The sequence below is a fragment of the Citrus sinensis genome, chromosome 5, assembly GCF_022201045.2.
Source record: "Citrus sinensis cultivar Valencia sweet orange chromosome 5, DVS_A1.0, whole genome shotgun sequence".
NCBI classification, from domain to species: Eukaryota; Viridiplantae; Streptophyta; class Magnoliopsida; order Sapindales; family Rutaceae; genus Citrus; species Citrus sinensis.
The window spans coordinates 16,077,167-16,149,255 of NC_068560.1; the positions used below are offsets into that span (position 1 = coordinate 16,077,167).

The 72,089-nt window shown below is 31.4% G+C and overlaps 4 protein-coding genes across 8 annotated transcripts in view; 2 read left to right on the forward strand and 2 right to left on the reverse strand.

The window, feature by feature from the left end:
* The first annotated feature begins 12,874 nt into the window (after window positions 1-12,874).
* LOC102620131 (uncharacterized) lies at window positions 12,875-33,581 on the forward strand. 2 transcript variants are annotated; one of them, XM_006471201.4, is made up of 29 exons: window positions 12,875-13,094; window positions 13,488-13,740; window positions 13,843-14,003; window positions 14,360-14,425; window positions 16,415-16,532; window positions 16,691-16,800; window positions 16,918-17,013; window positions 18,684-18,807; window positions 19,521-19,588; window positions 20,799-20,885; window positions 21,090-21,242; window positions 21,350-21,445; window positions 21,607-21,666; window positions 21,759-21,877; window positions 21,984-22,071; window positions 23,547-23,651; window positions 23,737-23,841; window positions 23,934-23,986; window positions 24,116-24,179; window positions 24,293-24,427; window positions 24,768-24,880; window positions 24,973-25,066; window positions 26,496-26,715; window positions 27,268-27,398; window positions 30,007-30,153; window positions 31,061-31,189; window positions 31,960-32,058; window positions 32,694-32,732; window positions 32,843-33,581. In XM_006471201.4, exons 2-29 carry the CDS (start codon window positions 13,500-13,502, stop codon window positions 32,978-32,980), a joined length of 3,159 nt encoding a protein of 1,052 aa, XP_006471264.2. In that variant the 5' UTR covers window positions 12,875-13,094; window positions 13,488-13,499; the 3' UTR covers window positions 32,981-33,581. The 2 variants fall into 2 exon arrangements, with proteins under 2 accessions (XP_006471264.2, XP_015383647.2); XM_015528161.3 differs by having other exon boundaries at window positions 23,740-23,841.
* Window positions 33,582-34,440: 859 nt separating this feature from the next.
* LOC102620416 (uncharacterized) lies at window positions 34,441-37,182 on the reverse strand. 2 transcript variants are annotated; one of them, XM_052440536.1, is made up of 3 exons: window positions 36,615-37,182; window positions 36,168-36,373; window positions 34,441-35,985 (listed from the first exon to the last, which is right to left on the reverse strand). In XM_052440536.1, the coding sequence occupies exons 1-3, from the start codon at window positions 37,084-37,086 to the stop codon at window positions 34,654-34,656; spliced, it is 2,010 nt and encodes a 669-aa protein (XP_052296496.1). In that variant the 5' UTR covers window positions 37,087-37,182; the 3' UTR covers window positions 34,441-34,653. The 2 variants fall into 2 exon arrangements, with proteins under 2 accessions (XP_052296496.1, XP_006471265.2); XM_006471202.4 differs by having other exon boundaries at window positions 36,168-36,379.
* Window positions 37,183-43,533: 6,351 nt separating this feature from the next.
* LOC102620879 (histone-lysine N-methyltransferase, H3 lysine-9 specific SUVH1) lies at window positions 43,534-47,139 on the reverse strand. Its single transcript, XM_006471204.4, has 3 exons — window positions 46,967-47,139; window positions 44,659-46,839; window positions 43,534-43,940 (listed from the first exon to the last, which is right to left on the reverse strand). Exon 2 carries the CDS (start codon window positions 46,705-46,707, stop codon window positions 44,719-44,721), a length of 1,989 nt encoding a protein of 662 aa, XP_006471267.2. The 5' UTR covers window positions 46,708-46,839; window positions 46,967-47,139; the 3' UTR covers window positions 43,534-43,940; window positions 44,659-44,718.
* An 18,344-nt stretch (window positions 47,140-65,483) lies between these two features.
* Window positions 65,484-72,089, forward strand: part of LOC102621538 (protein ZINC INDUCED FACILITATOR-LIKE 1) — a 7,666-nt gene continuing 1,060 nt past the window's right edge. Inside the window, exons 1-16 of one of the 3 annotated variants that reach the window (XM_015528143.3) lie at window positions 65,484-65,633; window positions 65,801-65,990; window positions 66,657-66,697; window positions 67,051-67,111; window positions 67,242-67,344; window positions 67,471-67,573; window positions 67,660-67,713; window positions 67,799-67,861; window positions 67,971-68,020; window positions 68,110-68,185; window positions 68,933-69,130; window positions 69,619-69,706; window positions 70,659-70,744; window positions 70,872-70,979; window positions 71,695-71,739; window positions 71,852-71,940. In XM_015528143.3, the coding sequence (XP_015383629.2) occupies window positions 65,831-65,990; window positions 66,657-66,697; window positions 67,051-67,111; window positions 67,242-67,344; window positions 67,471-67,573; window positions 67,660-67,713; window positions 67,799-67,861; window positions 67,971-68,020; window positions 68,110-68,185; window positions 68,933-69,130; window positions 69,619-69,706; window positions 70,659-70,744; window positions 70,872-70,979; window positions 71,695-71,739; window positions 71,852-71,940 (1,325 nt within the window). In that variant the 5' untranslated portion in view covers window positions 65,484-65,633; window positions 65,801-65,830. Of the gene's footprint in view, window positions 65,638-65,800; window positions 65,991-66,656; window positions 66,698-67,050; window positions 67,112-67,241; window positions 67,345-67,470; window positions 67,574-67,659; window positions 67,714-67,798; window positions 67,862-67,970; window positions 68,021-68,109; window positions 68,186-68,932; window positions 69,131-69,618; window positions 69,707-70,658; window positions 70,745-70,871; window positions 70,980-71,694; window positions 71,740-71,851; window positions 71,941-72,089 lie in introns of those variants that run through there. The other 2 variants (XM_015528144.3, XM_006471207.4) reach the window with 2 other exon arrangements.

Here is a 72,089-nt window from a genome sequence, read left to right on the forward strand (position 1 = left end):
AATCATCAGTGATGATACTCAAAACAAATATCTTAATTTATTTACCAAAAGCCTTCTAGGTCTTAGATTTTTAAGGAATCTCCAACATGCTCTAGGTTAACTTCCATTATATGAAATACCTTTTTTTTATGAAAATATTAAACAAATATTAAATACTAACTGAGAATGAAAATGAAAATTTAAATTTTACTGAAATTTATTGCTTATATGAATAGACCCGCCGATCTCCATTCATAATTGGTCCAATCTTTATTCTTGAATAAATTATTAACAAAATTGGAAAGCCATTGTTCTTTTATATTTCCAAAAATCGCTTTTGGACAATTGCATTTACTCAATACTTAATCCACTTTGCCAAGTTGGGTGACATGATGAGATCATTAAAGCATAAAAAAGTAGCTTTTACGAAAATTATGAAAAAGAAAAATTATATATACAATGAGGTCATTAAGACTTTGTATTATTATCATCATTTGGGATCGTTGAGGAATACATGAATTTTAAGACTATAGTTTTCACTTGTGTATATTTTTGTGTTTTTCATGGTCCGTTTGATATAACGAAATGGTAGTTGCGCAATGATAACAACTTTATAAACTTCATACATTGTTCTTCTTCTTCTTGTTTTTTTTTTAAAGCACAGCATGATGAAAATACTTTTCAATTTATTTGAATAGAATCTAAACTTCAAATTTTTTCTACCATTTAAGAAATTCGTGCACTCACAAAAAATCATTAGAGGGACATTGGAAGTTTTTTCGGTGTTAACCATTGGACGCTCAAGTCATTTATTTAGATTTACTAGAAAAATGTTCATAAAGATCACATGGATCAATTTATATTGCTTTTAAATGAAAAAAGCTTTTAAAAGAAATGAGAAAAAAAAAAGAATGATAGCTTCTGCTGCTTTTTTTTTTTTTTTTTCTAAGAGAGAGTTAAATGGTAAAGAGAGAAGATATAACTTACCTGGTTTGAATTTTTGGGTGCTTTTATAAAGGTCCAAAACTTACGACCCTTGGATTAAAGGAATAGTCATTGATGGATCAGGTTCATACCTGATTCTTCGAAGGAGATCGGCGAGTTGACTCTTGACCAAGTCTTCAGGTTGACGTGATTTAAGTCTCTCCTCGTAGAACCTTATGCAACCACATTTGTAAAAGAACCTATTTGCACCTTCATAATTCGAGGAAGTCATTAGCAAGCACCAGTTGAACATAACCCACGAAGGCTTTGTGCTACTTCGATGTTTTACATTGAGGGGAGCATGATTTGTATGAAAGTGAGAACAAATCAAGCTCCCCCTCTTTATCCATCAAACAAGACCAAAAATTTTTATAACTGCATGAAAGTGATTCTTATTTAAAGTATCACTAAATAGAGTTTTAATGCTTTTGACGCTGATCTAACATGCCCTATTCATGACTAATTATGCTATCTTAAACTCAAAAACTTTTCTTGCCAAAACCTTAACAAATATTTATCAAGAAACAATTTTTTTTTTCATACTTCTCTACAAACTTGGTTATATTTTCTTTTAAGGAACTCTTTTATGGACTACTCTAAGTCATCTAAGTTGGTCATCGACTCATCATAATCTAATTAAGAATTCCTCTTTTGTGGATTATTTTTAGTTAATCATTATGTTTGAATTAGAAGTTATTTGGATTATTCTTGATAAGGGTTAATTTGATAGTATCCTTTAAAATAATTGTTGTTGATTATACTGTAGAAATAATCAACTATAAAGAGAATAAGTTAAATATTTAGTAAAATTTATTTTTAAAAGCGTTACAAGTTTTAAAATAGTCATATACGTTTACCAAATCTTATTGTTTAAAACATTATAATAATTAATACAAATAACTAAATGGATACAAAGTTAAATAAAATTTATTTACACATTTATGAATATGCATATATAATTTTTTTTAATGTCCATATATAATAATTAATAACTAAAATAAATATTTTATTTTGTTAATTTTATTTTTGTTATGTTATTTTGTTGTCTAAATATAATTGATAACAATAATAGTCTCTTTAACTTTAATGATTTTATTTCCTAATTGAATAAGGATCATTTTAAATTTTTATAATATATGTGAAAATATATATAGAATCGTATTAAATATAAAATTGATTGTCGAAATCAGATTTTTAAAAATTACGCCATCGTTACTCGTCAAAATCTACTGTGGGATAATGCAATTTTGCCAAAAATGATTTTTAATAAAATTTTCCAAACATAAAATTAGTATTTACCCTTTTAAAATCACTTTCGAGTCTTTTAAAAATAATCTCAACGTAGTCTAATCCAGAATTCCTTAGACTAGCTATTTATGGTCAGTTATTATTCTAACCAAGAACTCCTCCTCTGGGGACTATTATCAATCAATCATTGTGGTTTAACCAAAAATTCCTCCTCTGTGGACTATTTATGGTTTGTTTAGGGATTCTTTAAATTATTCTTAACTCTTCTTCTGTAGACTATTATCGGTTAGCCATCATGGGTTTGACCAAAAATTCCTCCTCTGTGGACTATTCGTGGTTTGTTTATGAATTCCTTAAACTATTCTTAGGACACATTTGAAATTGATTTTGAGAAATTAGAAGCTAATTTTGGTGTTTAGTAAATTTTTAAAAAGTTAAATTTGGAAAAATCATCCCATTCTAAAGCAGTTTTGAAAAGTAAGGAAGGAATACATATGTTCATTTTAATTATATGTATTTTTACAACAGTTTAATAATAAGATTTACTAAATACGTATCACTTAAAACTCATAACACTTTTTAAAAAAATTACTAAATATTTAACTAATTTTCTTTATAGCTAATTATTTACGCAACACAATCAACAGAAACTATTTTTAAAACTACAACATTACTAGCCCTTGGTTAGTCTTCATGGTCTAGCTAAGATTTCCTCTCTTGTGAACTATTCTTTGTAGTCCTCATGATCTGTTAAAAGAATTTCTTCGATTGTTGGTAGTTAATCATCATGACATCAAAAATACCTTGAATTTTTTCTAATCAGTTATCATCTTCATATACGAAATTCTTCTACTTTCTTGCTCCTTTAAAATTTTAATTTATTATTATATTTTCCATTACGCTGCAACATAGTACCATAATTGATGTACTCTTAGCAAATTTATGAACATATTACTAAATGCCACATTATAATGCATTACAAAATTTGTCGAACATGAAATAGCATGCATTAGTTAATGCAATAATGTCTAATCCCATGTGCAAACACACTCTTTGTGCATTCGTTTTTAATATTATGATTTATAATAGATATTCCAATGAAATTATGTATCAAAGAATCATAAAATGAGTAGGTTTTATTATACCTGCATTTGGGTAAAAATCCAAAATAGCAATTATCGGTGATGGTACTCAAACAAATATCTTAATTTTTTTATAATAATTTTTTAAGAGAGTTCACGAAATGCTTTTTAGATGCTAGGTTGTCAAGCATTCTCAAACATGCTCTAGCTTACCTTCCATTAAATAATGGAAACACTTTATTGTTTGAAAAATGTTAAACACATATTAAATATTTAAATGAAAATAAAAAATTAATTTTTATTCCTTCTATTTATAGATCCGCATTCATAATAGGTCCAATACCTTACCAATCCTTGAATAAATTATTAACAAAATTGGGAAGCCATTGTTGTTTTGTGTGTCCAACTCTCTTTTGGACAATTGCGTTTAGTTTATTACTTTGCCAAGTTGGGTGATGTGCTGAGGTCATTGAAGCATTAAAAAGTAGCTTTTGCGAAAATTTTGAGTAAGAAAATGATATACACAATTAGATCATCAAGACTGTGTATTATCATCATGTGGGATCACTAAAGCATTAAAAGGATATATATTCTAACTCATGAATTTTAAGACTGTAGTTCTCATTTTTGTACATTCATATGATGAAAATATGAAATAGTAGTTGGGCAGCGATAATGACCACATATAATTGGTATTAAAGAAAGTTAAGAAACTTCAACTCTAGATTTTTATTTTGCATTATCCATTGCTACTGTTGTTCTTCTTCTTTTTAAAGTATAGTATGGTGAAAATATTAAATTTTTTCTCCACTTATGTAAATAGAGTTCGAACTTCAATTTTTTTTTTTGTACCATCCAAAATTTTTTTTTAGTAAAATACTAACTAATATCTATTATTTTCATCCGTCTCACAATACTATTTATTAGTGTAACTTTGTGCAATTATGCAACATATATCTCATATTAAATACATACAAATTAAAACATGAGTAACTCCAACTAAATTATTTTATGGTTAGATTTTACTCGAGTTATTATTGGTATCATATATCACGCTATTGTATGTTTATAATAAATACACAGGTATAAATGTGTGTAATCCCAAATTTTAAAGTAACATATCAACAATGGCTAAACAAGTCAAAAAGTCAGCAACTTTTTTTTTTTTTTTTGGTCACGAGTTCTGCAAATAATAAAGAGAAGGATAAGAATTAATGGATGAAACAAATGGCTTCAATCATCCACCATTATCCAATGTTGTCGTGTAATTTATGTGTATAATAACAAGAGCAATGATATCCAACAAAAAGGAGAAAGATAAGAAAGATGATGAATAAATGCATGAAATTATATATGATATTTTTTTGTCATTTTCGAACAATCCATTTTTCTTCCATCTTATATAATTACGAAAGCAAATAAAAGGAAGATAAAAGGTTGTTTTTTTTTTTTTTTAATATAGAAGACTTAAGAGTTAGAGGCAGGCTATATTCTTGTGACAAAAGCCTATAAGTTTCGTTTTCTTGTTTTCCCATCTCGCATTTGATTCAATTTGTCTACTTCTAACTCAACTTGTTAGCAATTGGGCAAATGATGCGAGCAATTTTGCAAATGCATGAATATAAAGTTTTAAGAGACTGTTTCGAGGGCAAAGCTTTATTTTATTATTATTATTATTATTTTTTCATGGTCGATTCATTTAGCTATTGAGAAAGTCTCAAGCCGGTGCCAACATCATCCTGTTATTGCAATTAGTAATGGAAGTATATATGTTAAGGTTTGAGACCTTGAATTTAGTATTAAGTATATACATTGTGGTATAAAGAATTGAATAGTAATACGATTAAATGATGGTATTGATCCCACGTAATAAATTTTGTTTACAATTTTGTACTCTAATTCAATCTAAAAGCAAAATAACCAAACAAAAACAAAAAGGATTAAAGAGAAACAAAGTTTCAAGAAATATAATTTATCAAATAAAGTCTGAATGATAAACTAGAGTCTTCAAGCTTTTTTATATAAGATCCTGAAGCGTGAATTTATTAAAATAGACAAATAATTTAGTCTGAATGATAAACTAGAGTCTTCAAACTTTTTATATAAGATCCTGAAGCGTGAATTTATTAAAATAGACAAATTTAAATTATTGTGGCGTAATGACATTATACCATTGAAACTAAAGAAAATAGAAGTTACTTCAATATGTATTTAGAAAAAAAAATATAAAAATCCAAAAAGAATCCCCAAAATAGGAAAGAAGTCTTATGTTTGCAATTTAAAGTCTAAAAACGAAGGAATTCGGGGAAGATTTGCCGGCGCTTCATGTCAATCCAATAAAGACCCACATTATGGACTCAAAACAGATATTTATGGCAAAAATTATGCCCTTGAAAATGTCCTACTTTTAGAAAGAGAAAAGAAAAGGAAAATGAATTCTATTAAGTTTAAAATCTAGAATATATTAACGCTTTTGTGTCCAATAAATTTGGCAGTGGTGCTATTAGCACCCCTCTAAAATTCTATTAAAACACTGCTTTAATAAATTTTTAAATTATAATTATAATTATCAAGTGAAATTACGCAATAATACATCCAGTATTCTAGTTCATATTAAACCAAGTCTCACTTTTCTCTACGAATCATCCTTGTCAATACACACACATTTGTTTAAATATAATCATAAATGTAAAGTCACAATCTCATTTCATTTTATATTTATACACACGCACACACATACATATATATATAATTGTACATTTGTTATCATTGTTAGTATTACCAATAGTTTCTTTCCTTTGAAAGAACTTATGAAAAGACAAAAAAAAAAATTTTATTACATGAGACTATTGCTCAAACTATAACTTATATTAAATGAGACTATAACTGATATTTATAAATCAGACTATTATTGGGACCAACTTACATCAATGCTTATGGAGCTCTACTCAGATTTTAACACTCACTCTAATATTCGAGGGATGTCTACTCCACTCACTCTTAGGTAAGGGAGAATACTACCTTCACTCAATTATACAATATAATTAACAAAGAAAATACCCCACATTGCACTTGTGGGGGTTCGAACTACTATCCTCCAACTTGGAGGGCAACAACCTTTGCCCGAGTGGCTTGAAAAGACACAAACTTTGAAACTATTGGATAAAGAGTAATATACATCAATTCTCACTATATAATAACCAAGTCAAGTAAAATGTGCATAAATAGAGAGAGATTAATGTGGAGAATTTATCAATAAAAAGGAAGGGATTAGGGGTCTGCGTGGCATTTAGATGGTTATGATTAGAAATTACACATTATTAGGTAATAACTAGGGTTTTCTTAGTAAAAAGGTTTCTAAAAGAGTATTAGAGGGCTCGAATAGTGCCACTCTAAGGGTCCGTTTGAGATTACTTTTAGGAGGCTTAAAAGTGATTTAAAAAATTTAAAAGTTAATTTTAGCGTTTGGTAAAAAAATCAAAATCACTTTTGTCAAAATCAACATCTCCTATAACTGTTTTGAAAAGTAAGGAAGGAGTAGCTTTTAAATTCTGATTTTTAGAATCAATTTTTTCCTTTAATACAATTCCATAAATATTCTTAAAATTATACCCTAAACCCAAAATTATCCTTATTCAAATTGGAAACAAACTCAATATTTTAATAAATTTTTATTATAATTCATCAATATAAATTTATTACAATCAATTGTAGGTCTAATTATTATTAAATCTGTTTCACTGTATTATAAATTTAATTATCAATTGTTTTAAGATAAAATAAAAAAATAAAATCAATATATTATAAATTTTATTTTTAGTAAAAATTATTATAATACACAATTAAAAATATTATATGTACATGTTTTTATATGTATAAGTAGATTTTATCCTACATTATGTAGATTTTAGTAATTTGTTTTCTTTTAGCAGTTTAACAGTAAAATTTACTAAACGTCTATAACTACTTTCAAAACTCATAGTACTTTTGGAAACAAAATTTACCAAACACTTAACTGATTCTCTTCATAACTGATTATTTCAATAGTACAACTAACAATAATTTTTTTAAAAGTTACAGCATTCCCAAACTGGCCCTACATGTGATTTGCTAGCTTCCACGTGCTTTTTCATTTTATAGCATTTTCTTTGAACGTCTCAAACTCTATAAATTAAGTTAATTTTAATATATAGGTTTGTATTTTATAAGTTAATTTGTGATATTTTAGGAAATAAATTTCAAGAAGAGCCTTATAAGGTTATTAGAGGGTTGCTAAAACCTCCACTTTTTTTTTTTTGAGAATAACTAATACGTATTGTATAATTCAAAATCTACTGACGATATTTTCATTAAATGTCTATTGTGATTACCTAGATCAAATTTATTATGGTGCAAATCTAATTTCAACATTCATAAATATTGAATGAATATTTACTCCGCTCACAAATCAGTAGAGAGATATCCATCTTCACCCAACTTTAAATTGGGAGATGAAATATTGTGGTCACTCAAACTACATTCACCGCTCTCTTACAAAATGTATAAAGATTAGAGCTTTTAAGAGCCCTTCATATCTCCACTTTCGTGAAATTGTACAAAAGGCCATAAAATTATAACAGAATTTCAATTGAATCACTATCATAATATCATTTAAAGTAAATTTTAAAGACATACTTTTTCATAGATAAAATTATTGTTATCAAATAATTTATTCTTCAGTTTTTCAAACTTGTTTTGATTTTATCAATAAAATTAACTATATCATATATTGAAATTAAAACTAAGATAGGGTCCTTGATCTGTAATAGAACCATGATTAAAGTTGTTTTAGACTTTTAGTTCAATTAAATTCATATTTGTCTTTTTATGTAATTTTCAATGATAATAGAACTATGATTACAAAAGTGAGTTTGATATAATGATTCTTAAAGGGATATAAAAAGCATTACTCATGTCAAAGATAAATTTTTTTCAATTATTATTTTGGAATAACGAATATGTATTGTATAAGTAGAAGATTAATAATAATATTTATATTAAACATCTATTGGGGTTACCTAAATCAAGTTTATGTGACACAATTCTGATTTGAACAATCATAAACATTGAAACAAAATCTGCTTTACTTATAAATCAGTAGAGAGATATCTACTTTCATCCAACTTTAAATTAGGAGAAGAAACATTACTGAGACTCAAATTGTTCTCACTGCTCTTTTACAAAATGTATAAAGAATGGAACTTCTAACACCTCGTTTAAACTCTTTTTGTGAAATTAAAAAAAAAGTCATAAAATTATAATAGAATTTCAATTCAATCATTATCCTTTAGTGAAAATTTTGTAAACATACTTTTCCATAAATAAAATATTGTTATTAGATAATTTATTGCTTCATTGTTTCAAAATTATTTTGATTTTATCAACAAAATTAACTATATCATAAATTAAGATTAAAAGATAGTTGTGGTTTATGATTTGTAAAGTCATTTTAGTTTAATTGAATTCATATTTATCTTTTTATGTAATTTCTGTAAAAAATTGGTGTGATACAGGGATATTAAGGCGAGAAAAAAGGATCACTCGTGCATGAATTCACAATGAATAGGGAGTTGGGCTTGCATAATTGGGCTGGGCTAGGAATGGACAACTGGAGGGGTGTGTCCAGTAATTGGCATGTGTCTGTTTGAAAAATGAATAGACCTTTCGTGACCCCAAAATTCCTCATAAAACTTATTTTTAATTGAAATTATTTAAAATAACACTACTCAAATAAATTCATTTCTTGTTTTGAATGGAATATAATTCAATACTTAAATAAATTATCCTTTAACAAAATTTTATACTCACCCATTTCATAATTTATATGTATATTTTCATTTTAATTAAAAACTATTTTTTGAGGAAATTATAAGAACTTAGAGTTGTGAACTTAGAACTATCATTAAAATTTGCATGTAATTTGAAAAGAAATATTTTTTTGGATAAAATTTAAAGGGAAGATAGTTAATTTTAATATATGGATTTGTATTTTAAGGATATTTTAGAAAAAAAAATTTAAATAGGGTGTTGTAAAGAATTTGGAAGGGTGCGGAAATTTCCACTCTTAAAAAATTATTTAATTTAGATATCTGCGCTACCAGCTAGTTTCGAGCAGTTGTTTGTTTAAAGCTCGGGCCAAGCTCCATTTTATAACACCTAGCTAGGGTGGTTTTGTTGCCATATTCCCTACTGGTTCCACTATTGATTATTGAATTCGATACACGAAGACAGGTGTTAATTAAAAAATAAAGTGGTGATATTTCACCCTTTCAATTTATCTCATCAATCCTTATTTTTCAAATAACATTATTTATTTTAGAATTGCCTCATAATTAAAAAAAATAAATCTTTTTTTCTTCTCTCTCAAGTTTTCAATAGATTAACTTATTATTTCTCACATCTTTCTCATAGTTTTAATTGATTTACAATTTAAATCAAATATTGGTCCCACTTATGTGAAATTTATAACACAAAATCAAAACTAATATCATTAATAACAACAAAATCCACCAGTTATAGATAAAATTTAACAAAACTTAACATTGAAACTCATCATATATTGGTAGAAGTGATGGATTGATGGCGAAGAAGATAGGTGGTAATGACGATGATGAACGGTTTATCGTTAATAGGCTATTATTACTTGGTTGATTGTAGATACACCAGTGGGATGAGTTTTCTTTCACCATTTAGAGGGGAACTTTACCATTTGAATGACTGTATGGATAGACATCAACCTAATACCCTGAAGAGTTGTTTAATATGAAGCACTCAAATGCTCGAAATGTAATTGAACGATTTCTTAGATTGTTGAAAAATGGATAGACCTACTAGGAAGTCATGCCTTTTATGATATAAAAACACAAAGGTGTATCATGTTTGTTTGTTGTATGCTACATAACTTCATTTGAATAGAAATGTCTTCCAATGATATGAAAATGGATATGGAAATGGATAATCAACCAACTTTGAATATTGACTACAACTTAAAGGTTATTGATACTATTAAGCCCTCAAATGGGCAAACTATTTAGAGACAAAATTTGGCTTAAGAGATATGGAATACAGGGTCTGCAAGTAAACAAGTATGAAGAGTTAATTGTTTATGACCTTACGGAATTTAGTTTGTTTAATATTATATTATATTATTATTTGACATTTGTTATTGTATTGTTATTTGACATTGGATATTATGCTATTTGAGTTTGGATATTGTATTTTTTTTTACTATGAATATTATACTGAAATATATAGAAGGAGTTTTATTTCCAGTCCTACTCCTAGAGGTCAGATATGAACAAACATTTCTAGACAAATGTTGAAAATAATGCATTGATTGATTCGTTGTTGGAATTGAGACAATCTCCTATATGAAGGTTTGATTGTAGTTTTAAAAATGAATATTTGCTACAATTGGAAAATAAAAGATAGAAGGGAAATTGTCGGATTTTAGTCTGAAAGCTTCTTCTCACATTAAATCTAGAGTGAAATGGTTCAAGAAAAAATATTGTACTATGTTTGATATTTTATCTCTTAGCTTGTGGGTTTGGATAATGAGAAGATTATGATAATACGGGAAAAAAAATGTTTTTAATGAATATGTTAAGGTAAAGTTTTTAACATTATGGTGTTATTTCTACTCCAACAATTCAACAAATAAGTCTAGGAAAAGAAAAAGTAAAGGCAAATCATTTGATCACATGTGCTTAAATATTGGAACAACTGCTAAGTTAATGGTAACAATGGTCTTTGGGCTAAATGGGTTGATTAGTGCGTTTTCTAATAATAAGATTAGTGTGCTTTCTAATGATAAAGATATAGCAGATTTATAAGGTAAGTTATATGGCGAAATAAGCAAAATTAAAGGCTTGGCTAATGCAAAAATATATGATGCAGCTAGTATTTTGGCTTCAAAACATGATTTACTATGTGTGTTCTTTATTTTGCCTGATTGTCTCAAGAAAAAATATGTCATTTGAATGCTTGTTGTGAGATATAATCTGATATCAGTTACATGTTAAAAATTTGTCCTTGTGCTATTATGTTGGGATTTTCAGCTATATATATATATATAGTAGGTGATTTATTCAACTAGTGATGCTTTAACTTCTATACGTGTTATGTAGGGATTTTTAATTTTTTTGTTATTGCAACTTATATTGTAATTTGCATTTTATATTTGCTTATATTAACTTATTATTAGTTCAAAACAGAATGCCAGCAACGTGTACCAAATTGTTTTTGTAAAATTTACAAATAGATAATTTATTATTTAATAATAATAATATAATAATAATGATGAGATATAATAACAATTAATATAATTAATAAATTATTATTGTCATGTTATTATTATTATTAAAATTTATTGATGGTATTATTATTATTATTATTGTCTTTATTGATTTTTTTCAGTTTTATTCTTATTAATGTTATTATTATAATATATACAAATAATACTACGGACAAAAATTAACAAAGAGGATTTTAATAACTTGAAACAATTTATTTCGATTTTAAGATAAAGTAAATATATTAATAGGAATACAGTTAATTCATATTCTGATTTTTGCATTTCAAATAAACAACTTATTCTAATTTATATTTCTTATTACGATTCCAACCCATTCCGATTTCTAATTGGTAAATGCACCATTATGCTAGAGAGAGGAGGTAGAGAAAGAATAAAATAAAATAAAATAAAATAATAAATTTTTTTGATGTAATAAGAGAAATTTTGACAAACATTAAGATAAACTAAAAAGTGAAGATCGGTGAAATAATGTGTAAATGCTCGTTTAATCCCTATATTTTAATTTAAATGCTCGTTAAGTCTTTATATTTAACATCCCTAAAGTTAATTATGTTATATTTTTACCTTTATTTTTTCTTTTCTTTTGATAATAATGCCCTTCCAACAATAATCTTGATATTAATTAACATATCTATAAAAAAATTAATTAGCAAATTAATCAATAATTATTTATTAACAAATTAACCAATAAAATTTGATGTGAAAGAACTAGTATTTTTTATACTTGTGCAACAATCTCACTAATAATTATTTTTAGATAAATTAATATCGATTAACTTAAAGAAATTTTTAATAACTTTACAACAACCTTACTAATAATTATTTTATAAATAATTAGTTTACCAAATTAATCTTTAAAAGTAAAATAATAATATGAAATTTTGTCTAAATTTTTATGTTACTTTTAAGATTAATTTGATAAATTATTTTTTTATTAATAATCCAAGAAAATTATTATAAGAGTATTATTATAAAATGAAAGAAAAAAATAAGGGTAGAGTATAATATATTTAATAATAAGAATATCTTAAAATTTTTAAATATACAAGCTAAATAAATACTTAATTTAAAATATAAGAATTGAACAAATATTTAAAATTGAATCATTTCAGTTTCTCTCGATCGGCTGACTTTGAGTAATTGCATCAGACGGTTGTATAAACCAAGGCATACGTACACGCCAATCACCTCTCAAAATTCGTCACTTCAAGGACGCCGAAAGGAACAAACGAGAATAAGAGCACGCTACTTGCTCACCATTGAACTAGACTTCCCCTTGTAATAATAACCAAAAGGGAAGACATTAGAAAGAGAGAAAAAGGGCAAAAAAAAAAAAAAACACCAATTGATATTCGCCATTCAGAATTTGATTAAAGAAAAAGAAGAAAAAAGGAAAAACAAATTCACTCTGTTGATTAAGCATCGTTCTCTAGATCTCAGATTCATCGGTACTCTCTTCTCAACTCTATATCGCTTGATCATACCTGTGCTAATATTATCTTGTAGAATACGATTTTATTTTATTTTATTTTTTGCTTTTGTTTTATTTCATTTGATTGATGAAGCGACCGATTTCAAGTTAATTAAAGTATGATCAATGTCTGTTTGTTTTCATTTCTATGAATTTTCTGCACAAATTCACTATTTACGATGTTGGTAAACATAACACATGCAGGAAATCTACATTGCGTTGAATTTGTATTTCGAAAATTTTGGAATAAAATTCATCTTTGATTCTGATATTTTTTTTCCTGTTTTTAATCTGCGAGCAAGTTATTCTTTGCAGGAGTCCTCGTACAATTCTTAGTTAGGTTTCTAAGGTATTTGCAACTTATTTTCAGGATTAGGTTTCGATGGAGAGCTTGGCACAGCTAGAGGCGTTGTGCGAGAGGCTATACAATTCGCAAGATTCTGTGGAACGTGCTCATGCAGAGAACACTCTCAAGTGTTTCTCTGTGAATACCGATTACATTTCTCAATGCCAGTTCATTCTTGACAATGCACTAACTCCTTACGCTTTGATGCTCGCTAGTTCTAGTTTGCTTAAGCAAGTTACTGAGCATAGCCTGGCTTTACAGCTCCGTCTTGATATCAGTAATTCATGTTCCCAATCTACTTGTGTATTTGCTATTTATGCTTTTCATGTCTGTGTGTCTCTTATTACTTACGTTCTGGTTTTGATGTTTTGCTCTGTAGGGAACTATCTTATAAACTATCTGGCGAAGAGAGGGCCCGAACTGCAGTCATTTGTCACTGCATCTTTGATTCAACTCTTGTGTCGACTAACAAAGTTTGGTTGGTTTGATGATGATAGATTTCGGGATTTAGTTAAAGAGTCTACAAATTTTTTGAGCCAGGTGAAGTGGCATGTTTGCAATGAGTCATCTTTTAGTATTTGGTGTATTTGTAATGGATACTGTCGATGGAAGTAGATTATGTTCTCTTAATAATGGTCTGTGCTTGATGTTTACACTTGTAGTTGTTACCAGTTATGCTTTTTGCGTGAGCACACACACGCACTACCTTCTTCTCAGATAAAATGGGATTTAACTGATATTAGTTCGCTTTTTTACATTTAATTAACTCCTTGCATTGCAATTTTTATTTTCATTTTTCGAATAATTATTTATTTCTGTATACTGATTCTAGCAAAGTATTTGTAAATTTTGCTCTCTTGTGGAATATGATGCTAAAGATATTTTATCTTTTCCAGGCAACATCAGATCACTATGCCATTGGTTTGAAGATACTGAATCAACTTGTTTCTGAGATGAATCAGGTTACTTTTCACTTGCATTTATATCATCCTTAAGGTGGTATAGTTGCTATTCATTGTTGGACAGTGTAAAATGGTTTGTAATTCTCATGAGTGATACCTTGAAAAGAGTTAGGGTGCTGTTGAATAATATAGATCTTATTACAATTGTCTGTACTTCATCAGAGAATATTTAAGGATTCTGTAATATTTATTTGTTTAATTCTATTGAAAACAGGTAATTCCATTCTTTGATTTGTTTTGGTTGAGATCGGTATTTATATTGAAAATCTGAAAACCATGAGATGAAAAATTGCCTTTTCTGTGATTTTGATTGATTGAAATTTGAAATTGCATTAATGCAATTGATGAAGGAAAGAAACAGGTCAATAAATTATTTATGTATCATGTGGAATCCGGATATGATGATGTTAAAATGCGTATTTTAGATTGATCTAGGTTATGCGGACAATTATCAATTGTAGATGCTATGGTAGAAAAGCTTACCGATTGTGGGTGTTGACTAGCTGACTGGTAAAGTCTTTTATCATCACAAAAGATGTATGGATCAAAAGGATAGTCCTACCGTGAACCGAAAAGGACAAAAGTAAATTTGAAATCATGTTTCCCTCTCCTGACAATATTATTGCATCTTAAGGCATGATGCTGATTCGAGTCATCTTATTGAAGCCTGAAATTTCAGGTTAATTTTCCCTTATTTTATGGATAACATTTAAATCAATCTCTTCACTATGCTGTTTACCCGCTCAATTTGTTTCCTAAATATTCCGAAAGTCATTCCTCCATCTCCAATAGCTGAATTAGGATATGATCAATTGGAGGAATTTTGTTGATACCAATCACTCTTTATTTCTTCTGTTAATTAGCAGTTTATTGGTTCCTAAATGGGTCTTAACTTTCAATTGACAAAATGGGGTTACCCTAAGTCTAGTGCTCTTAGTTTTTTTTTTTTTCATTGCCTGTGACCAATTTATGTTCATCTATAAGCTTTGAATAGACAACATACATTATTGGCTTTTACATGATAACCATTTGCTGATGTATTTATTTTTATTTTTTTATTTTTCTTATGTTCTGCTTAGAGACAGTCAGCAGGTATGCATTATATTTTCTCATTTCTTCTATGTCCTTTTGTCTTTCTATCTCATCAGGATATAAATTCCAGTAACTTCTATGATTCAATAGATTCAAGGGGTCACCTACATTTTTTGTGTGCCCTGAGGGCCTTCTAACTCTTAACATTCTTGTCTGTTGTGAGTTCCTTTAATTAATACTATAACTTTCTGACACTTCCTTTCATCTCCTCTTTCCATGCTATTTGAATTATTTAGATAGCTTCTTTTTCAACTATCTTCTCCTGGCCACCTTATATATATTGTCATTTTTGTGAATCATTGTTGTTGTGTGGCAATTTCTAATTTGTGAACTATTGTTGTTGTGTGGCAATTTCAAATCATCTAGTCTCTATGTTCTAGTGGAGGCTGTCAGTTTAAGTGCTTGTACATTACAGTCAATGCACAGAGATTGCCATTATGTGCATGAAATATTTGAAGGTGCCTAATAGCTCTATAATGCAAGACTTGGTTTGGATTGAAGAAATGGAAGAAAGAGAAAATTAATGAGGGGAGATAGATATGATTCGCTTGTGTGTTCTAGTAATTGGAGAATAAAGGGGCAAACCTTCCACCCTTGCCTCACTTTTTATTCTCTGCCAAAGGTGGGAAACATCAGAGGAAGATGAGATATGACACCAAGCAATAAATAATTTTTATTCCCTGCTTTGTAGTCCTAATTCTTATCAATTAACTTTGTCATTGATTTGCAGTCATTTACAGCTTTTTTAATCTTAACTAAAGTAAAAACTTTTGTTCCTTTTCTTCATTATCATTATTTGTGATTTTATTGCTGCTGCTGTTTTTCTTTTTACTGTTATTGCCATTTTGGTATGCTCACTGACATCCTTTTGTATGTTCTTTACACTTAAAATATCAGCCTAATCCAGGGTTGCCTTCAACACATCACCGAAGGGTTGCCTGCTCCTTTAGGGATCAGTCGCTTTTTCAAATATTTCAAATATCTTTAACATCATTGGGTCAACTGAAAAGTGATGGTATTGTGCTAAATTTCATTCTTCTGTTTTGACTTTTCATTATGACTTCCCTCTCTCTCACATTTGGTCATTTGTTTTTATTTCTATATTTTAGTCTATTTTGGTGCTTCTTTGTTGATAACGTTTGATTTGATGCATTTGCTTTGTGTAATTCACAGTTGCTAGTCGCTTGCAAGAATTAGCACTTTCTCTTTGTCTTAAGTGTTTATCTTTCGATTTTGTGGGGACATCTATTGACGAAAGTTCAGAAGAATTTGGTACTGTTCAGGTATTGACTGATATCTATTCATTTGATTTCAACCATTAAGTGTTTAAAGGCCTTATACTGTGTTGGCCTTATGCAATGAATCTTGACAAATGAAGTAATATGGTGATTATCTTATAGATCCCATCTGCTTGGAGACCGGTTTTAGAGGATCCTTCAACACTACAAATATTTTTTGATTACTATGCCATTACAGAGGCCCCTCTTTCCAAGGAGGTTAGTATATAAAATGTTTCTTTTGTTTTAGTGCTTTGTAGAGATCATAAAAAAGAGAACTAACCAAACTGCAAAAAACTACTGAACCATTCTGCCTAGAACTCTTGTTAAGTATACCAGTTTAGGCATTTTATGCAAACTGTTCTTAACCTCTGGTTTACAAAATTAGGTATCAAAGAAGTAATCAATCTTAGATACCCCCCCCCCCCCCCCCCTTTTGTTGCTACTGTGGATTTCAGCATTCATCTTTACTTGTATTGCAGAATGTTTTACTCTGTATGCCTTGTTTGTAGGCGTTTGCTTTAGAAATTCAAGGGCCCATTATGGTGGTGAGATAGGAGGTTCTGATTCTTAGGAATTTGAAAGATCAAGCTACTGTATTTTTTTACCTTATTTATCTATATATTATCTTTCTCTAGTGAGAGAGCCCTCTTTTTAACAAATAATCATACTAAAAGACAAAAGCTAAAAAAAACAAACTCCACTAAGCTAAAAGACAAAAAACACTGTTTTGTACTTCATCTTTTAGCTTGGTGAAGTGAGGAAATTTGAGTTCACAGAACTTGAGAATTTCTTGGAAACTATTTATAGAAAAGGAATAGGGGAAATGACATTACTTTTTTAGGGACTAAAAGTCCCTTGATGATAAAAGACAGAGAAGTATCAAATGTCAAACTTATGGGACATTTAAGTACATTTTCGAACACTCTATCCTTCAATTAATTGCTGTCCCACTCAAACAATTATAGTTTGTTTTGCCCTTTGAGAAGTCTTTTCCCTTCTTTCCTCAAACGAGGAAAAACAAAGAGTAAAAACAGAAGGGAAATAGCACCATTCAAAACCTATTCAACCACCGCAATGTGCATCCATCCTTCACCTAGCGAAATGTCATTGAAACAAAACAAACATTTATTGAAGAAATAAAGAGGAAAAGATTACAAAAGTGAACCAAAGGTCTACAAATTAAAATCTTCCCTACCGTGAAGAAACATAATAACCATACAACTAAATCTCTGTATAAAGTATATCCAGAAAACATGACACTGAAAAAGAAAGGAAGAAACCCAGGATGGTATCCTAGTCATGCTGTTCAATAAAGAATGGAGAATCTCGAAAATCCTAAGAAACCAAAATCCATAGAGCAGTAAAGAAACTAATCTTTTCCCATAAGCCGTTGATATCTCACTCTATTTCTCTTTAAAAAATGTGGCTATTTCTTTCTTGTCATATTGCTTACAACAGAGCTATGTCTGCAACACTTCCAAAAAGTTTTAGCTTTCATTCCAAAATATGAGTGGGTTGGAAAGCAAAGGCTATTGACCTTTGTTGAAACAATGAAGAGGGAGTGTTGGAATGGAATAGTTCTTTAGTTTGAATTTTATTCAGAAGAAATGAAAATAAATTTGATGGTTGTTTCTGGAGTTCTCAGGTATAACCTCTGTGTGGGCATTTATTTCGCTCTGTTATTTTAAACCAATTATAACTATTTGCAATTAAGATTATGTCAATATAAACTGGTGGATTGTCATGGAATTGGTCATGTTGTTCTGTTTTATTGGAAATTAGGGAAATCCTTTCTGTGAGTTATTTGATATGTAACTTCTTTTTGTCTATTCATGAAATTACTCCTTTGGAGTTATTATTAGGTTATTATTTAAATTTCTTTCTAGGCACTGGAATGCTTGGTTCGACTGGCTTCAGTAAGACGCTCTCTATTTACAAATGATGCTGCTCGTTCGAAGTTTTTGGCCCATTTGATGACAGGAACCAAAGAAATTCTTCAAACGGGGCAAGGTAACGTTATCTTATTAATTCCATTAATTTGCTGCAGTTGGCAAATATCAGAGATATTAAAAAAATTTTAACATTTTATTGTGAGTGATCAGGTCAGATGGAACATATGATCATGATGTTTGTATGATACTTGTTTTAAGTTGGAAAAGGTTAATGTTGCTTTATTCTGATCAGCAGTTGGCTGTATCATTCTAAATTTATTCTTTTCATATGCTTGGAAACCATGAGATAGTTTGGTTCGTCTTGCTGTTGGTGTTTATGGGTTATCGATGCATGTTCTGTGAGAATTGAAGTGGTTATTCAGAAATTGGAGCCAAAGTAAAATTGCAACAGAGGTTGGATTTATTTGGTTTGCACCATAAAAGTTTGTAGGAAAAACAATTCAAGCTTAAATATAATATGCTTATTAGGATCATGTTCCGGCAGGAAACCTATGCCACTGACTTATGTTTTGCATGGTTGAAACATGTTGGTAATAGACACTTTTATTGTGCTCAATTATCATTCTTCTCTATATTAAATCAGGTATAAAGAGTGTATTGATTTTGGAAGAGTTTATGATAATGCTTTGAAGTTTTTCTGCTGTAAAGTGGCATCAAATTCTGATGGTGCCATACCCAAATAGCCTTTCATTTTTAATCCACTTTGATTTTTTTTTTTTTGGTGCTTTTTATTTTTTTTCTTGTCATTTACAATTTGTATCTGAAGTACAGGTCTTGCTGACCACGATAATTACCATGAGTATTGTCGCCTTCTTGGACGTTTCAGAGTGAATTATCAGGTAATTGTATCATGAGTTTTCATGTTAGATTGTTAATTGCCATATGCCTCTGGATACTATTGATAGCTGTGTTTGCATGTACAATTGGTCTTTATGGTGTCCACATTTGGTTCACAACTGCAAACTGTTGTATGCCTTTTAGATTTGATACATGTGTGCATGTGTGCTGTCTGAATGGTCTAACTTTTGTGATTGAATATTCATGTGTGCATGTGTGCTGTCTGAATGCCTTTTAGATTTGATACATGTGTGCATGTGTGCTGTCTGAATGGTCTAACTTTTGTGATTGAATATTCAAAAGCAATTGTAACAGCATAAGCTGGTATTTTAGTTCAGTGAATATTCAATCTAGTATATATGTCTAGTTGCTTAAATTACAATTTGCTATCATCTACTGTTATCAATTTGATTGAAGGAAAAATATAATAGTAAAAATCTTCCTCTGTTTGGAATAGGACTGGCTCTGAAATTCCATGGCAGAATGAATAGCAGCAAATCCACTCTGCTGTATATTGTTTGGCCCAACTACTGGGGCTGGCTGTGCAAATTCTCTTTGTTGATTTCTCTGTCTGTAACCCATGTCCTTGTTGTTGTCCCAACCGTGAAGACAGTGTTGTTCTGTACAAACTGGCTGTAACAAATTGTGGAAGGGAACAGTAGAAGTCCCTTGAATCCATGGGTTTGAGAAAACATCTCATGTCTTCCCTAATGCATTAGATTGTAATAATGTAGTTTCTCGACATACATTCTATTCCTTCAAATATAAACTGATTTTTACTTGTCATTGTGCCAGGCACTAAGATGGTTTGCTTTTTTTTTTTTTTTGTTCTTATGAGAATTAATCAGTTTATAATTATAATATTAGGACTTCCTTGCTGTTTTATGGTGGATGATTTTGGGGACATTGTGGATATTTTTTTTTTTGGGCTACAGCAGCAGTTTTTCATGTTAGATCTGTGTTCTTTCTTATTCACATGAATGACAGTTCTTCAGTGTGCTTTGTTGGTGATCTTTGGTTTGCTATATAATTTTTGCTAACATAAATGAATTGGAAATTGTCTATGTCATCTGATATCGGGACCTGTATCTTTTGTTGCCTTTCTAACTAAATTGTCTTTAATTTGTATTATATGATACCTTCTAGTTACCTTTCTTCAAAATTGTTTTACATGACTGCTCATGTTTATTGAATTCTGCAATCATGTTTCAGTTGTCAGAGCTTGTGAATGTGGAAGGCTATAGCGATTGGATACAATTAGTTGCAGAGTTCACTTTAAAGTCCTTGCAGTCTTGGCAGGTTCACTGGTGTTCATAACTTTTAAGAATGTATATATAGTAAGCTTTAATCTAATAGAATGTCCTGCAACTTGAATTTAGTTATCATGGTGCCTTGAGCTAATTTATTTAGGAACGGTTAATTGGTCTGCATTTACAGTGAGAATTATTTGGGAGATTGTCATACTGCATCTTGAAAACTAATTACGGTTATGTCTTTTACTAGTGGGCCAGCAGCAGTGTCTATTATCTCTTGGGGCTCTGGTCCAGACTGGTGACATCTGTACCTTATTTGAAAGGTGATGCACCAAGTTTGCTGGATGAATTCGTGCCTAAAATCACTGAGGGTTTTATCACCTCAAGATTTAACTCTGTACAGGTATTATTTGCTTCTCTTTGAGACTGATGCTTTGATTTGTCTATTGAAATACAATTTATTAAAATTATCCTTTTGTCTTTCCATTTTCTTTTCTACATTTCCTGTAGGCTGGATTCCCTGATGATCTTTCCGACAATCCACTGGACAATGTGGAACTACTTCAAGATCAACTAGATTGTTTTCCTTACCTTTGTAGATTCCAGGTTTAAAATCTGTACACACACACACACTCTTAGATATCCAGCCATAAAGAAAGTCTAGGGTTGAAATTCACTGTTGCTTCTCTTTTACTCTCTCATTTTCCTTTATCAAGCTCTATAGTTCAGTGAGGTGTGAATGACTCCTTCCTTTTCTTGGGTCGCAGTATGAAAATAGTGGTCTGTATATAATAAACACAATGGAGCCTATTCTGCAGTCATATACGGTATGGTTCTTTATCACAGGCAAGACCTCAATTTAGCATTTTGTAGATAGTGAATTATAGCATCAATCATTATTTTCAAATTAAATGTATAGGAAAGAGCACGAATGCAGACTGGTGACAAAAGTGAGATATCTGTCATTGAAGCCAAGCTTGCTTGGATTGTCCATATTATTGCAGCTATTGTTAAAATAAAACAATGTACTGGTTGTAGGTAAAAGACTTATTCCAGTTACTTTTATTTTGTTTTTTATTGCCAGAAATCTAACTGATGTTTGTTTCAGCATGTACTAATCTATTAGTTATTTTCTTCTGTGCAGTCTGGAGTCACAAGAAGTGCTTGATGCAGAACTTTCAGCTCGTGTTTTGCAACTAATAAATGTCACTGACAGTGGGCTACACAGCCAGGTAGAGCAGCTACAGGAGATGTATCTGATTAAATAGAATAGTTGAACTTATATTGAAGTATCAACTATCTGATGCTCTTTTCCCTTGCCCTATATGCTGTGCTCTATGTGTTGTGCTCTGTCTCATGCATAAGTTTTAGGGTAAAATCTCTGACCATTTTAGAATAATCTTAGTTCCAAAGGTTGAAGAGATTACCAAGTTGTTCAGCTGTTTACGTTTTTCCGTGTATAATATATTCTAAGATCATTATTGAGAACATGATGAAGCATAATGGAACTTTCCTCTGGAAAGTGGGAGATGGGCTTGGAGTTTCATATTGTGTGCTGATAAATAAATCTGATCTGTCATGAGGGCAATATAGCCTAGAGTGTAATTTCTACTGCTGGTAGTTTTAATGCAGAAGGTGCTTGAGAATGGTGGAAAATACATATTTTGCATTTAAGGAAGATATTTAAAGTTGCAGGGTTACTACTCGTGAGCAGCTAGGTGAAAGAGGTCTCTTGGTTTCGGTCAGATGCTGTATGCGAAGACCATCGGGTTGTAGGAAAATATTCTTGTTAGTAGTAGCTGATTAATTTTTGCTCTGCAAATTTGAGTGTGAGAGTGAATAGTCGTCCATTTCATGGATATGGCTGCTTGAACCTTATTGCACCAAAAATTCAGTTTATTACCACTTTTTTATTGTATGAGTGGTTGCATACTTAATGAGCCCTTGATTTTATTTTGATTCTCATAGGCTGGGCCTCTTGGACTTAATTTTAGCTGTTGGTGCATTAACATTCATTATTCTCATGTTACAAATGAAGTGTTGGTGTCTCAATGGCTTACAATGTTGGTAACCGGTGCATCATTGGATATTGACTTATTGCACTATTTTTAGGTTAATTTCACCCTTTCTCATGCTTTAGGTTAATTCTGATCAAAAAAGGAAAATAAATAATAAAAATAATTAAAAAAAGGTTAAAAAAAGATATCGTGCTTTTCCTCGCATTTGACAATGAGCCAGATGCTTGTAGATCGGGTGGCAACATTCTCACAAGTTTCCTCCATTTACTTTTTATCATTAGATGGACTTGATTATAGTTGGGAAATCTTTTATTGAGAATCTGTCATGTGGTGAGTTTGTTTCTTAAAATAGCTTTTCATGTCTCGTTTCTTTACTTAAATGTTGCTTGCTTTTCTGTCTTTTTGGCTCTAGCGAAACTTGTCCCTGATAGTATACTCATAAAAAATGAATAACTTTTGTTTGAAATGTAATTATATGTTCCCTAGGGCATTAAAATGCCTTCTGCTATCAATAGAATGGGGTGGGTAATGATGTTTGTTGTCAAATGTCAAGCATGAGGCCCAAACCATATTCTAGTAATTTTTTGGTCGATTATTGCTAGACTAGATTTTTCACATTTATTTCTTCTTTTTTTTTTATTTTTTAAAAATTAATTGTAATATACATTTCATTATCTTGGCTTTGGCAGAGATATTGTGAATTGAGTAAGCAAAGACTTGATCGTGCCATCCTCACTTTCTTTCAGCATTTCAGAAAATCTTATGTAGGTGATCAGGCAATGCATTCCTCCAAGGTAATTAAGTTTCTCTTTTTTCTTTCTTATAATTCTTTTTAGATGTTTACATATATTCTTTTGAGACTGTCTTTTTCTGTTGCAGCAGTTATATGCCAGGTTGTCTGAGCTTCTTGGACTCCATGATCATCTATTACTATTGAATGTGATCGTTGGGAAGATTGCTACTAACCTTAAGTGTTATACCGAGGTGATTGCTTATCTTTGTATTCTGTTCACCATATTGTTCTGGTTATCTGTATGATGCTTACATAATTACATTTGTGTGTGTCCTTTTTACAGAGTCAGGAGGTTATTGATCACACGTTAAGTTTGTTCTTGGAGCTGGCATCTGGGTTAGTATTACCATCTCAAGTGTATTTCTACACTGGAGTCTTTAATTCATTTCATTATTTTATTTTGTTAAATTTGTGTACGCTCCTCAATATTATTTTCTTATTTGACTACTATATTCCACTTGGCAGATATATGACTGGAAAGCTGCTTTTGAAGTTGGATACTATCAAATTTATAGTTGCAAATCACACCGTAATCCCATTTCTAACATTATTTTATTTGTTTTATTATGCGTAGCTTTACTTGTGTTTTTGGAAATCGATAAAACCTTGTTCTAAAGGTCTGTTTTGAATTTCTGATTTCAGAGAGAGCACTTTCCTTTTTTGGAAGAATATAGATGCTCTCGCAGCAGAACAACTTTCTATTACACTATTGGCTGGTTGATCTTCATGGAGGAGAGCCCTGTGAAATTTAAGTCTTCAATGGATCCACTTTTGCAAGTACGTGCGCACTTTATCTTCTCTAATGGGCTTTCACATTTTTTTGGCCTCTAGGCAATGATCATGATAATGTAATTCATGTTTTATTTTTGTAATGCTCTTTTTGATTTTTTGTATGATTTAAAATCTGTTTTTAAAAAAATTTCAAACTTTTGTGCTTTCTGAATCTCATCATGTAAAATTTTTTTCATGGGGTGCTTGGACCAAAGTCATTGGACCTATTTTGCTTCTCATTGTTATTGTTCTTGCTCTATTGTACTGATGAAATGTACTTGATGATAATCACCATTCTTGTACTCCAATGTGTAATGGAGTCATAATGATGTTTATGGTGCTATAGGTTTTTATCAGTTTGGAATCAACTCCTGATTCAATGTTTCGCACTGATGCGGTAAAGTGTGCTTTGATTGGGTTAATGAGGGATCTCCGAGGCATTGCTATGGCCACAAATAGGTTAGTAGCAATTTCTGAATTGCCTTTTTTTTTCCCCATTTTTTGATGAATGGTATGGTGATTCCCTTTTTATTTTTATGGTTATCCTTCAGTCGCAGAACGTATGGACTTTTATTTGATTGGCTATATCCAGCGCACATGCCCCTTCTCCTAAAAGGCATCTCACATTGGACTGATACACCAGAGGTATCATTAATTTTTCTCACCTTCAGATAGCTGTGGCAATAGTCCTATATAATTGAGCAAACTTGACGAAGCCTCTGGAATTCTTTTGACCTGTTGCATTATAACATTTGAAATCAAAGATTCTGATGTTTTTCTTCTCTTTGCGGCAAAATCTCTTCACTTTTGTTTTCTTTTGCTCTGTAATGTTCTTGATGTTGATTAAATATAAATGATGTTGGTCATTTATCACAGGGTGGATGGGAATGTATAGTTAGCATGTTGATTTTTGAGAAGGAAGAAATCTGATTATCATTCCTCTAATACAATTACATCGTTGTATATAAAAAACATTAGTTCACCTACATTGGGCTATTACATTAAACTACCATGAATTAGGAGCTAGAAATTAGGACCCAAATCACAATGAGATTTGTATAAGCTATTTATGGAAAAATATTGCCTTAAGCTGGAGCAAAGATATTTAGCTTCCCAAGGTTGTTGCTTTACTTGGGAATAGTTTTGTGAGCATATCTATAACCTGTTTGGAAGAGGATGCATTGGGAGTGCAAACTTTCCCCATTTCTAGTTTCTATTTGATGAATTTCCATGTTTGGTCCAGTCACAATGCACCGCATTATGGGCTATATTTATAGCTGGTTTGTTATCACAATACAACAATAGTTCCTTCACTCCCACATTTTATCTAAAAGTATTATTTTCAGCCAAAGCAATTTGCATATCTTGTGAGCCATAGCCCTGAATTCGGCCTCCGTGATAAACTGAGCAACCACTGGTTGTTTCTTACTTCTCTATGCAACTGAATCCCTCCTAAGAATGTGCTGCAACCCATAGTTGACCTCCTGTCTACAGTGGATCCAGTCAATCAGCATTCATAAAGCCTCTAATTTCAACTCTTATTATTTTTGAAATAAGAGACATTTGCCTGATGTGCCTTTCACGTGTGAATAATCCTTATAAACACTTTCAAGATGTCATTTAAATGGAGCATGGATGAATGAACATGAGCAAGACATACTGCATAAATTATGTCTGGCCTTGTATGTGACAAGTTATTCAGTTTTCTAACAAAGAATCATAGCCTATGCAGCAAGTCAATTCATGCATGTCGGACAATGTATGCAATCACAGAACATCTTCTTTTTCCACTCTTGTTCATTAATGTCACTTTACTCTTTTTAGTGCTCGTTTGATGAATCTTTTTAGAAACCAAGTATTTGTATGCTGGTCATTCAAATGATTAATGCACTTTCTCTTCTCCATTTTATTTTAAACATCTTGGCGCCCATACGAATTTTATCTTTTGCGTCTTCGCCTGCTTTGTATTTGTTATTATATTGATTTTTGTGGTTTATTATCAGATCTGGTCGGGTGATAAAACTGAACTGTTTTTGCTGAACAGTGGACTTTATTGTTTGACTTAATGCTGCAGGTTACTACTCCATTGTTAAAATTCATGGCTGAGTTCGTGTTAAACAAAGCCCAGCGTTTGACTTTTGACTCATCTTCTCCTAATGGCATTCTGCTATTTCGGGAAGTTAGTAAGCTAATTGTGGCTTATGGATCAAGGGTTTTGTCTCTTCCAAATGCTGCTGATATATATGCCTACAAATATAAGGGAATGTGGATTTGTTTCACTATTCTCGCAAGAGGTGATATGAACTATTTTTATTTTCTTTTAAGCTTCAACAATGTTGTGGCTTCCATTCTGTTGCCATTCTTGTGTTGCATGATATTGTAATTGACATGCAGTACTCCTGTTTTTGTGTATGATGTTTTTAGTTTAAATTGCAAAAAAAAAAAAAAAAACTAAGTTCCTTGAGAAGTTTTAAGGGTCAATTTACCCAAGAATCATGAATACTGGCACACTGATGCAAGATATGTTACTGTTACATTTATCTTCCAGCTATTCTCAATGATTTCTTATGAGAAATATTGTTCCTGTAATATACTTGGTATGTCTATCCTGTCAAAAAGGTATTTCTCTCCAGCCAGGAAATGAAGACCGGCCTCTTGGACTGTGGTTATATTTGATACATATAGGTTCTGTTATCTGGCATGATACTGGGGGCACTGTGATATCTGTATTAGCTGTGTGGCGTTAGTTTTGTTTCATATTGATTGAATATTTCTTTGAACAAGCAGCTTTTCACATGCAACAACATCATGAGCTGATTTCATTTTGTTTTCCCAACAAATGGCAGCTCTTGCGGGAAACTATGTCAACTTTGGCGTGTTTGAATTGTATGGTGATAGAGCTCTCTCAGATGCACTTGACATTGCTCTGAAGATGACCCTCTCAATTCCTTTGGCTGATATATTGGCTTTCAGGAAGGTATGGAGCATCTAGGGATCGTTTGGTATCAAGTTTTGATTGCTGTTTGATTGTTTCTGTACAATAGTTGCTAAATTTTTTCTAAAAAGCTTGTATGATTGTTTGTCATTATGGATGTCAAAGAAATATGTTGGGACCCACCCGAACTAGATGAGATTAGTGTTTAAAATTTAAAATATTGAGGGCAGAGATGGGTTTCGGCATGAGACCCAGACCCATTTTGATGTTGAGCTGAGGATCCTAGTTGACACCTTGACCTGTCCTGGTTTTATAGTAATATATATTACTTTTTTTAAATTTAAATTTGATATTTAACATCTTATAAATTATACCACTTCAATAAATTGAATCTAGATTCTTAGATCTTGTGCATAAGTAACTCCTCTTTCTTCCTTACCTGAAAAATATTATTGATTCTTTGGTTTTTTTCATTAGGTTTAATCCCATAGCTTTCTAAAATTATTGTTGATTTGAAATGAAAAATTGTTGTTTTTTCGGATGATTTTTTTTTAAAAATAATAAAGAAAAGATTCAATTGAATAAATAATTCAGCTTTTTATTTATTTATTTTTATTTTTTAAAGAAGGAAAAGGCAAAAAATAATTAATAAGAGAGCAGTAGGATGGGGTGGAGTCCACCTAGCCATCTTCCCGCTTGATTTCAAGTTGACCATATAAGTGCTATTCTGCGTGCATAATGTTTTGGGGATGCATATTTTTTAGAATTAAAAATGGAGAAATGTTCCAGATCAAATAATCACTTTTTGCAAAATCTTTGACTCTATCTTTAATATAGGGTTGTGAAGTCTTGTGGGTCCAACTGGATCTCTTACATTATATGAAAATATCTCTAAACCCAGTGATGTGTGTGTTTGATCATAACAGCTGAATGTCCATTAGTTTAGACCAAATTGGACGGTCCATTTTGCTCTTTCTTGCTTCAAAAAGAATGGGCTTTATCTAGTATCTTGTCCCTTGACTGTTGAAATTTTAGCTGGTTGGTGTTGCCAAAGAAAGGAAAACGAGTTAAATGCCAAAAAATAGGAAGAAACTTTGGGCTAAGTCTATACTTTTGGGATGGTTTTCAATTAGTTTATTGCTTTTGTTTAAGGAGCTGTCCATCATACGTACGTAAAGATCTAGTTAGGACAGGTTCAGGTTCTTCCTAATTTTTGTGGATAGGTAGTTCTTTTTTTTTTTGGGGGGGGGGGGGTTGTAAAATCTCATTTCATTAATACAAGTTTTCTTTCTTTCTTTTCAAAAGGAAAGAAACAAAGGGTAAATGGCTAAATGATATGGTTAGTGTAATACATCAAGATACTGATGGAGTTTTTCTCGTTGATTTATTTTCTCCATTGAGAAAATGTTTTCTCTTGCCATAGTGCATTCCAAAGTTACAATGCTTGGGTCCACATAGGATTTGTTGTTTTGTTTATTTCTTTTACAAGAGCCAGTTCTTTAATTCCATTGTTTTTCTTGCTTGTTGAAATTCTTGGATTAGATACTTTTACATACAACTGGAGATGAGAAAACCTGGAATGATTGGAAATTGGTTTAGAACTGAGGAAATTGGAGCAGTGAAATTATGGATTGATGTTCAGTTTATTTGCAAAACGTGGAAACTGAATGAAAGAAAGTGATAAATACTAGCCCTATTCTAATAGAATTCATCTCTTTAGAGGAAAGGTATCATCACACGCAGATTTTGTAGCGCCAAAACAATGAAACTTTTCTTTTTATTATTGTTCAATATATTTGAAAGAAGTTATTTAAATGCTCTATAGACTTGTGAGCAGTTAACTCTGTTCATAAGAAGTCTGGACCAGTGAAAGTCCCACTGCATTAACACTGCTAACTTGCCATTCTTCACAACCACAGCACTTCAATACCAACAAGACACTGCCGCCCCAAACCCGATCGCTTTCCCGAACCCCAGGGAGAAGAAGAAATGTCCCATTGCATTAACATTTCTGCTATTGCCATCTTCGTAACAATTCATATTTGAAAGTTTGAAACTGCTGGTCTCACGTCATCAGCCACCATTTTTTACTTCACCATTGCCATTCCGCTCGTCTTGAGCTCTATAGACAGTACTTGGTGACTGACATCATTTGACCTCTGTTCTCACTAATTATAAAGATTTTCTTCTTATCTTAAAGGTTTTATTTTCTCTGTGCCTTGAATTACTTACACAGTGGTTGCAACCTCCAAATATGTTCACTCTTTACCCCCAAAAGAAGAAAAATTAATGCAAACAATGCCAGAGTTTTCAGATTTACAAAAGAATTATGATGATGACGGTGTCATTGCCAGAGCAGTCTTTCAATTCTGGACAATGACATCGGGGCATAAAGATAGCTATACTTTCTTGGGATTTTGTCATATTAATGGCCTGTTAACAATAAGATATTTAGAGCAATGAAGTTAAGTTTTCACATTCCTTAAACCATGGAAGTATATATGGTGTGAAAGATACCTGAATCTATTAATAATAATGCTTCTAGGATGATTTGGAGCAAGTTAAATGTGTATACTTGGTTCCTTTAATGAATCTTTTTGATTGCAGATTACTTTGTTGTTTAGTTTGTATAGTTTCTGTTTCTTTGCAGTTAACGAAGGCCTACTTTGCATTCTTGGAGGTTTTGTTCAGCAGCCACATCACATTTATTTTGAATTTGAATACAAACACCTTTATGCATATAGTTGGTTCCCTTGAATCTGGTCTTAAAGGTCTGGATACGAATATCTCTTCACAGGTATGTAGTAACGTTCAATCAGATTATTTCTGATCCATCCTCTCTTTCCTTTGAAGGTGTCTTGTGTTAAGTTTTTGAATGAGGTTTCCTTGATGTCTTTTGATGATATGGTCCTTTAGCATTAATTTTTTACTGCTGTCCAGAGTACATTTAGACCATGTTTGCAACCTTTTAGGGTGTTCTTATTTTCATGAATGACTTCCCTAGTTTGCATCCTTTCTTTGTAATAAAAGTTTCTTTGTTTCCTGTCAACAAAATTAAAAAATAAAATAAAATAATGCAAAGTAGTATTTAAACTTCCCTCTCTCTCTCTCTCTCTCTCTCTCTCTATCTTCCTCTTTCATTTTTGAAGTGCCAAGAATTAGTTGGTTCAGTAGAATGCAAAAAGTTAGGTTTTTTCTTTGGTGATATTTTTTTTTGGGCCCCCCTTTACCAGAATTGCTAGTTAATAATGGTAAACTTCCATTCTGTCTTATGAATAGGACTATAGGAGGTAAGGCAAATAGAATGAGTTCATATTCTAATCTTGTGTATTTCTACATAACTAAGTGAATGTATAATAAATACATGACCTCTCACTTTTATAAATCTTCAGTCTGATTATTATAGTTAATGTACCCCTGGCATCGGATCATATCATAGATGATCTTTTGGGAATTTGTTAGAATTTTCTTTTATCTTCAACTGGGAAAAAAAAAAAAGATACAAGAAATAATAGGAGAAATAAAAAATAAGAGACAAGATAGTAAAGAAATGGATTATCATATATATATTTGATCAAGAAGGATCAGTAAGCATTTCATTTGGTTCTACATTTCTTGAGCTTATATGCAGGTATATGCCCAAAAGTGGCACCAAGTTATCTGTTTATGTCCTTTCCGGTTTTCATTGGAATGTCTTGTTTCAGTGTGCTGCTGCTGTGGACAATTTGGCTGCTTTCTATTTCAATAACATAACTATGGGGGAAGCACCCACCTCACCTGCTGCAATTAATCTCGCAAGACACATTGTAGAGTGTCCCACTTTGTTTCCAGAAGTAAGTATAGAGTTGTTTATATATATATATATGTATATAAATATATTAATGTTTACTAATAGAAACAAGATATCCATTGTGATAAAAAATTAGTGGCATACATAGTAAAGCAGTTATCTACCTCAAAATACCTGAACATGGAAAAATAGAAAATAAGAAAAATAGAAACAAGAGCTAAGATCTTAAAAATTAAAACCAAAACAGCATTCCAATTTATAATTTTATATAAAAGCCCCCTTTGTAATAGCCTCTTAAAAAAACCTTTAATTTTTGTCCATCCAGCAAAGTTAGAAATAGTCAACACACCATCTCCTTGTAACTTAAGCCCAAAAAAGCTAAGTGAATGATTTCTTTTGTTGTGTTTTTAATTCAAAGAGTCAAAGAAGCTTTTATTAATGACTAGAGGGTGAGCAGGATGTCAACAGAAACTAGGAACAAGCGGAAGGAGCTCAAAAAGATCTAGACTGTATAAATCAGCTCTTACAATAACTATAAGCAACTGACAAATCTGAATTAAAACACAAAATGACCTGAAACTCCTCAGTAGTTTTAGTGCATAAAGAAATATGAGGTACCCTGGAATCAGCTCACTCCACAAAACTTTCGCAACTTGTCTATTACCGAGGATGTTATAAAAATAATGTAACCATGGTGCATTTTATATTATTTTTCCCTTTCTTTTATTGCAGATTTTGTGCTATTACCCCCTTTTTTCTCATAGTGCTTCCTTTTATTGAATCTCTGGGTGAACTAATTTCTTCTCTATACAGATATTGAAGACCTTATTTGAGATTGTTTTGTTTGAAGATTGTGGCAACCAGTGGAGTCTAAGCAGACCTATGTTAAGCTTAATTCTTATTAGCGAACAGGTGATTGTTTATAGCATCTAACTACATAATTTTTCTTTTTCTTCCTATATTACTCTGTACACTTCTGTATCATAAAGATCAGATACTGCTATTTGAATAATTGATTTGTTTAATATATATAATATGCCCATATATGCTCCTCATCGAACATCATAAAATTCCTGTCATTCAACAGTGGAATGATAAGTTGTATTGGCTGTCTGGTAGTTCTTATGTATGTCATTTTACATGCATCTGCGTTTGAAGTCTGGCAGGTTTGCATACCTCATGTCACTGACATCTTGTTCCAATAAGTTAAACCTTTTTCATAATAATTAGTAAAGAAAATTTGGAAAATGATTATTAGGTAAAGCGGTTGGACAATTTATGATTTTTCTTAGTTGGTTCAGACGACCATGCAAGACCTCAAATCTAGTTTTTTAACAATATAAGATCATGACTGTTTATACAAGGCTTATGGTAACCTATAGTCATAGTCACAAACCTTGGTATGGTAGTTACATGACCTCTTAAAATGGATGGGTAGAATAGCAGCACAAGACAAATTTGTATGCCACATGACATGCATGTTTTATATGTATTCTCGCTACTGTCTTATTCTCTACTTGACTGTGAGAACTAAAATTCACCTGCAGGTATTTTCTGATCTGAAAGCTCAAATTTTGACTTCACAGGTAAGTTAAACAAAACAATTTATATGTTGAAGGATTGGTGGTATCGATTGCTTTTCCCTGTTCCAATATTGTCAATTCTTAACATGATTCATTTGCCATGTATCTTGCAGCCAGTCGATCAGCATCAACGTCTCTCTGTTTGTTTCGATAAACTAATGGCTGATGTTGCTCGAAGTTTGGATTCAAAGAACAGGGACAAGTTCACACAGAATTTGACCGTATTTAGGCATGAATTTCGTGTAAAATAGCTCCAAACCATTTGTGCAGTACCTACCCGTTTTGTAAAATGGAAGTGAAATGTACTGCTGATGATGTTTGATTAATCAAATCCCTCTCTTCAAGCAAGAGCTTCATGTCTTAAGTACTTCAAACTATAGACATGGATTCTTTGGGTATGGACAGGAGGTCCAGCACGGTGTTAGTTTTGTTGGCCCAGCTTGAGGACGGCAGGGATTCTTCGCAGTCTGTTGGTGTGACATTGGGATAAGTTTTGAATGAAACTTTTTTTGGTGGTGTTTTGTAGAATTATTTCATTTGAAGGGGGCAGTGTACCAAAAGAAAACTTAGCGGGCAGGTACTGCCATTCCAAGATGTGACTCCCAAGGTTAGGTTTGCAGAAGTTAGCGATAGGGTGTGAAATTTGGTTGGGGATGGCCAAAATTGCAACTGGATTAAATTCTTTTTAGAAGAAGATAGATGTAAAAAAAGAAAATCATTCTTAGGAGGCTTATCATGTTTGAGAGATCAGGCCAGTGGGAGGTAAATTGTCTGTAAATTTAACCTCTACACAATTCTTTTGTATCTGTTGATAATAGAATAGAAAAGAGAGGAAAAGAAAATTTACTTGAATGTTGGCTCTTTTTTTGGGGGGAAATTTTCATACTATCTTCACCCGTCTCAATGCTCTCTTTTTGGAGACATCCACCATCTTTATTTTTACCCAAAAATGTTCGCACTTTTATAATTTCCTCACATCAAATCCCCAAATTGAACAGAAATAAAACCTGATCATCAAACGTAGGAGATTGGGTCACCCATGAGTTTGTTTACGGTATGTTACAATACTAGACGGGTTAGAGAATGGTCCTAATATTCTTCAGTGCAGATGTTGTAAAATGTCTACAATTAATTTGTTTCGCAATTTAAATCAAACTTGTTCATAAAAAAACACAGGAGCTTTTATGATTTCGAACCCAAGAGAATCAATCATGAGCAAACAATTGGGATATTTGTAGATATGCCATTATGTGTCATTCATCATTGATTAATTTGTATGTTAATAATTAATAATAAAATCAATTAATATCACACATAACTATATATAGTTGATGGGGCGTCAATAAGTATATTAATTGAGTAAACATAATATTATTGATAAATCATAGGATGATGGTATTTCCGCTTCTATGCTTAAAAATGAAGCTTTTTCAATTGATTGCATTTAAAGGTTGCATTTGCTAATTTGCTGTTCTTGATGTTTACGTCTTAATAGAAGTGCTTTTTTATCATCTTAATGGCTATCAATTCACTTAATAAACGTGACTTTCTTCTTGTAATCGCTTCTCCATTGCGCCAATGAAATGTGCAGTAAGTCAGAACATCATAATCAAGAAACAATCTGGCAATGGACATAAAGAAAACTAGCATTTAATGGCCTAATTCAAGTGTGGTTATTCATCAAAAAGCAGAAACTGCAAAGACAGTTAAATTTGATGATTTCAAGTGCTAGTAAATAACTGGCAACAAAGGTCACAACCTGGTTGTTTTACGCTTAATTACATGGAAGTTTTCACAGATGTGTTAGGAGTTGGAATCACCCCTATGATAGGCTATTTCAATGTTTCAGTATCAAAAGATTTCCCCATGGCCACAAAAGTGGAGAAAAATTTACGAACATTTCATCTACGGACAATAAACTGATCTAGGTTTCCATCGAAAACCTTACCCTTTTACTAGAACTTTTACCTTCTTTCTCAAGGACTCTGGACTTCTTAAGGCATGATCTTATGTTGAATCCAGACAATTCTGCTGCACATGACAGAGAGGAAACAAGATTCTTGGATTCTCTCTTATCTTGCAAAGGATCAAGCCAAAATTTGACATCTGCTTTACCAAAGGCAATCTTCTTCCTCTTTGCATATTGGTAAGCCGCCATTGCATCAAGCTGGTGTAAGAAGACTACTTGAGCAGAGCCAGTGTAGAAGTAGACTTTTGTGTTCAAACAATCTATCATACCAAATGGACTAAACTTTTTTACCAGCTCCTCCTTGGATGGCAGACTAAAATCCTTTGGGAACTTCATCAACAAAGATCGAGAAACAGCAAGAGTTGGAACTTCTGATTGCTGTCCCACTTTTGAATTGACCGCTGAAGAAGAAGTAACAGGTTTTAAGAGCTTCTTCTTCTTCTTAAAGCTGTACTTGGATGGCACACTACTGCAATGCATCATCTTGAGTTCGTCAGCAGTAGGATGAGAATGTAAATTCCAGGTTCCTCTGGTTACAGTAATTGTGTCATTAGTATGAATTCCGATTGTGCTATTTGACATGGATTGAGCAGGAGGAGTTTGCATCAGCTTCTCAGTAATATCATTAGCATAAGATATCAAGGCATTATGATTTTCCATAATGGATCCACAATCTTCTGGCTGCTGGACATTGGCAGAAGGTATATGGGTTCCACGGTTGTCAACTGTCTGAACAGTTTCATCTGGATTCTGAACTGTAGAGATTTCAATAATCTTCTGGTTGCTACAATGAGATGTTGTGCATTTTATTAGGGAAAGATAGAGCAAATTCAGATCCAATTCCTTCAAGCTACTTGCTGAAGTTTGAGCCACAATAGCAGAGGGACTTTGAGTCTTGAAGTCCAGTTGGGATCCGGAAAACAAAGACTTGAATAAGTCTGACTCACATCCAGTTATATTTCTTAGAATATGACCACAAGCTTCAGTGAAAGATAAAGACATATCTGTTGCCATGGTATTGAATAATTCACAAAGACTGGAACAAGCATTTCCTAAAATGGAAGTATCAGAAAGAAAGGCTTTGAATCCTTCATTACTTCTCCAAAGATAAGCATCAGCTCTATTTAATGAGAAAGACAAAGAATTGTGTCGCTTTAGAGGAGGTTCAAAATCAGAAGAAGATTGGTCAAGCTGCCTCTTTAGACCTAGGCAGTTAATAGGGCTTTCCAGAGAAGGTTCAATGGGAAGAGTAGTGTTCCCTTTTCCTCCACCACGAACCTTAATGTCCTGCCGAAACATAATATAGCCAGGATTAAAACGTCGAGCTTCATCCCTTTCAATCAAGTTGTCAGAGGTACTTTCACAGGACAGACTTCTAAAGCTAAGAAAGTTCCAACTTCAAAGTATTCATTCAGACATTCCCCATCTAAATAAAATGTATATCTAGAGCAGCAAATTTGGAGTTTTACCATCATGTCTTGAAATGGTTGTATCTTCTGTCGTTCAGTTTCACTCGTTGAACAGACTTCAAGCTGATCTTTGCCCCAACGGCTTAAAGACACTTCTGGAGAAATATCGGATATGTTGCTTCCATTGGTCGAACAAGCTAACATGTTATCTTCCCCTTTCTCGGAGAATTCCCGACAATCATCGCCAGCATCCAAAGCAGCTGGATCTGCTTCTACACATGAATAGATAGGTATTCACACAAAAGGAACTTATGAACAGCAAAATCTATTGTACACTTTCATTCTACAGAATATCCTTAGTAGAAAATAAAGCTTCAAACTAATTGACATAATTAATCAATTTGTTGTGTCATTTATCAAATGAATTTGAATCCATTTTCGGTCTCTTTTATGTAGTTTTTAGTGAAAAAAATTAAAATAAAAAATAAGAAAATAAAATTCGCAAACCAGAAGCTGAGCTGAAAAAATGACGGCGAAAAGCAGTAAACTGAGCAAAGGCATTAGCAGCGTCAAGATAATCGATAACTTCGAACCAAGACGAAACCGCCGCGCTGCGAGCAAAACCCAAAACCTCTCGAGGCCGAAACAAATCGGAACGACGCCGTTCTTTCAAGCTCGACAAAACATTTTTGCCGGACCGCTTCAGGGCGCGATTCAGCAAGTCGTCGTTCGTGCACTTGAGGACGAGGGACTTGAAATTGGGCTCGAAAGAAACCACTTCTGATTCGATGAAATATCGACAGCGAGGGCAGTTTTTGGAATTAATATTGTTGTTGTTGTTGTTGTTGAAAGAGAAGGAGACTAAGATGCCGAGAGAGTCTTGTCTGATGACAGCACCAGGCCACCATTGGTGAGGATACACTACTCTTGCCCACACCATCTCTCCCCTCTCAAATTTTGAATTTCGCTCCTCCTCCATATTTTTCCTTTTCTCTCTAATTTTTCTTCCCTTTCTTCTGTTCTGTTTCTGAAATTATTTATTCATTCATTCATCCCATTGCTTTTAATTTGGCGGGAATTTGGAATTTGCCGATTTGCCGCCGAATTGAATTAGAGAAAATGGCTATAATGGGCCGCTGCTGTGTGGCCCACCCAAGCAGTCTCAACTATAAACAGTACATGTAGGAGGAATTCTAGAGTATATCTTACCCAACATAACAAACTAATTAATGTATAATACGTGTAATTAAATTTAATATAATTATAATTTTTTAATAATTTTTAAAATAAATGCATACACATTATGGCCAAAACTACCTTCCACCGGTTGGAAGGTACCTATTATTTTGTCGTCTTGTGGTTTGGCCATCGGATTGAAGAGTAGTGAAATCCAACGACTGAAAAATGGACAAGTAATAAAATAATATAACTGGTGTGGCCAGTAAAAACAGTGTGAATAACTGAATAAAAAAAAGAAAAATAATAATGTTAATTCGAAAAGTGTGCGAATCAATTGGAAGCACTGCGTCAGTTATGACTGTGGCATTGTGGTAAAAACAATACAATTTCGACGCCAACAACCCAAATTCGGTGATCGATCGGCCGCGTTTGGACGCCGATTACATAAACAAAAAGGTAAATATTTAAGATTTACGTTGGACGCTGATTATGGTTCTTCTGGGGGATATTGTAAATGGTTTTGCATGTTATAGACTGTATGAAGAGTTTAATCGCAAGCTTCATCTTGCTTAGGTTCAGTATGTTTCTGTTGATTCTTTGTCTGTTTCCTTTAAGATAGAGAAGCTGTTGGAAATTGAATTTATGAAATCTCGCTGCCATGAAGAAATATCGTTTGGCAATCGACTGCGTTTTGTATTACTTATGCATTAACACATCCTCATTTAAGTATGATTGATTTATCATTACTTGAGGTCACTTCCCTGTAGTTGTTCCCTTTGGACTAATGTTCCTACCATGATGCATCTGTATGGTGAATACTTACATATATTTTTCTATTCATTTAAGTATAGAGTGGGATACAACGTTCAATCAATTATTTTAACTGACTGAATGGTTAGACATTGCAACAATCATGACGTGTCTTTATTCAGTCTATCAACCGATGGGTGGCAGAACTATTGCATATCCATTAACATAAATGCTTTTCTCTCAGTTGCTCTTGTGCTATTTGGCTTATTTTGCTGGTTACTTATACTATAACCTATTAATTTCTGTTATTAGGAAATGGAGAAGTAGTTGAAGACATTGATTGTCCTCTCTCCATAGTTGGAGGTATGTATGTATCATATAACTATGTCGATGGACATGCATAAAATGTCAAGACTTTATACCAATATCTGCATTTGCAAACAAGAAGGTTTTGCCATTTCTAGGATGAAGCAACTAAACATTGCAACATAGTTGGAGTCGCAGCAGGTGATAATGGATTTGTAATTAGATGATTCATTGTGTTGTTCTATTATTATTCCCATAATTGGACTTCTGTTTAGTATGTACATACTAAAATACATCATTACAAAGGAAGTGTTGATTGTGCATTTGCAGATTGAAGTTTTCTTATGTCAGTTTATGTCGTGGCTTGGTCATTATTAGAAGACAATGTCTTTATTTTGGTTGAAGAGGTATGTCTCTACAGAAAAAGTAGTGCATAGGTTGGTGATCCACTGGAGAGATCTGACTTGCAAGTGTATTTGCTGCATGCTTGGGTACAAATGTCATCTTTGTTTACGTAGATTGCATTGCAGCGGTATTGTAATGCATGATACAACCTTTCACTTTCGTTATACTTATGGTTGCTTTCTTAATGCCTTAATGAATACTGTTGCTTTTTATCCTAGTCTATCATGTTTTTTGGTTATTTATTTCCTGAGTCGCAAGTGCATATGCTATTGGTCAAAAGATAATTAAAATATAGGTTTTGAGAAAACTATTCAGTCATTTGCATTTCATTATTTTAATTGGAAGAGCAAAAAGATTTGAAGGAGTTTGGTTGTTGAGGTATGCATTATGTTGTATGTAGGATATTGTGTTTTATGGAAAGAATATAGAAAATGCCTTTATAGTGGGTTGCATTGTCATACTTAATCCGTTTAACCACTTTACCTTGTCCATTGAGATCTTTGTTAATCTGTACACCATAAAATAAAATTGAATGGTGAAATGACACTACTTTTTGTTGGTAGGCACTGTTTTAGATTTGTAACTGTGGATTTTCATAAGCTGTCAATACGAAAGGTCGATATGTAGACAAATTCCTTGCACAACATAAGGGCAACTGGGGCTCCATTGTTGAAGGAGATCAAAGTAGGAGCCGTGTTATTGTCATGCCTCGTAATGAATTTAATCATCCCCAATTGGCGAATAATGTTGCTGATAGCGTCCTGTTATATGGGGAATTACCTGGCATTTTGTGGCGGTTGAATGAAGTTTGAACCCACATGGAAATTTTTTATAAGAAGCTGATCATAATCTGTCATGCGGGGAAGAAATAGGAAAACAGTTGTGTAAATTAGCATTTTACTATTGTAATTCATTTGTGTTACTCCGTAAAATTTCAACTGGTTTGCTTGTAATGAACATTTCAGTGTATAATGATGTTGTAAATGATAAGTGTGAAGATTTGTGAAAATTTGAAGGGAGTTGATTATGAGCAAGTACAGGTGCGTGATATTTTTTGTTGAAATTGATTATGGCTCCCATGTATTTGGGCCTTTGTAATTTGCATAGGCAAGTATTAGACAATGATTGAGTGGGATGCATTGTTGGTTTCTATGTAAGGGGTAAGACGGTGATTGACATCGATTCAAGTTCTTGAGAAGTTGGAAGTCATTGAGTTCTCATGGAAACTATATGAGAGACCTCTTGTAACATAAGCAACCTTTAAGTTACAAAAAGCTAGTGAATCCATAGTTCCTTTCCCTTTCTCTACTTCCTTCTGCAACGCTGGTATCTACTACAATTTCCTTAGTAATCTCTATATTGCATGCTTTCTGCTTTTCATTTTGACCTACCTTTATTCTTGGACAAAGTTACACATTATCTTTTTAGTCTGAACCTCACTTTCGATTTTCTGCTTCATCTAAGCCCAAAGCACACGAACTACATTCATTACAAATAACAATTTCCAAATTTGATGATTTTTTTTCAAATAACTAATTACCACTACTATACTTATAGCTACAATTATATTGCCACTTGTCTCTATCCATAATATTAACCCAATCATTATATACAAAATTATCGGAAATTTCCAACAGGTTCTATTGTTCAACTCACCAACGCAGATAATTCACAGCCAAAAGGGCAACTCTGCTGTAATTTTCAATTTTTTTGTTGCCTCAAATTGCACGAACATTTGTTAAAACCCTAAAGTACCACGTAACCCGTCTTAAACGGTTGCCAATTTAAAACATAATTAAAGCTATCAAACTGGAGCCATTAGATCATGTGCCCAGATATCCTACAGCTATTGCAAATGACGACAAAGTCAGGGGTATCTTCCCCTCGTTGGAAGGCAGCTGGGTCCACACATTATTATATTTTTTTACTTATTATAAGATTGATATAGTACCTTAATGTATTCTAAGATTTATGTTATCATACATATATGTATTTAATAGGATTAATTTTGAATTACTCTCCTTTAACTATTTTTAAATAATTATCCTTACTTTTAAAAATCTAAATCTGCCCCTATTTTATTAAAAAGACGAAAAAAATTTCATTAATTCAACCTCATTTTTGCATTATCTTAATATCTTTGACCAAATTATAGAATAATTTAAAGTTTTAAAAAATAAGTAAAGTAATTTAAAAACAATCAATTTATATAGGGAGTAATTCGAAATCCACCTTCTTTAATTCATGGGCTCTTTTCCCTCTCAATTCTTTCTTCTCCTCTCTACTCTTTCTCATTTTCTTAACAAGGACAAGACACAAAAAACCATTCGAAGGAAATCTAACAAAGTAGTACCAAAGCTAGGTTCATGTTATGGGAGAAATTAAAAATGTGGCTGTGATCAAGACCTATAAGAAAATCATTTTTTACTAATGTTCTTTTTCAAAAAAAAATTAAATTAAATTTTCCATTCTTGAATATAATTATTGAAAATAGAAGTTTCAAATTTAGCATTAATATATATATATATATATATATATATATATATATATATATATATATATATATATATATATATATATAAATCTCTGGCTTCTCCCTTGTTAAAAATATAAGAGCAGTCTGAGTTTAAGATTAGTATCTAAAATCTAAGATTTAATTAATTATAATCATTTAAGTGAGCTATTCTTTTTTCATATTGTTTCAAACAAAACGGAATTACGATTTTGGTGGATATGCATTTCACGCCTGAAGGATGTAAGTAGAGTAGAAAGAGAGAAAGAAATATGAGAGAGAAAACATTAACTAATAAATACAGAGGAAGAGGAGAGTGAGAGGTAACATTAAATTAAATAAATATTAAAACAGATAAGAGACAAATCTTATGGTCTGTATTTTGTAGGTAAAATTACAGATTCTTTTCCAAAATATAAGGTAGAAAAATCTATACATAAATTTAAATGAGCTGTGACATTTACCCGGGCTCTTAAAATTTAAAAAGACTATACTTAATGCTCTTATCCTAATCAATTTAATTTATAACTTAGTTTATAATGAAAAAGTCCATTTAATTTATAATGAAGAAGTCCATATCATCCACAATCAATTTAGATTATTTTACAGACAGTAAACAGCCATCAAAACAAAATATTTCCGTGCGTGATATGACAATATTATCCTTGTTAAGTTAATTAGTTAATGTATGTTCTGTTTGTTTAGAATTTTGCCATGTACATATGCTGTTTGTATATTAGCTTTGCTTTTAAAGTTTTATTGCATAATAAGATAATTTCATTTTATTATTCCATTTTCATCACATCATGGGTTATATGTTAGTTTTATTTATGTAAGACAATCTATTCTCTCATTGATAACATATAAATTAGGTTTCACCAAATTTTCAAATACTATATGGCCCAATTTGTTCACATTTGTCAATAAAAATAAAAAAAATGAAAAAAGAGGTAAAAAAAATTACATAAATTAAGTAATTAGCTCAACTTATTAACAACAATATTGTCATAGCACATACACAATATTTTGTTTTCATGGAAGTCTACAGTCTATAAAATAACTTAAATTGATTAGGCACAACATAAATTTTTTTATTGTCAAATAACTTAAGTAGTTACCATAAGAGGCCAAGAGGGTGAAAATGTAGCAATTTTTTTTTTTTAATTTGAAGGAAGTAAGTATCATAACCCCTTTTATTTGAGTGTAAGTATTTTCAACTTATATTCGAGTATAGGAAATGTGTAATTTCCCCATATTTTGTATCAAATCTTCTATTATAAAAGGCTAAATTTAATTATTTATTATTGTTATTAATTGGGAGCGAATTTTCCCGAATTGCCGCCAAATTGCTGCTAATTGGGCCGGCGTGTATGGCCCAATTATTTTACAACATTGGTTCAAATTTCTCCAAGGTTGTTTGATACCCTCACTGATAGCTATCCCTTGTTCAATTAATGAACATTTGTGTTGTAGTACCCCAGCTCGGAGGCCAAAAGAAGAATAAAGTTCGCTATAACAATTAGTACAACATCTATAAAAGACCTAAAAAAAAAAAATATTGTCTTGTAGTGAAATTTTATTTTGTTATATTGTAAATTTTTTTAATCCTGTAATAAATATAAATAAATTATTGCTGGGTAGACTTTAGAACATTTCGTTTCATCCAGGATTCGGGATCTCAGTTAGTTTCCGATTATGGAACTCCATTTTGCCGTGGGTTTCATAGTTTGTAGCTTAGTTTATGCACCTCGATTTTGTTATCTTCAAATAACAATTTTTGTGTTTAATTGACAATCAACCGAAGTACTTATGTTTTCCTGAGTTTTTCAAGTATCTTCTTGTGCTTAAATCTATTCATTGGAGGCCAGCAATCATGTGGTCTCATGCATCAGATTCATGGATGAGTCTCCAACTTAGCATCTTTGGATTGAGTTTCGCTCAAGTAATACTGTTTTTTTACATCACCCTTTTCATAGAATTTTTTTTTTTCATTTTATTACTATTACTATTATTACCATTATTATTATCATCACCAAATGATCTTCTTGAGTCCAAATCAGCTCTCATCTGTTTAAACGCACAAAAATATGAAAATGAATACGAGAATATTAATGTATTTTATTCTAAGAATAAAGAACACCCACATTAATTAAATCTAAAATCACCTTTTCACGGTCTAAAATTAACTTTTTTACAAATTTTCTGTTGGCCAAAAATATGCATGATGTTTCGGTTGGTTAATGAATCTGAATAAAAGAGTGCAGATTCAGAGACTTAACAAAAAATTCGAATTGGAACTTATTATCATAACCAATTCCAAGACGATAGATACACAACCTCATCAACATTAGCAATACAAAACAATTATTAACACAGAAAAGCAGAATAACTATGCCGCGGCAGAGATAAAAAGGGGGGAAAGGAAAAAGGTAGTAGTATACAAAAGCCGGTTTCTTACAGTAGTGCAACTACTAGTTACAATAACTAAAAACTACAAGCATCATAAAAAGTGACCAGCAAAGTGCTCGATGAGATCACTGTCAACAGCCTCAGTGTGTCCTCCCTGGCTATAGGTTTAGGGACAACATACAGAGTTTTGTGCCTACTTAACTGGACATTGCACCCAATAGCTGGCGGCAGGCAGAGTTTCTTCATCAAGAGGAGGAATTGACCACTACATCCTAAGAATTGTATGAAAAGTTAATTAGTCAATTATATACATGAAGATAAGAAATCGAGAGATTTTCTCCCTTGTAGATACATTCAGTGCATCTTGGGGGCCCAAAAAAGGCAGAAGAAGCTTCTTCAAGACAATGGATCAATCAAAATGGTAGTATAACAACGAATTGGAGAAATAAGACAATAGATCAATCAAAATGGCTTCAATATTGACTAGAAGATGCAAAATTTCACCCTAACACGAAATATAACAAAATGTCTAATGAGTCTGGCAGTATAACAATAGGCTCAAATTATTATGAGCAGAAATTCAGTCATAAAAATAATCAAACAAGTAAAGTATTATCTATTATGACAAAAGTAATCCTTGAGCTTCATGAATTACTTTGTATATTTAAAGAAGGTATGTCTGTCCGCCGTACAAAGAAACAGTTTGCATAGAAGAGCAATTCATGAACAAGCAAAGATTTGTTGCTTCCAACAATATCATATAAAACATTATCTTGAGACAATTCATGTTTATAACAATAAAATGTGGCCCAACTAACAACTTCTGCATGCATGTGTCCCACATGGATAAAATTACTTGCATAATTTTGGCATAAATAATTCATATTTGTTGTCTAATAAATCAACAATAACAAAAATCATAAGAATCTCTGAAAACATCATATTTCATGGTAACAAGTTCATGAATAACAACATAAGTGAGATTCTGACCTTCTACAGTGCCAAGGTTGGCAATACCATTCTTTTCCACTAATCAACACGCTTTCAACATCATCCAAAATAACCTCGGCATTTCAGTGTTCCGCATAAGCATTTCTTTTTCCTGTGGGGTTCATAATTACTCCCATCAGACTTGGAAATCCCATAATCATATGTCAACTCTGTCATGGGAGGAACATGTCTCATCGCAAAAAATGCAACATGGACGAAGGATTCATTATTGTTTTCAAATATAATCGGCTGCCAGAAAACATTTGGAGAGCAACTGTGATTCATGAATCGAGCAACATTCCCAACATTCTTGGCACTTATGACTAGGGGATATGGTATGTCATATTCCTCAGTAGTGTCACTAGGATCATCATCTTCAATTAACCCCAGTTCATAATTCCACTTGAATGAGTCATAAGTACGGGTTGTATCAAAAACATAATCTTCATTACTGCCTTCCCCATCTTGCCTTGCCTTAAATTTATCTACTACTTCACCTGCATATTCACAAATGAAAGTACCAGCACGAATAGGATCCAAAGATCGCAGGCCCCAACCCCTATCTTTCGTTTTAAACACATCCAACCGAACTTTTAGACCAGTCTGAGACACTCTGTTTTTGCAGTCACGATTGCATGGACATGATGGACCACATTCATATATCAACGGCTTCCGACTTACTAGGACCCCATTAGCAGTATATGGAAAATCACCCCCATTTTTCTGGACACAAGAGCAATTTGGATTGCCTGGGCCACATGCACTATAACAGTTGCAGCCGAAAGAAGGCTGAGTTAATCTGAATGATTTAGAATACTTAACAGTGGTGAGATAAGTGAAATACGCAGGCCCTTTCTCATCATCAACATCATTTATAAGTGCAATGGGTATAGCCTCGGCCCCAGACGAAAGGTCTGGAAGAATAAGTCCAACCCTACCAGACATGCCGTCCTTCCACCTCTGAATCAATTTCCAAAGAGCAAAAGCACCAGGCTGCCCAGGTATCCTAACCAATTTATACTTGAAAATATTGCAACCTGATTTCCCCTTTTCAGTCCACGACTCTTGAACCGTATAGAGTCCATCATATACGTAGACCTTTGAAGATTGGTTAATAGCATCTTTCATTCCCCGAATGACTCTTACTTCACTGGCTCGGCGCAAGCTCCTTTCTAATGCAAGATTACCCCTTTCGAGCTTCTGATCAGCTGCTTGCTCACCCTTCCTATTAGCATTCCCACCCTGGCCGCTATATATCAAGATATCACTATCCTCAGCATCGTCATCGTATCCTCCAGATGATATAATGCTTACAGCCACCGGTTCTTCGTCTAAATCACTCCTTGTAATCATATAATCAATTCCGGCCATGGACTGGGAATGCAAACCGATCAAACACATCTCCATCCGAAAGAAGAAAATATCACCAATTTCCACACCTGGAACAACTCCAAGCCTCTTCCTCATATTGGTACGTACTCCTTTGCTCATCAATATATTGCTTGCTTTCAAATCCGCACGCCTAATCAACCCAGTAGAAGTCTCCTTAGCATCCTCAATCTGACTAATTCTTCTTCTAAGGGCATCAAATCTCATCAGCACATTATTAACAACTTGCCTATTACCATCATCTCGCTCAAATGAACTAATCCCCACAGAAAAATCCGAGTCCTGAACATTCTTGGGCCTCTTCTGCTTGTAACTAGAAGTGCGACGCTTTTTCCCGTCTAGAAACCCATCCGAAGACCCCAAATCACCATTAGACCCATCCACAAAATTAACATCCGGTGATCTAAATGACCGAATGGGGGTAGCAAACGACGTTGGAGGTGTCTGTGTGTTGTTGTTTTGGTTGTTGTCAGGAGTAAATTCCGGCGTACTAAAGGGGTAAAATGGAGAAAACCCAGGTGGGAAAGGGCCAAAAGGAGGTGCACAAACAAAAGGAGGTGCTTGAGGACTTGACGGTAACACAGGTCTCAAACTACGCAAAGGTTTTACATCCAACACTTTTGTTTTGTCTAAAGGAGCTGAAGGAACAGTGCCATCCATCACTAAAACAACCTAACTCAAAAAACACACTAAACAAAGCTTAAATTCAACAAACCCCCAATTAAACGCACTAAATCTTTCTTTTTTCACAAACCCATTTCCTTAAAGAAGCTCAATTTTAATTTTTTTTCTCTGCAAAAAATAAAGATCAAACAAGTTTTATATGGTCCTAAAGAACAAGCAACTTAAACTGTAAGATCTAACTTACCGAACTGACAAAAAAAAATTTACAGATTAAAATTAAGAGTCTTATTATTACCTCTGGAGATTGCATGTACCGTTAGTTGCTAGGGTTTGAACTGAGAAATGGGGGGACTTTGGCTGCTAAGTCCATTGAAATGAAAAGCCTGCTTGCTCTCCGCCCAATGCGTTCCACCTTTTCTAGTCCGTCCACTTCGAACTTGTTCTTACACTGTGGACAAACACGTGCTTCATTAATGCATTCTTAAAGGTTGTAGGTTTCTTAACTAAATCCGATATGCTTAATCCGTCGTCTATATAAATTTAATTTGTAAAAATTTAATTCGTAGATTAGTGAATTAAATAAATGATATGTTTATTTGAGGGTTTAGAATATGAAAATAAAGAAATGAGAATAAAATCGATATTTATTTAGTAAAATATAATTTGAGAATATGAACAAAATATGTGGGTCTCACATAATTTAAAAATAAGGAATAAGAATATCATTTCTATGGGAGGTTGGTAATGGGAATTACTATTTTCTGAATTGACTTTTGTATTCTTCTAATTTTTTTATATTTTTTGAATTACCTTCATCCAAATTATAATTAATTTTATTATTTTAAATGTCATTATTATTATTAATTTTATTTTTTTAATTAATATCATTTTTATAATAAATATTTATACATGTATTTAGTTAATGAAAATTACATTATTTAATACTATGGATATTTTGGTAAATTAATTCTCATTTACATTTTTCATTCCCATTTATTTTGCTAAGTAAACACATCAATGACATTCTAGCACATTCCCATTTCCATTTATTTTTGCCAAGTAAATATTAAAATCTCATTCTCATTCCTTATTATGATTCCCAACCCATTCACATTCCATCCAATTCTCATTCTATAAAGTAAACGCACAATAAATTAAAGATTTAAAAATCTACTATCGGTGGATTAGATATAAATTTAATTATGTAAATCCGCAAAAAATTACGAATCCGCAAAAAAAAATTTATCTAATAAAAAATTAAACTTGTAAATATGGCATCAGTACTTACTAATAAATAAATAAGTTAGAATATAGTTATATTAAGACCATATTATATCTTATCAGATAATAATATAAAATGAAAATAATTAAATAAACAAATATAGTTTCTTAAGCAGTTAATTTTCATGTACTAATATAAACAAATGAGTTTTTTTTTTCTTTTTAGTGTGTTATATTTTAAAACTTTGAAAGTATTTTCTAACTTTATTTAAACAATTAATTAATTTAAATCTCATTTAATCTTGAATTTGATAGGTAGGAAAATTATTTTTATATTAATTTTTTTATTTAGTTAGTTCGTGGATAGAATAAAATTAAAAATTTTTAGCCCGCAAATCAATTCGCAAAATGGTAGATTGGATATGGATTGAGTCAAATCCGCATTCGTTCCGTAAACGTATGGATTAGATTTGAATTGAATCTCACTAATTTGTAAATTAGATTGAATTAAAAATTTATAATCCGTAAAATTATAGATCGGATATAAAGTAATATCCAATTCGTAAAATTTGATATGCAAACACCCCTACTCAAGATCTCTAACTCTCTTTCAATCTTAATTTTTGAGTAAATTATGGTGTTCTTGCAATTATTTTTCATCTATTTCATATAGGTCCTTACTACCGGCCATCGTAGTGGATACCCATTTTGCCCATCCATATTCCTACGGATCTTCAAAACTTGAGAATGCTTTGGGCTTGGACAACATTTTAGTTTTGGGTATGAAATTGATTTTCATACTTAAGAAATTATAATCCACAATTCAATCGTCTAAAGGACTGAAATGATTGAAATAAACGAATTGAAGCAATTTTTGATATGATCCAGTCTGTTTAAATTCAAATTTGAATTAGAAGAGGAAAAAAAAAGAATCAATCAAGGTTTGAATAACTATTGTGAAGTAAAGCGGAAGCAATATTAAATTTTATTTTAGCGTACGTCTTGAAAACTCAAGAAAAATGGCTCTCGCAAAGGAAAAATATCTCAATTGAGAAAATATTGAATATTATTGATTGAGAAGCTTATGTAAAGAAACAAGCATAACAAGCCTATTTATACTAGTTAGAATTATCATATTTGTAATAAAATTATGATTCCTTAAAAGTAAAGGAATATGACTTAAATAAAAATTAAAAAATTAAAAATTAAATCCTAATTGAACAAAAAAAAAAAGGAAATTAAATTTATACTCCTACTATGACTCGAGTGTCCTACATCAGTCTCCTCTCTTTAGAAGAACTCGTCCTCGAGTTGACTCAATGATATGGCAATCATGCAGGTCCATGATACTCAAACAAATCTTGAACATTGAAAGTCTTTGAGATATTATGGTTTGTTGGTAGATCCACGACATAAGGATTGTCATTGATTTTCTAAAGAATGATCTAATCTTCTTTTTCTTGAGCTTATTGTATTCTCTAATAGGAAATCTGTCCTTTTGTAGATGAACCATCACTTGATTTTCTACGGCAAAGGTTTTGAAGCGCCTATGCTTATCTACATTTGCCTTGTACTTAGTAGCAAATTCTTCTAGTTTCTTCTTGACTTCCTCATGAACATTGATTACTTTGTCTACCATATGATCATCAATGATGCTCATTCCAGGTAGTTTAGGTAAAGGCACTAAAACTAGGGCATGTAAGTGAGGTTTAATGCAGACAATCTCAAAAGTTGACTCTCCACTTGATCGATTGGGCACATTATTATAAGTGAACTTTGCTTGAGGCAGAATATAATCCCATTGGCGGGGATTTGCCAAATGTGCGATTAACAACTTTAGTTTGCCCATCTGTCTGTGGGTGACAAGTACTATTATATTTGCAAGGATGTATCTAGTCTCCTCTATAAGGTCTTCCAAAAGTAGCTTAGAAGTTTACTATCGATCAAAGACAATAGTCTTAGGTAATCCATGTAAGCGAAAACCTCTTGAAAGAACAATTGTGCAAGACTCCTCACGTCAGAAGTCTTCTTGCACGGAATGAAGTGCACCATTTTAGAAAATCGATCAACAACCACCAAGATAGAATATGTTCCTCGTTGACTTTGTGGAAGTCTTAATATGAAATCCATAGACAAATCTTCCCAAGAAGCCTCAAGAATAGGGAGAAGAGTGTATAAACTCGTATTTTGTGCATGGCCTTTAGCTATTTGACATGTGTAGCAATGTTTAATGAACTTCTCAACATCTCTTTTAAGATGTGGCCAATAATATCGTGCTTCTACTAATGCAATGCTTTTATCTCGGCCCATTTGTCCTCCTAATCCTCCGCTATGTAGCTCTCGAATTATATGCTCCCTTAAAGATCCTTGGGGAATGCATAGGTGATCTCCAAAGAACAAGAATCCATCATGTATCTAATACTTACTTGAGACTCTTGAGGTACATTTGTTCCATCCTTCTTTAAAATCTTCATAATCTGCATAGAGATCTTTTAGGTGTTCAAAACCAATAATTTCACTCTTTACTACGGTGAGAAAAACTGCTCGGCGACTCAAAGCATCAGCTGCCTTGTTCAATTACCCTAACTTATGCTTAAGAGAGAAGGTAAATCTTTGGATGTAGGCAATCTATTGAGCATGTATAATTGACACTAAAAAGTGTACATTTAATAAGGATATAATTATTAGTTTTTCATTTATTGTATCGATTAATATGCTCATTATTTCTAATTATCTGAATACTCCCCAAATATATTTTTATGTTAAATTAATTCGCAATATGCTAATTTTTATCTTGTAAATATTTTTCAAGAATAAAGATGGAATTGAAATTGAAAGTAGGAATAAAGAAGGATTGTTGGAGTAATTTGGAATGCATTATTAAGGAGATGAAATAAATAAATACTAAAAAAATAAAAAAGAGAAGAAGAGAGCAACAATGCTCGTGATGGTCAAGTGGCCATCTTGGCCACCTGACTATCACACCTTTCAAAAAGATATATATTATAAAACGAAATAAAATAATAATAAAATAAATAAAGCATTATGCATTCCTTGCCTATATAATTCCAATCATACCCTATCGGCTTGTTGATGGAAAGTCTTACCATTTACCGGTTGAACTTGAACATAATTTATTTTGGTTCATTAAAGCTTTTAATTTAAATCTTAATGATGCCGGTAATGTGCGTAAACTGTAATTCAATGAACTAGAGGAATTAAGGAATGATGCATATGATTATTCCAGAATTACTAAGGCAAGAATTAAAGTTTTTTATGACAAAAGAATTTTTCGGAAAACATTTGAAATTGGTCAAAAAATGTTATTTTATAATTCTCATCTTTATTTGTTTCTAGGGAAGTTAAAGTCAAAGTTGAATGGTCCATTTGTTGTAAAAAATGTTATTTTTCCAATAAAAACATGATAATTTTAATTTTAAGATAAGTTAAGTGCATTGTCATGATTTGTAGATAATTTATTACTTATGAAAAGAATTTCTCTGTATACATAATAATTTCCAATAGAATTATATATCATAGAGAACCAATTTAAAATGAACAGGTAACAATAAGAAAACTAAAAATCACATTTTCTTCTTATCATGAATTTTGATGCTTTTATTTCCGCAGGTATATATGAATTGAAGAATCTTATTGAATTGGATCTCATTGGTAATAATTTTGAAGGTCAACTTCCTTCGTATCTGAGCAACTTGACAATCACTAGATAATCACTTGAATTATTGCTAACCTTGTGTTAAGTGAGAGCTTACATTCTGTTATCGCCAACCTTACATGTCTTGAATTATTAGCTCTTTTTGACGACAACTTTCGAGGCATATTCCCCCTCAGTCCATTAGCTGATCGTTCAAATCTTCTTGTGTTTTCATGAGTTTTTCAAGTATCTTCTTGTGCTTAAATCAATTCATTGGAAGCCAGCAATCATGTGGTCTCATGCATCAGATTCAAGGATGAGTCTCCAACTTAGCATCTTTGGATTGAGTTTCGCTCAAGTAATCTGTTTTTTCACATCACCTTTTTCATAGATTTTTTTTTTCATTTTATTACTACTACTATTATTACCATTATTATTATCATCACCAAATGAACTTCTTGAGTCCAAATCAGCTCTCATCTGTTTAAACGCACAAAAATATGAAAATGAATACGAGAATATTAATGTAATTATAATGTAATTATAATTTTAAGAGATTCTTAAAATGTTATTATAATAAAAACATGATAATTTTTCCAATAAAAAGTATAATTCTCATACTTTCACCTATATTTCATAATTCTACTTTTGTCCTCAATTAAACTACTATTATATTATTGTTATCCTTTTTATTCTCATTTTTACAATTGTTGTTAATAATAATGATGACGATGATGATTATTTTAACCATAATAATAATCATTATTACTTTTATTGTTAAAACTATTATTATTATTAACAACATTTATTTTGAATAATAATAGTAATCAAAATTATTATAATAAATAATGATAATAATTAATGAAGGCCGTTTTATTGACTTCTAACAATCTATCTAATTTCAAAGCAAAGTAAACATCGATTATATTACAGTTCATTTCCAATCTTGATTCCTACGGATAAAGTAAATGATTTATTCTAATGCATATTCCCTATTTGGATTCCTAGAGAAGACAAAATCATCCATGGGTTTGGAGTCCAATGGGGCCCTACCCCAAATGGGGTGAATTTTGAATAATTTTTGGGGATTGAGATAGGGAATGAAAGAAAAATAATCTCAAAATTCTAAATAAGGTGGGATTTGGTTTTATACTTCTCACCCACCCTCACATCAATCTCCATTATATATGAATATTTTTTTTAATTTTTGTTCAATTATTTTTGCTTTATCAATTTTCATGTTGGTTAATAATTTTCTTTTTATTTAATATAAATATGTTATAATTAAAATAAAACCCTACATTATAATTTTGATTTAACCCTAAACTGTTATGTTTTCTTTTATCTCTTAAGGTGTTGCTTTCTTCAAATATTTTTTAGTGTTGATATTATTTCAAGTATTATTTCAACTTTTTAGTGATTTTTTAAATAATTTAAATAGTTTATAATATGATAATAATTTTATTTAAGTCCATAATTTTTAATTTACTAAAATTATTTATTTATGCTTATTATAAAATAAGTAAATGAAGAATAGATAGAAGATGGGAAAATCAGTCCCCACATGATAAAGTTTCTTAGGAAGGTAGAGGACGAAACAATCAATTTACTCTTTGTTCTTAGCAGTTGTTGGTTTTGAGTTTGAATGCTTGGAGATTATGATAAAGTTTGATAAGCCCACACAAGAATCTCTAAAAATAAACTTCCACGATTATAAGGGAGTCTCATACCTTCCATTAAAAAGAAGAAGGGTAAAAGCCCGTTTAGTCCCTATATTTTGAAGTTAGTGTCCGTTTAGTCCCTATATTTTTAAAAATACCTCAAATCATCCCTACCATTAAATTATTGACATTTTCGCCATTATCTTTTGTTCCTTTTAACTTATTTTTATAATATTGCCCTATTATAATAATTTTTTAGACATTATTAAAAAGAAAAAAATAACCCTATTATAATAATTTTTTTAGACATTATTAAAAAGAAAAAAATAAATTACCAGTTTAACACCAAAAAATAAAATAAAATAAAATATATATATTAATTTTTGTGGAACACACTCTTGAGTTAAAATATTAATTTTTCTAAAAAAATTGATAAATGTAATTTTTTACGATATTAATTTTTTAGACATACGTGAGCTTCCACAAAAATTAATATATACCTTTTTTGTTTTTATTTTATTTTTGAGTTTAATTTGATAATTTAATTTTTTTATTAATATCCAAAAAAGAAATATTATTGTAAAAATGTAATATTGTAAAAATAAGTTAAAAATAATAAAAAAAAATGGCATAAGTGTCAATATTTAGTAGCAGGGACGCTTTGAGGTGTTTTTAAAAATACAGGGACTAAATGGACACTAACCTCATAATATAGGGACTAAACAAGCTTTTACCCAAAGAAGAATGTATTGACTAACTCAATCAAAATTTGGTGTATTTAGTAATTTGAGTTATTAATAAATCTGTAATTAAAATAAAAAAAATATTGATGGGGTTTGATGAGATACATGGAGAGGATCGAATAGCACACTCAAAAACATATTTTAATAAATTCGGCCCAATAAATTAAAAAAAAAAAACAAATTTTGTTCTTCGTAGCAAAATAAATAATTGTAGGTGTTGGAATTATAAATTCCATATCCATTAAGCATCATGCTTACGTGTAGTCACGTGATAAATGTCATAAACTTGTCATCCAGTGAAAGGACATCTGACATATGTCGAAATCGACAACTGACCTACCGTACCAGGTGCCAGGATGTGGCAAATTATTGCCTTATTGGCACCAAAATGATAGAAGTTTGGTTACTTTACTTGATGAATTTTATAAAAAAACAATGATCTTCTTTTCTTCTCTTCATGAAAAATATAAATTTTAGGACTTTTTAAACAATAAATATAACTTCTTTTCATTGTAAATATAAAAAGATTACAAAATATGTTCTTGTATATATGATGTTGTAAATACAGTTAATGGTATTATACTTAATATCAATTTACAAGTTTATGTTATTTTAAAAAATATTTATTTTATTTATAATTTTAAAACACTAATTTACCATTTTTATATTAATTTACTCAGTTTAACTTTTTTTTACTGATTTCATATTCAATTTATAAATTTTATATTTATCACGACATTGATGCCTTAATTTTAATAACAGCATCAAATAATTTTCCTATAATTAAACAAATTGGCACTAAGGCGTTAGCTATTAGTTGAGGTCGTAAGTTCAAATCTTTAGTAAGACATAAACCATATCTTCTTTCCACAAAGGAGGCTTAACACGTATTCTCTTCAATAAATATGGGTAAGGATAAATATCTTCCCAAATATTATTAGGGATAGAATCTCAAATTACTCTTGGTAGATATCTATATTGTACTATATATTTTAACCAATTAAAAAAAATTAGTTGAACAAGTTAATAATATCGTTTTGACAAGCAAGAAGGAAAAAAAATGAAGGTACCATATTTATTATCTATAAAAGATAATTACACCCGATGTGAACACAATGAATTCAAACTTTATAAGTTATGTAGTGTTTATTTTTTCAGCACCGATATTCACACAAAGCTTTTTGCACAAAACGGTTCGTTTTGTGCAAAGTATAAAAGCCATTTACACTTGCAAGCAACAACACCACACACGCATGGATCAAATCCTCTAGGAGTGCAGCAACGTTTCTCCTGTCTCTCTCTCTCACATTCTCCCTCTTTTATCCCCCACCACACAGCAGTGCCACAATCATACTAATGCCCATGATGTTACGAATGATACAAAGCTTCCCATTCAAAGAAACAATTGTTGCAGTCCTTGGCGAGTTGGCAATCATAAGCAATTTTGAAGAACCCAATCAAACCAAAGTGAGAAGGTCCCTAATGTAAGAACAAAATTCAAGCAACCATAAGCAAAGCAATCAACATTAATCACCAAATTAATATATGCTCTGTAAAATAATTTGAAGACCACGATATCCTTAACAAGAACAATAACCATTCAAAATTTATGAGGCCTCAAAAACATATTAATTAATCTTTAACAATTAAGCAGTATGCATCTTTAATTACAAATTAATCTTTAATAAATTAAGCCGATTGTGTTGGGGGATAGAGAGCGATGCAGCTGCAATCGAGAGAATGAGGGACAACGGAGCCGAAAGAGAGAGGAAGATTGGAGCCGAGAGAGTGAGGGAGATCGGAGCCCAGGGAGCTAGCTAGATGCTTCAAGCGAGAGACAAGAGAGCTGTCGCTGTTGCTGCGTTGTGAGGGAGAACGGAGCTGATATCGAGCTTGTGTGTACACGAGAGAGAGAGAAAAATGTTGTTGTGTGGTGGGGGAGAAAAGAGGGAGACGGGAGAAAGAAATGGGAGGAATGCAGGATTTGTTGCGTTCGTGTGTGGCATTGTTGCTTGCACGTGTGAATGACTTTTATACTTTGCACAAAACAAACCGTTTTGTGCAAAGCTTTGTGCTGAGCTTTATGAGAACATCATTTTCCTTATTTTTTTTTTCTTTGAAATCTAAATAGGCTTGATTTTAACTAAAGTCTGAATGAGTTTGAATATAAATGTTTGAATGCCATATTTATTCTTCTTTTTTTAATATCTGAATAAAAGTTGTGTCTTAAACATGATTATTTAACATTTATGCCTTTGCAAGCCAAAAAAACAAGAAATTAAGTTTTATGGTTTAGGAAATAAGTATATTTTTAGTTCTTATTCAGTAGTTACAAAAATTTATTTTTCTATTTTGATGTAAATGTTCGAAAATCAGACACAAATTACAAAAAAATAAATTTAAAATAAAAAATTAATAAATTTTTAGACTTTAAACAAATAACAAACAAATTGTTAATAATAATCTTCGTTAATTCTGTTAATTTTTTTTTTCAAGGTTTAGGGGACAAGACCCTCTCAAAAGCCCTAATTTAGTTCCAATACTCATCACATTAACATAGGAGCCCATGTGAGCAGTGGCCCCCGCAAAGTCTTTTTTCCCCCCCAAAAAATATTATTTTTTAAATTTCAACCACATTTTTATTTGCCTCCGTAGGATTTGATTATTTGTGGGGATAGATTTTCGATCTAATACTCAATAAACCCGTGCACTGCATTACAACTATAAGTATATAAATATATTTAGAATTCTAATAAATTTAAAATTGTAATAGATTTATAAAATAATATCAAGTTCACTATATTTAATTCTTTTCTAAGGAGAACATCATTAGTTTAAGTAAAATATAAAAAAATTAGATATCAATATATTAAAAATTATATTTTTTTATCTGTTAACGTATTAAAATTTATATTTTTTATATTTTACTGATATTTTCATTTTAAGAAAATGAAGTATGTACTCGTTTCTGTTATTATATGATAAAAACACAAACAAATCAAACGTATCCGATATGCATATTGATACGTTACTTGCGTTGTAAGCCCCACAACTACTACATCTCCCAAACTAGCTGATTGACCATCCTGACATCCTGTGGCTCAAAAGGCCTTATCAATTTTGTAATAACCAAAAAAGACAACAATCATCGGTCCCCTTCAAATCCAACCTTCAGAAATTTCAGAATCATGTGGTTGATGTGCAATTTCATGGCGGGTGGTGGTGGTGGTGATGAAGAGCCTTCTCTTCAAAATGTGGAAACTAAACCACACAATCACACATGTGGTTCCTCGCAAATGCCAAATCCCAAACCAGAGGTCAAGACAAAAAAAAAAAAAAAAATGTTGTCATTTTGTAAACACATGCGGATCGTACATTTTGTTTTGATTCGCGCAAAGGCCATAACGTCCTAATATTATATAATTGATTGATTAATTAATTACTAAGGTGGGACCGTTTCTGTCGCTCTCAAGTCTCAATCATCTGTTGGTTTGGCCCCACTGCCGCGAATCGATAATGATGCCCCGGGTAATTTTTAAAAACCTCCCCTGAGGTTTGGGCTTGTTGCAAGTAGATGGCGAGAATTGATTTATTTGTAAAAAACCCCCTACCGTCAGTTAAGTTTAACATTGACCGTTAGTTGACCGTGCAAAGACAATATTACCCTTAACAATAGTTTATAAACGAAAATAACTATAAAAAAAACCAAAATTATTAGCTATTTTACACTTTTTAAATTATTGATATTTTCTTAAAGTTTTTATAAAAAAATTAAAATTAAAAAATTAAAAAATCCTCTTTAAATTATTGATATTTTCTTAAAATTCCTACAAGAAAGATAAAATTAAAAATTTAAAAATGAAATAGTCATAATCTTTAACTATGATATTGTAAATTTTTAGAATTGACAAGGATAAAATTATCAAAAAATAGGGTTTGTGCTTTTTGCACCAATAATTTTGGTTTTTTTTTAGTTATTTTCGTTTACAAACTATTGTTAAGGGTAATATTGTCTTTGCACGGTCAACTAACGGTCAATGTTAAACTTAACTGACGGTAGGGGATTTTTTACAAATAAATCAATTCTCGCCATCTACTTGCAACAAGCCCAAACCTCAGGGGAGATTTTTAAAAATTACCCTGATGCCCCCACTCGGCAACAATATTTTCGGCGAAGTTAAGAGATGTTATTCCAAACGCTTTCTTTTTCATTTACGTCACCGTTTCGTATAGAAGTAGAGATTTGGTAATATTTGGTGTCTCTTCAATGTATTGAAATAGTCAAATAGAGATCTCGTCGTTTCGTTGACATCAATTTTTAAATTATGCTCCATAAATGTCTGATGGATGTCGAGAAAAGTGAATAAATTAAATTTAAATTCAATCTGTTCAACTACGTTACAAAGTGGTATCACTTCTTTTGTCTTTTATGACAAATTTTCATGCAACTCCTTTCACTCATTTTAATTTAACATTTATCTCACAAGTATTAAATTAATTTTTATTTGCATCCATAAAAACATTTCAGTTAGCACTTTGCACTATTTCATAATTTTTCAATGGTCGCATCAAAATAACTCACCTCCAATGGCATAGCCCTTAGTTTCTCTTTGAATTCCGGCTTAAAACCTTCATCGTATAGCTAAAATCAAAATTCATTTAGTGGGACTTTCCCGATGATAATCTCTTTCAATCGAACATTGGTAATAATGAATCTCAAAGCAATACGATGGACTTTTTCATCAATTTCAAACTTCTACGATCAATTTTAATAATGGCTCGTCTTTGGATTACAGTTCTATATTTATGTTGTGTTTACTTGCTGGAGTGGGAGTGAGGAGTGTGGATTCCTCCCACTCCAGCGTTTACTTACTTAAAATGAGGAGGGATTGGGAGTCCCACTCCGTGGGCCCCACCCATTTTTGGAGTGGGGAGTGGGAGTGGGACTCCCATTGGGGGAGGTGGGAGTGGATTCCCACTCCCACCTCTCCCATTTCTACCCTTTTTTTATTTTATGTTTTATAATTAATAAAATAAAATAAATAATATTATATTTATTTGAATAATAATATTATATTTAACTAAATAATAATTTACATTGATTCTAAGTTAAAATTATTTTACAATCATATTATTATATTAATAGAGAATTAATAAATATAATATTATTATATTTATTTTAAAAATAATAGTACTATATTTATTTAATATTATTAATAATAAATACTTTATTCTAATAAAATATTAATTTTGTACTAAATAATATTATATTATTATTTTATATAATAATAAATTTAATATAATTATATTAAATAAAATAAAATAACATTTCATTTTATATTAAAATTAAAATTAATAATTTATTGTTCATAATTAAGAATATTAATAATTATAATAAATTTACAAATATAATAAAATAAATATTATTCATTAAATATATTTTTTATTAGTTTTGTAATTAAAAACTATAATTCTTTAAATAAAGATAAAATTGTAATTTGAAACTATTTACTCCCAATCCAAGACAAAGTAAACACATAAATTGGATTCTGATCTTCATTCCATGCTTCTATTCTAGTGTAAGTAAACAACATACTCTCACTCCCACTCCACACTCCGAATCCTAGGATTCCCACTCCTCAGGATTCCCAATCCAATCCAAAAAATAAACGCTACCTTATGGGATCGGGGATTTCAGATTCTAATGCTTATACATATGACGATGATGGTGCTGATATTTTTGGATTGAAGAAGGCCAAAAGCGACGACGTTCCTGGGTCGTTTGTCTCGCCACCAAAGAAGAGTGATTGAATTGATGATTTGTTGGGTGGTTTTGGTGTTGGAGCTGATTGGAATTCGAAGAGTCTGAAGCAAAACGAAGCTGGTTTTGATGATTTGGTACCTGGCTTTGGTGCAAGCTCTTCTCCCAAGGGATGGGTCTTTTTTTGGCTTAATAATTTTTTTTTTGAATAGTTGAACTTAATAAATTTACTTCACTTTTTAGATTATAATTTAGTAAAACTTTTTACTCTTCATGTATAATAATAAAATTTTTTTAATGATATAATTTCAGTCCATACTACATAAAATTAATTCAGCACCCATTTAAAGATGATAAATTATTATTTGTAATAGCAAATTAAAGGAGAAAAAGCAAGCGGTGATCACACACACACACACACTAATTTTCCCCTACTTGAATAAACTAAACTATGCAATCAGATGTCTATGATTAATATATAGACAATCAAATTAATAATAAAAATTCATTGCAAAATCAATGGTAATTCCAACCCTTATGAATATATAATTCTTAATTGTTCTTCTATTCTGGTATAAACTGGTAAATAAAGTAGAAATATATCATCGATCAAAAGAAAGAGGAAACACAAACTAATTCATATTTATGTTTTTCTCGATGCTCAAATTTACATGAGATTGCAATTAATAGTAGTAATAATAACACGACACCAAGACTTGCCACATTGTTTGCATAAATACGACTATCAAATCGATAGAGTAGTTGAGGAACAAATTAATTATCATAACTATTATTTTCTAATAATAATAATTATTATTATATCTACTAATTATTGAAATTTATTTATTAATAAATTTAAATAATACTATTATTATTATTATTATTATTATTACTAGAAAATAGAACCGCGCTTCACGCGGCTTTGAAAAAAGAATTTAGTATTATTTTTTTTTTACTTTACACTTGATGAAACTGATAAAAAATATGAATTAATTTTTTTTAAAGATGAGACAGTCTTATAAAAAATAAAAAAAAACTATTAGCCAGTAATACAAATAAAGAATTAACGCAAGATAAAGAATAAAATGAAAGAATATATTATAAAATGATTTTACATAATCACTCTATGAAATTAATGAAAAATCATTGATCATAATTTCTTGTGAGATAGTGAGAGTTATAGAGAAACTAAAGGTTGCTAATGAGAGATAATAGGAAGACTAAAAGATATATATTATGAACACCTACATTTATGTTAATAAATTCATAACACTCCCCCTTGAATGTTCATTACAAAGAATATTCTTCGTTAAAATCTTTACAAAATTATTATTGTGTAATAACAATCAAATTAATTGTGAGAAGATGAAAAACTAAATCTAAAAGAAAATTTCTCTATTTATTAGATAATAGAGAATATACAAATATGAGAAATAGTGATGCCACATCACCTCCTCAAGTCCCAACTTTATATACATAAATAGATTATTATTGCCAAAATATGTAGCAACTTACAACATGCTATGAGTCCATAAATATTGCAAAATATATCCAAGAATAAATAAAATTAATCCAAATCCAGACCAGGGTAAAACAAATATAGGATTATATGAGGAACTGCATGATAAACCATACAAAACCTAGAAAATCTAATTGGCATATATGAAAATATAACAGTGAATGGCACGTGATTACTAACAAAATCACAAGCCTAGAGGTCAAATATAGCAAAAAATAGTTAGGTACACACTTGAGTCAAATTTGCGAGAAACATCAAGAACAAAAAATGACTTTACTTATAAAGAATGATCAGGTATAATTCAAATCGTTAGCTTATTTAAATTATGAACCAGACTATTGAAGGACTTTTTACTGGACTATCAAAGGATTTTTTTCCCTTCATATATTGTAATAAAAAGTTTTTATTAATATAATGTCAATCCATACTATATTAAATATTTGACTAAATTATAGCTTAAGGCAACTTAATGTGATAAAGTTTAATGCAATACAACTTAATACAACATATAATGACGAACCAAATGCATCCAAAAGATAATAAGATTTGAATTAAATAACGTGATAAAATAAGAGTATGAAAAATTATAATACTTTTGGTAATAGAGCTACTCGATTAAGAAAAAAAGTACCATAATATGTATAAAAAATTGAAATAAATAGAGTATAAAGTGTTAAATGAAATTTGATAATGAGTGTAAAAATTAACCTAATATTTAAAAAAAATATAGTTAAAAAGAGTGTAAGGTTTTAAATTAAACATGTCAATGATTCAATTTAAAAATAGTAAAATGGGGGTACCGTGAAACAGGGGCAACATTGAGTAAAAACTTTATAAATATTATATGATATAAGGTGTTAAACTACAATGTACCTTTAGATACAGGTAGGAATGTTAAATAAAAATGAATGAAAGGGTTACATAAAAATTTGTCACAAAAGACAACAGAAGTAGTATGATACTACTGTTGTAACATAATTGGACCCGTCCTTCTTATTATTATTTTTTTTGTCAGATTGCGGACAATTGACACATGCTTATGAACTTTGCTTGGTGGACCCCTGAATTATTTGTAACTACTTAGATTTTCAAATAATAAATATCATAATTTACAGCAATGCTATTTTGTCCGTGGTGCTGGTGTCTGATTGCCGTTTTAGTTTTGCCTATTTTGGCGCCACCACACGTAGGATAAAGAAAGCATTATTTTCCTTAAATAATATTTTATGTAGATTATTATTTTTTAATTCTATTATACACATTATTAGTGATATTATATAAGATATTATAATTATAATATTTATAATCGTACTAAATAACTAAGATTATCATTATATATTAATTTATTAAAATATTTGTCTAAATATTTTAAATTTTTTTAATATTTAAAGTGTATTTATTCTGCTTACATTTTGTAAGAAAAAAACTGTGTCACTCAATTAATAATTAAAAAAATACTGAAACTAACTTTAATAATATTTTTATAAAAAATTAAATTCTTACACTCAATATTATAAATGTAAAATTTCTCTCGTAAGATCAAATGTCCATTGGTATGTAGATTATTCTCAATCGTCTGTTCTGGTCTCGGTCAGGTGAAAAAATCAAATTATGTTTTTGCTTCTTTTTATCTTTTAACTTAAGCAATCGATGGCGAGTTTCATTCGTAATTTGCTTCCTCCACTTGCCGATCGGTTCGTGGCAGGTTCGTGGCATTAAGCCAAATAATGTTGTTATTATCGTCACATCGTCAATTGATTTTTTTTTTTCATACGGCTGTTTTGAGTTTGACGCCCGCAATGATGTCAGTGCTGTGCATGTGCATGAGTTGGCTCCCCCATCTCTTTGCAACCGCTCCATTAATTTTTGAACATTTTTACAATTTTGTTGGGATACCACACAACACCCATACAAGTAAGTCTCCGTAAATTACATTTAATATAAATTACGGCTAATAAAATTCATCAACCGCCCCATTTGGCTCCACGGCTCTGTTACTCATTTTTACACTGAAATTTTTTATTGTAACTTAAGAAAATTTCATACATAATATTCATAGTACAGTTTAAAAAATCTATTCAAAAATTTTCTTCCACACTAATAGTAGGGAGGTGTTTAGTGTTTACCATATCCAAATATTTAAAAGGACAATAAACCCACGTTGGAGATCAAATTCAAGTCTTCAAAATTGACGGCGTGACTTCTACCAGTAGGTCTTCGCCCCGGTCGCTCAATGGATGCTCCATTAATTAGACCTCAATTGAACATCAACTTTTTCAACAAGGAGTGATAAATAAAAGAAATATAAAAAAATCAAAACCAAATTTTAAAATTAAATTATATAACTCGATTTGATAGAATCACAGGACATGAGAATCACGAGACTCCAATTTTTTTATTTTACTTTTTGTAAAAAAAAAAAGTCAAAAAACACATCTGGCTGTATGCTTTAATAATGAGGGGGATGTTTTGTTTACTTGGTCATTGCCAAATTGACATTTAATACGGCTTATTCATCTACGGTCCACAAGAGTAACCACCACATTTTTTTTTCCCTCGCCAATTACTATCCATTTTTTTTTTTACAATAATGCTAACGTTAGAATCTTAATATTTGAATTTAAAAGATCTCAATATGTTTTTTTTTTACTAAGTACTAATTGATATGATATTTCAATTAAAACTGTCACATTATGTAAAATATTAATAACTAATTAATCTGATGTGGTACTTATAAATAAATTGTCTAATTACCAATTCTTTTTTTTAGATTGTCTAATTACCAATTCAAAATCACATTAAAATTCAGATAAATATTTTTTGTCACACATTTTTAAAAACATGTTGGGGATTTCTTTTGGAAGGCTTGAAAGTAATTTTAAAAAATTAAAAGCTAATTTTAGTATTTTGTAGACTTTTTAAAAAATCAATTTGAGTAAAATCTCACATCCTATGGTAAATTTTAAAAAGTAAGGAATGAATAACTTTTTTTTTCTTTTAAAAAGGAGTAGCATTTTGAAATCTGATTTTAAGATACAGTTTCATAATTAAAACAATTGTGTGTGTATTATAAAAATATAAAATTATCCTTATCAATTAGAAAAATAAAATTATTAAATTTGAAGAGATTATTGTTATTACTAATTATATTGAGATAACAAAATAAAAATAAAAGTAACAAAATAAAAGATTTATTTTAGTTATCAATTATTTATATACACAATAATATATATATATGTTTATAAATATGTAAAAAAATTTATTCAACATACTATTTATTTTAGTTATTTATATTTTTACAGCTGTTTAATAAAAAAATTTAGGGAAAATATCCACCGTCCACCTATTTTTTACACCTTTTTTAAAAATACACAATTCCTTCATTTTTTGGCTGGAATCCACCAAAAGTTACATTTTTTTTTCACTTTTCCACTTCCGTTTGGAATCCGTTAAGAAAACTAACGGAAACTTTAAAAAATGACCATTTTACCCCCAAAACGAAAATTACAATTTCACCTTAAAAATTACAAAAAATAATTAGATTAAATCTAATTATTTTCCCCATCGGTCAATAAATAAATTAATTCCATAACCATCAAATGCATGTTTTTTTTTTAAATATATCTGTAATTAGAATGCTAAATTATAACAGTAGTATTAAAAATAGCCCAATCTCACAAATCATCAATTGAATTTAAGATAAGTAGAGTTTTATTATTAATTGAGTTATAATCTCTAGTAGTTAAGATTTTTTTGTACTTCATTAAAGTACCAATAATGATATTCATCATTAAATCTTATTATTTTTGGTATTTTTTAAGGTGAAATTGTAATTTTCGTTTTGGGGGTAAAATGGTCATTTTATTAAGTTTCCGTTAGTTTTCTTAACGGATTCCAAACGGAAGTGGAAAAGTGAAAAAAAATGTAACTTTATGTGGATTTGAGCTAAAAAATGAAGGAATTGTGTATTTTTGAAAAATGTGTAAAAAATAGGTGGACGGTGGATATTTTTCCTAAAATTTATTAAAAACATATAACATTTTTTAAATTTACTACAATATTTTTAAAAATAAATTTTACTAAATATAGTTAAAGATATTTATCTAAAGGTACAATATTACTAAACTGACCCCAAAACAATAGAGTAGATCGTAAACACAAAATTACAGTAATAATGAGATGGATGAGTCATAGAAGTTACTAGTCAGTACAAGTTCCCGCCCGCGCAATCATGATGCCACGTTTTTTGTTATATATAAATACGCGCACACACAAACATATCTGGTATTAAATAGATGGCATGCATTTTTATTAACACACGGTAACAAAGCAAAATCATCTGCGTCTGCGAGTGAAGAGAAGAAGGAGGAGAAGGACAAGGAGAAGGAAATTCTCTTTTTATGTATGTTGTATTTTTTTATTTTTTATTTGGCTTTAATGCGTAGTCCACCTTTGCATGAGATGCCATGTGAGACGTGACAATACGAACAGATTCTGACATATATATGTGTATATAATTGTTACCCATTTTTAAAGAACTGCTGATGAGTTGTATTTGTATTTTGACAGACGCAGAAGAGTTTCTTGAGCTGAGATTCAATGGCTGCAGGGGAGGAGAAGTTGAGAGAGCCATTTTTGAAGAACGAGAAGAGATATTATGAGAATTGCCCAGGGTGTAAAGTTGATCAACTTAAAGACACGAAAAGCGGTTTGCCTATTACGGAACTGTTTTCTATATGGATTATTGTGCTTTGCACTGGTAAATTCTCGCTTTTTGCTTTAAAGGGCTGTTTTCTTTTTCTTTTTTTTCCCCTGTTTATCTTGCAAATTTATCAAGTTTTAATGATTTTTTTGGTCAAACAGGGGATCGGTGATTTTTATTTTCTGCATTACATGTTTCTTGGAGTGTAGTGCTTTTGGCATTATTATTGTGGTTAGTTTAGAGGTTGTGAGTGAATTGGGCTCATTGAAGGAGATTAATTGAGTAATAAAGCGAATTAAAACGATTTCCTTCGAGTTTGAGTTCGCATTTCTACCTCAATTTGATAGTTTCTACCCATTAGGTTCTTATAAAACTTAACGGAGGTAGTTGGTATTACTCCTCTGGGTTTGGCATAACAAAAGCTAAGCAGAAAGGTGGTGGTTCCTAGTCACCGTGATGACAATTTTTTAGCTTGCTATGTTAATTGAGTGATTGTTGTGTACACTGCATAAAGTGTTGGAAACAAGTTCTGTTGTTGATTTAATGTAGTGTCTCTTTTTGTTTATGGTTGTTACTTCATCATTGCAAGAGCTCAATGCTCTGTTGCAGCACTTGGTTGGTTTGCTGCATCACTTGTTTGAGTAGCTGTTAAACTTTTCTTACATTGTGCGATTAATCTTGTATATAGTATCCCTTATGCCCTTCTTCTATTCAATTTTTCAGCGCTGCCGATATCGTCACTCTTCCCGTTCCTTTACTTTATGGTGAGTTAAACTGCTTTGTTGTTCTATATACAGAGCAGAAGAGGTAATCTGTTTCATATTTTTCTATAATTAGTTTAGTAATGTCATTGTTCTACATTTGATCTCTTTTCCTGGACAGGCCTTTCCGCATTTAGTAGGATCAACTTTAGTCTTATTGTATTCTCAATGATTTTGCTTCTAGTTTCATGCAAGGGTTCATATAATCTGCTGTAATGCTTTATAGAGATCCCTACATTAGACGTGAAATTACTAGCTTGAGAAGCTAGAAATATAAGAACACAAAGCCTAATCTGTCATATTTGATCATTGATTGCACTTTTAAAGTAGTCTTTTTGTTTATTACCTATTTTCAGATTAAGGATTTTCAAATTGCGAAAAGAGAGGAAGATATTGGCTCCTATGCTGGCTATGTGGGTGAGCTTGTTTTCTGTTCTTTCTCTTTCATGACACGAAATCTAATACACTACTGTGCTTATAGCGTCATTCATTATCATTTTTCAGTTCTTCAAGAATTTATCCTAACAAACCTTTTGATACCTTGTAGGGTCTTCATTTATGTTTGGCAGAGCTTTGACATCTGTTTTCTGGGGATTAGTGGCTGACCGCTATGGTAGAAAACCTGTTATAATAATGGGGACTGCCTCAGTGTAAGTGACTGCTATTTTCATATCAAACTGAAAAATGATACTTTGGCAATTAGTTCTGGATTACTTTATTTTCAGACACTGCAGATCTATTCTTTCTCACAACGTTCTGACTTAAAATGGTCTCAGGGTTATTTTCAACACTCTCTTTGGGCTCAGTGTGAATTTTTGGATGGCTGTACTAACAAGGTTTCTTCTTGGGAGTTTGAATGGCTTACTTGGACCAATAAAGGTATTTACAATTCGTACTGTATGTCATTTCTTCATTGGTTTTCTGATTTCCTGTGAATATCTATGCTTAACTTCTTTCATGACCAGGCATATGCATGTGAAATATTCCGTGAGGAGCACCAAGCTTTAGGACTGTCAACGGTGAGCTTACAGGTCTATGTATGATTTAAGATCTTAAGAAAATTATTTCAGCGTCGGAATTGAGAACTATGTGTGATTGATTCAGGTTAGCACAGCATGGGGAATAGGATTGATTATTGGTCCAGCACTAGGTGGTTTTCTGGCTCAGGTACTCCAATGCTTTGATCTTGTGTGCTGGCAAATACATGTGGCTGCATCCTTTTCTTTTTCCTCCTTTTGCAGTATAGTTCTAATGTTTCTCTTAATTTTGGAATCAGCCTGCAGAGAAATATCCAAATTTATTTTCAAGCGAATCTCTGTTTGGAAAGTAAGTGAATTTTTACTGCTTGATTATTCTTTTGAACTTTTTCTGGAGGGTTCTTTAGGGATGATGGTCTTCTGAAAAATGTTGTGCAGATTTCCTTATTTCTTGCCTTGCCTCTGCATATCACTTTTTGCTTTTGGGGTAACCATTGCTGCTTTCTGGCTTCCGGTATGTTAATTTTTGTTATTTATTTCTAGAGAAATATCTATCAAATATTTGTCAGGCTATAGAATTGTCGATTTGACCATTTAGTTTTCTTAAGTGGGATGTACTATTAAGTTACTCTTTCATAAATATCAAGATTGTCTGAATGTGTAATAACTAGTGTGAGTTTGAAGTTGATCTCATAAGTTATTCTCCGTCAGCTTCTTCTTTGACAGCTAGATGTGACTTTTCTCTGCCTTAATGTTTTGTGAGACTCTCAGGAGGTAAAGCGTGTATATGCAGGACTGAAAGGAGTACAGTAGGAGTTATATGCACAATGACCTTTTTTAAATAGGAATTTTCTTTTCTGATACCTTACCCTTGCCTGATCTATCTTCACACCTCTCACTATTCCTCAAGAGTCATAGATCTTTGATATTACAACAATCATGAACAAATTTGAAATATATTTGGGAGTGTTTAGCCTCTAATTCTCAATTTCTCTAACGTATTACAATAATTGCCCAAAAAAGTTGTTTTCTCTTCATTTATGCTCAAGTTCCTGATTTTTGATTTGCATAAAAGATCCATGGGTATCTTGGGGTTAGAAAGGTTATAGAGAACCATTAAATTTTAAAACATCTTTGTTCATTGTTTGTTGAGTTTTTGGAGACATATTAATGTATGTATTACACATGCTTGTCTCATATTTACTAATCTGAAACCATAACATGCTATCAGTTTGTCCTAAAATATGTTTGGTTATTGCAGGAGACATTGCACAGGCACAATGATGATGATGATTCATGTGATGTCTCATATGATGCTTTGGAATCTGCATCTGCAGAAGTTAAAGAAGAAGAAGGAAGAGAGGCAACACCTAAGAAAAGCCTCTTAAAGAATTGGCCCTTAATGTCTTCTATAATTGTCTATTGTGTTTTCTCACTTCATGATATGGCTTATTCAGAGGTATAATTCTACTTCATTTAAGATATTTTTGGCGTATTCATTGAATTAGTTCTTAGTTATCAATATGTTGTTTTTTTCTTCACTTTTCCCCATGAATATCAGTGTTAAAATTGAAATGCCTTTTGTTCTGCCCTTAATAATGATCTGTATGTCTGCATCCATTTTTAGATAATAACATATATATGGCTATAAGTATTTGTCCTACTTGTGATGTGTTGGATATTGTCACGGTTTACATAATCTTTCAAAATTTGATTTCTTATGACCATTCATGCTACTATTTCATATCCAAAGCTTCTAGCTATGAAGGGGTATTAATACTACTGTAGTTGCGCTGAGCTTCATATGCAAAGAAACTATATTTCTATTTCTATTGGTTACTATATTTCTATTTCTATTTCTATTGGTTATCTTTCTTCTATCTGTGTACATTTTATTTTTACTGATTATCAGACCGGCTAAATGTTGTGACTTTTTTTCTTCGACAGATATTTTCATTGTGGGCTAACAGCCCTAAGAAGCTTGGAGGTCTGAATTACTCAACTCAAATGGTTGGTGAAGTTCTTGCTATAACAGGTACAAAAGTGGACACTCATATTCTGCCTTTTAAAATTGATTATCGTTTTTTTCTTTAATTTTTTTTTTACTATTCAAATCGAACGAACTCTCTTAGGTTTGCAGACCACTTATGAGGAGGCATTTTCTGTGCTAGCAATGTTTTGTTAATGGATAACAGATGCATTTATTGTGATAGATTACTGATAAGATGGATACCTGATAAGATGGACATTAATAAAAAATGAAGAAAGACATTACAGGAGTAGTTAACATGCTAGTTCTTTGTTCTGTCTTGCTCGAAAAAGACAATTAACTCCTTGACCACCAATCTCTGCAATTATCAACCTAAATTGTCACTGAAAAGATGAATTCTATCATCAAGAATCAGTCACATGATGAGTCAAACAAAAAAAAAAAAAGAAGGAAATCAGTCACTTGTACTGACGTGAACTACTAGCCTTTTGATCTTAGCTGTGAAAGTGAAACCCTTCAATCCATGTGTTTTGAACCCTTAAAACTGCCACTGTCTCTGTCTTCAATAGCTTTCCTTTTAGTTCTGTGAAAGAAATATTGTCAGCCCTTTTTCCTTCAGCATTTCTTCGTTTACCATCTCTTTCTTGACATTCTACGAGAACAATCTTTGTGAAAAGGCAGAATCTCTTTTCATGGAAGGTGTCGCATAGAGAAGACAAGGACCTTGTTAGAGTCTACATACTATTATTTTCTTTTCTTTTTGTTTTTTAGGGCTTAAATACTATTATTGGGCCCTTACTTATGGCCTTAAGCTTTTATGTAAAGTGGCTCAGCTTGATTAAGTGGCCTTGTATTTTAATCCTTCTGCCACGTTGATTAAGTTATATAATAGGTTGTACTTGTATTATTGTATCTTCAAGTGCTCTTTTCTAAGTTTTAAAATTTATGGATTGCTCTACAAATATGCTTGACAATGGTCCTCTTATTGAAATAACAGGTTTCAGCCTCCTTGTTTTCCAACTTTCTCTATACCCATTTTTGGAGAGGATTCTTGGGCCAATAATGGTAGCACGCATTGCAGGGGTAAATTTTGAGCACAGTGTAGCATTTATTTAGTTTTTTTTATTTGAAAGAGCATTTAGTTAGTTTAACATATATGTTTGAAAACTTTTTTCTTTATGCTATTGGTTACGCAATTTCTTCTTTACAGGTATTGACCATTCCTCTTTTGACAAGTTACCCTTATATAGCAATGTTATCGGGGTTCGGCCTTGCCTTCTTGTTAAATTGTGCTTCTGTGGTGAAGAATCTTTTATCCGTAAGTTGATATACTTCTTAGACTATGATTATGCTGTAAACTATTTTCTAGTAATTGACTACTGATATCAAGCAGTTCTAATTGGTGAAAATTAATGGGGTTAATTGTCAGATGTTTACAAACTACTTGTTTCCTCGTCAAATAATTACTGCACTCTTAAATGGAATATAACTAGGTTATACATCTTGACATCTGTATCTGTAATTTGTACTTCAGTTGATTAGTCAATAAGAGGTGTGATTCTTCTGGAATGACTAAATTATACTTTCGGTATGCTTTCTGAGCATAGGTCTGTAGCAATTAGATAACTATAGATTGTAGAAAGTGGATGTATTCCCCTTAGATACGTTGATTATCTGGTTGTTTCGTTGCAGTAAGAATGAGTATAAGTTATGAAAATGGGAACATTTTCCAGAGCAATTCCCACTCATCGCACAATGAGCATAAATTATAAAAAGTAAAATTATATTGGACAATATGTATCCATGCATGAGGAAGCATATTTCACGTTGGTGAGAGGTTCGTTAATTCTCGACTTATTGATCTCACTAGAAGTTTGGAACAGTGTCTTTTCATCTTTCTGGACTCAGAAATCGGAGTGATTTAGTCTGTCAATAATGCTCTGAATTAATTCAGATTCCATATTTCTAAAATCATTGCCTTCATATCTTGTTTATAAGTGTTTGTAGTAACTTTTCGATTTTTTTATAACTAGGTATCTATCATAACTGGATTATTCATTCTGCAAAACAGAGCAGTGGTAAGAGTTTTAACCTATACTTTCAGTTATGTCATTTCTGGTTTGTCAAGTTATGGTTCGCCTAAAGTAATATATATATATCGAGTTGATCTGAAAACGTATGGCTCAACAGGACCAGGATCAAAGAGGAGCTGCTAATGGAATTGCTATGACTGGAATGTCACTTTTCAAAGCTGCTGGTCCAGCTGGAGGAGGTGCTCTGTAAGTGTCCTATTGATTTCTCCCAATTGTTTTAGGTGATAATGAGTCTGCTAGAAATGATTAAACTGTATGTGGACAATGTAAATTAACTCGTAAGTGCATTCCTAGCATGAACTGATTAAAGACACTATCAATATGTCCTGTAATGA

Coding starts and splice junctions, on each gene's coding strand:
- LOC102620131 (XM_006471201.4), top strand. CDS start 13,500: ATGGAGAGCTTGGCACAGCTAGAGGCGTTGTGCGAGAGGCTATACAAT. Junction 21,878..21,983: donor AAACAATGTACTGGTTGTAG/GTAAAAGACTTA, acceptor TCTTCTGTGCAG/TCTGGAGTCACAAGAAGTGC. Junction 23,987..24,115: donor TTCTTGGAGCTGGCATCTGG/GTTAGTATTACC, acceptor TCCACTTGGCAG/ATATATGACTGGAAAGCTGC.
- LOC102620879 (XM_006471204.4), bottom strand. CDS start 46,707: ATGGATGGCACTGTTCCTTCAGCTCCTTTAGACAAAACAAAAGTGTTG.
- LOC102620416 (XM_006471202.4), bottom strand. CDS start 37,086: ATGGAGGAGGAGCGAAATTCAAAATTTGAGAGGGGAGAGATGGTGTGG. Junction 36,380..36,614: donor TTTTTTCAGCTCAGCTTCTG/GTTTGCGAATTT, acceptor ATTCATGTGTAG/AAGCAGATCCAGCTGCTTTG. Junction 35,986..36,167: donor AACCATTTCAAGACATGATG/GTAAAACTCCAA, acceptor ATGTTTCGGCAG/GACATTAAGGTTCGTGGTGG.